Source organism: Ranitomeya variabilis, chromosome 2, assembly GCF_051348905.1.
Source record: "Ranitomeya variabilis isolate aRanVar5 chromosome 2, aRanVar5.hap1, whole genome shotgun sequence".
Classification (NCBI taxonomy): Eukaryota; Metazoa; Chordata; class Amphibia; order Anura; family Dendrobatidae; genus Ranitomeya; species Ranitomeya variabilis.
The window spans coordinates 403,768,982-403,841,070 of record NC_135233.1 but is presented as its reverse complement, the minus strand read 5'-3'; positions in this window follow the sequence as shown (position 1 = coordinate 403,841,070).

Below are 72,089 nucleotides of genomic sequence, written 5' to 3'. Positions count from 1 at the left end.
ACCACATCGCAGGCCGCATCAGCTGATGATGACACTCAGGTGCCACTTACTGGTGCGTGCTCTGCTGCTGAGACTACCCAGGAGGAGCAGTTGGGGGCAGAGGGTAGTGTAGATGATGAGGTCCTCGACCCATCTTGGCGTGAGGGACAGGAAGGTGGTGGGAGCAGCTCTGAGGAAGAGATTCCCCGTACGGCCCAAAGAGGGAGAGGGAGGGGGAAGACCGCGGATCCTGCAGCCTCCGCTTTGGCACCCGTTAGGAGCATGTCTCTTCCAAAGGCCAAAAAGGGCGCTCCCAAGACTTGCAGTGCCTGGTCCTTTTTTGACACAGTTGCAGATGACATTTGCTATGTCAGATGCAACGTGTGTCATCAAAAAGTCAAAAGAGGTCGAAATGTCAGCAACCTCAATACCTCCAACATGTGGAAACATGTGCGCAACAGGCACCCGGCGGAGTTAGAAAAACACACTGAAGAGGTAGGCCAACCAACAGCGGCAGCTACCACCTCTTCAGCTCGTGTTGCCTCTTCCTCTAGCTCACACGCAGCTGGTTCGGCTTCCTCCCAGGATCGCCGTGGAAGAACCTCTGGCCCTGTTGTCCAGAGACCCGCTGTAATTCCACCCGCAGCACCACTTTCCCAGTCATCCACACACTCCCAGCCCAGTCTACAGCCATCGGTAGTACAGGCATGGGAGAAAAGGCGGCCTTTCTCGTCAAACCACCCACGAGCACAGGCTCTGACTGCAGGCATTGCCAAACTGCTGTCACTGGAAATGCTGTCATTCAGGCTGGTGGAGACTGACAGCTTCCGTGACTTGATGTCATTGGCAGTCCCACAGTACAATGTGCCCAGCCGCTTTTACTTCAGCAGGCAAGCCGTCCCTGCCCTGCACAAGCATGTGGAGGGACACATAAAACACGCGCTTCTGAACGCCGTCAGTAGCAAGGTCCACCTCACCACCGATGCGTGGACCAGTCAACATGGACAGGGGCGATACCTTTCCCTCACTGCCCATTGGGTTAATGTCGTTGAGCCAGGTACAGACCGTGCGAGTGGCGCAGGACGTGTCCTGCCCACTCCAAGGATTGCAGGAATCCATTCTGTACGCATTGACTCCTCCTCTTACACCAGTTCCTCAGAATCATCGCTGCAGGAGCCGTCACAGTCCACCTCCACATGGACCCGTGATGAACGTGTACCTGTTACGACCGACATGAGCACAGCCGTGGCCAAACGTCAACAGGCCGTGTTGAAATTAATTTTTTTGGGGAATCGTAGCCACACAGCGCAGGAGCTCTGGAATGCCATCAAGCAGGAGAGCGATGTGTGGTTTGTGCCAGCGAATCTCCAGCCAGGCATGGTAGTGTGTGATAATGGCCGAAATCTGGTGGCAGCTCTGGGCCTCGGCAACCTCACTCACATCCCATGTCTGGCACATGTGCTCAATTTGGTCGTGCAGAGCTTTTTGAGGGACTATCCGGATCTTGATGCACTGCTGCACAAGGTCCGCCTAGAGTGTGCTCACTTGCGGCGTTCCAGCACGGCAAAAGCGCGCATTGCGGCTCTGCAGCGCCGACACCGCCTGCCGGAACATCGCATCATATGTGACCTACCTACCAGGTGGAATTCCACGTTACATATGTTGGAGCGGTTGTGTGAGCAGCAGCAAGCTGTAATGGAGTACCAGCTGCTTCAGGCGCAAAAAAGTCACAGTCAGCGCCGTACAGACTTCACAACCACAGAGTGGGCCACTATGAATGACGTCTGCCAGGTTTTGCGTCCCTTTGATTATTCCACGCGGATGGCGAGTGCAGATGATGCACTAGTCAGCATGACTGTCCCCCTTATCTGCCTGCTTGAAAAATCACTGCAAGCGCTAAGGGATGATGTTGTGGAAGAGGTGGAGGATGAGGATTCACCATTTCCATCATCTTCTGGACAGTCAGCGCCACGTGGTTCCTCACAAACGCGTAGGCAGGGGACAGTTTGTGAGGAGGATGAGGAGGAGTCAATGGAGGAGGAAGACGTCCGTCCAGAGGAGGGAGTTACCGAATTGTCCAGTACTCAGTGTGTACAGCGAGGGTGGGGTGATGACGAGCAGGCAGAGATCACGCCTCCAGCAGGGGACAGCGTTTCTTGGGCAGTTGGCAGTCTGCAGCACATGGTGGATTACATGCTGCAGTGCCTGAGAAACGACCGCCGCATCGCCCACATTCTCAACATGTCTGATTATTGGGTGTTCACCCTCCTCGATCCTCGCTACCGGGACAACGTAGAAAGCCTCATCACACCGTTGAACCGGGAGCGAAAAATGCGGGAGTACCAAGACACACTGGTCAATTCCATCATCTTCTCCATTCCAACTGAGAGAAGTGCTGCTAGTGCATTACAAAGCAGCTCAGTGCGTCCAGGCAGTGGAGGAGGCTCTGCACAAAGAGGGAGCAGAAGCAGTGCCTCTGCCCAAGGCAAGACCAGTATGGCCCAACTGTGGCACAGTTTTCTGTGCCCCCCACAAAAGTCTACACCATCACAGACGGCTCCAGTCAGCAGGAGGCAACGGTTCCGTCAGATGGTGACAGACTACATGTCTTGCCCTCTTGCTGTACTCCCAGACGGCTCTTCCCCTTTCAAGTTTTGGGTCTCAAAGCTGGATACATGGCCAGAGCTAAGCCAGTATGCATTGGAGGTGCTGTCTTGCCCTGCGGCCAGTGTATTATCGGAACGTGTCTTTAGTGCTGCAGGTGGTGTACTAACTGACCGTCGCATGCGACTATCCTCCGATAACGTTGACCGGCTTACTTTCCTGAAAATGAACAAGGCCTGGATCTCGCAGGAATTTGCCACTCCTCCTCCTGATTAAATAATTAGGTCACTGTATACGTTATCCAGGTCTCCTGTTGTGTTCATCTTTCTACCACCTGAACTTAAATTCCTGTGCTCCAACACCGCCAGTTGAGGCTCAGAAGTGCCGTCTGCACAGTCAAAACATACGACCCAGTGTTATTGGGTTTCAGTAACGTCAGCTGATCCCCAGCTGTGTAGCCGGCAATGTGTCATGCGACCGCCACGCTGACACAACAACTGAAATGTAAGGGAATCTGTCCCCCCCCCCCAAGGCGTTTGTTACTGAAAGAGCCACCTTGTGCAGCAGTAATGCTGCACAAGGAAAAGGTAGCTATTTTTGTTTAGCTCCTTGCACACGCAGAACTTAACACTTATAAAATGTGTCCACTGATACCGTAAAACCGTCCCGGAGGTGGGACTTTCCTTCGTAATGTGACGCAGCACAGCCGTCATTCCTACCCCCACGGCGCCGCGCACCGGCTCCTCAGCGTTGTTTTATTCCGTCCCGGAGCCTGCGCTGTTATGTTATCCCGTGGCCAGGCACACTTAGCGCTGCCCGTCTTCTGGCATCATTTGGTGTCAGGATGGCTGCGCCTGTGCGGCCGCGCTGGCAGAGAGCCCGCCTCGCAGTGTCTTCTGATTTAATCCCACTGGGGGCCTGGGATCCATGGACATGCGCAGTGCATATCTGAACCTCCACCTCTCACTCATTTCCCTATGGCTTCTTCAGACTGTTCGGTGTCAGCTGGTCCCTAATAGCATGCCACGGCCGTGACACCGCACAGTCTTAAGAAGCCGTAGGGAGGGGAGTGAGAGGCGAGGATATGCACTGCGCATGTCCATGGATCCCAGGCCCCCAGTGGGATTAAATCAGAAGACACTGCGAGACGGGCTCTCTGCCAGCGCGGCCGCACAGGCGCAGCCATCCTGACACCAAATGATGCCAGAAGACGGGCAGCGCTAAGTGTGCCTGGCCACGGGATAACATAACAGCGCAGGCTCCGGGACGGAATAAACCAACGCTGAGGAGCCGGTGCGCGGCGCCGGGGGGGTAGGAATGACGGCTGTGCTGCGTCACATTACGAAGGAAAGTCCCACCTCCGGGACGGTTTTACGGTTGCAGGGGACACATTTTATAAGTGTTTAGTTCTGTGTTTGCAAGGAGCATGATGAAAAGAGCCACCTTTTCCTTTTGCATCTTTTGTGCTGCACAAGCTGGCTCTTTCAGCTACAAACGCCTTGGGGGGGGGTTAAAGGTTCCCTTTCGACTTTCTCAGGCTTCGGCCTACATTGTGTTCCTCTGCTTTTCCACCTGTCCCTGGGCTCCAACACCGCCAGTTGCCGTCCAGAAGTGCTGTACGCACAGTCAACAGTCCCTCCTCTGTTATTGGGGTTCAGTAACGTCAGCTGTTCCCCTGCTGTGTGTGTGGCAATCCCTCCTCCAACCTCCTCCAACCTCCTCCTCCTCCACCTGTCCCTGGGCTCCAACACCGCCAGTTGCCGTCCAGAAGTGCTGTACGCACAGTCAACAGTCCCTCCTCTGTTATTGGGGTTCAGTAACGTCAGCTGTTCCCCAGCTGTGTGTGTGGCAATCCCTCCTACCTCCTCCTACCTCCTCCTCCACCTGTCCCTGGGCTCCAACACCGCCAGTTGCCGTCCAGAAGTGCTGTACGCACAGTCAACAGTCCCTCCTCTGTTATTGGGGTTCAGTAACGTCAGCTGTTCCCCTGCTGTGTGTGTGGCAATCCCTCCTACCTCCTCCAACCTCCTCCTCCTCCACCTGTCCCTGGGCTCCAACACCGCCAGTTGCCGTCCAGAAGTGCTGTACGCACAGTCAACAGTCCCTCCTCTGTTATTGGGGTTCAGTAACGTCAGCTGTTCCCCTGCTGTGTGTGTGGCAATCCCTCCTACCTCCTCCAACCTCCTCCAACCTCCTCCTCCTCCACCTGTCCCTGGGCTCCAACACCGCCAGTTGCCGTCCAGAAGTGCTGTACGCACAGTCAACAGTCCCTCCTCTGTTATTGGGGTTCAGTAACGTCAGCTGTTCCCCTGCTGTGTGTGTGGCAATCCCTCCTACCTCCTCCAACCTCCTCCAACCTCCTCCTCCTCCACCTGTCCCTGGGCTCCAACACCGCCAGTTGCCGTCCAGAAGTGCTGTACGCACAGTCAACAGTCCCTCCTCTGTTATTGGGGTTCAGTAACGTCAGCTGTTCCCCTGCTGTGTGTGTGGCAATCCCTCCTCCAACCTCCTCCAACCTCCTCCTCCTCCACCTGTCCCTGGGCTCCAACACCGCCAGTTGCCGTCCAGAAGTGCTGTACGCACAGTCAACAGTCCCTCCTCTGTTATTGGGGTTCAGTAACGTCAGCTGTTCCCCTGCTGTGTGTGTGGCAATCCCTCCTACCTCCTCCTACCTCCTCCTCCACCTGTCCCTGGGCTCCAACACCGCCAGTTGCCGTCCAGAAGTGCTGTACGCACAGTCAACAGTCCCTCCTCTGTTATTGGGGTTCAGTAACGTCAGCTGTTCCCCTGCTGTGTGTGTGGCAATCCCTCCTACCTCCTCCAACCTCCTCCTCCTCCACCTGTCCCTGGGCTCCAACACCGCCAGTTGCCGTCCAGAAGTGCTGTACGCACAGTCAACAGTCCCTCCTCTGTTATTGGGGTTCAGTAACGTCAGCTGTTCCCCTGCTGTGTGTGTGGCAATCCCTCCTACCTCCTCCAACCTCCTCCAACCTCCTCCTCCTCCACCTGTCCCTGGGCTCCAACACCGCCAGTTGCCGTCCAGAAGTGCTGTACGCACAGTCACCAGTCCCTCCTCTGTTATTGGGGTTCAGTAACGTCAGCTGTTCCCCTGCTGTGTGTGTGGCAATCCCTCCTCCAACCTCCTCCTCCTCCACCTGTCCCTGGGCTCCAACACCGCCAGTTGCCGTCCAGAAGTGCTGTACGCACAGTCAACAGTCCCTCCTCTGTTATTGGGGTTCAGTAACGTCAGCTGTTCCCCTGCTGTGTGTGTGGCAATCCCTCCTACCTCCTCCAACCTCCTCCAACCTCCTCCTCCTCCACCTGTCCCTGGGCTCCAACACCGCCAGTTGCCGTCCAGAAGTGCTGTACGCACAGTCAACAGTCCCTCCTCTGTTATTGGGGTTCAGTAACGTCAGCTGTTCCCCTGCTGTGTGTGTGGCAATCCCTCCTACCTCCTCCAACCTCCTCCTCCTCCACCTGTCCCTGGGCTCCAACACCGCCAGTTGCCGTCCAGAAGTGCTGTACGCACAGTCAACAGTCCCTCCTCTGTTATTGGGGTTCAGTAACGTCAGCTGTTCCCCTGCTGTGTGTGTGGCAATCCCTCCTACCTCCTCCAACCTCCTCCAACCTCCTCCTCCTCCACCTGTCCCTGGGCTCCAACACCGCCAGTTGCCGTCCAGAAGTGCTGTACGCACAGTCAACAGTCCCTCCTCTGTTATTGGGGTTCAGTAACGTCAGCTGTTCCCCTGCTGTGTGTGTGGCAATCCCTCCTACCTCCTCCAACCTCCTCCTCCTCCACCTGTCCCTGGGCTCCAACACCGCCAGTTGCCGTCCAGAAGTGCTGTACGCACAGTCAACAGTCCCTCCTCTGTTATTGGGGTTCAGTAACGTCAGCTGTTCCCCTGCTGTGTGTGTGGCAATCCCTCCTACCTCCTCCAACCTCCTCCTCCTCCACCTGTCCCTGGGCTCCAACACCGCCAGTTGCCGTCCAGAAGTGCTGTACGCACAGTCAACAGTCCCTCCTCTGTTATTGGGGTTCAGTAACGTCAGCTGTTCCCCTGCTGTGTGTGTGGCAATCCCTCCTACCTCCTCCAACCTCCTCCAACCTCCTCCTCCTCCACCTGTCCCTGGGCTCCAACACCGCCAGTTGCCGTCCAGAAGTGCTGTACGCACAGTCAACAGTCCCTCCTCTGTTATTGGGGTTCAGTAACGTCAGCTGTTCCCCTGCTGTGTGTGTGGCAATCCCTCCTACCTCCTCCAACCTCCTCCTCCTCCACCTGTCCCTGGGCTCCAACACCGCCAGTTGCCGTCCAGAAGTGCTGTACGCACAGTCAACAGTCCCTCCTCTGTTATTGGGGTTCAGTAACGTCAGCTGTTCCCCTGCTGTGTGTGTGGCAATCCCTCCTACCTCCTCCTACCTCCTCCTCCACCTGTCCCTGGGCTCCAACACCGCCAGTTGCCGTCCAGAAGTGCTGTACGCACAGTCAACAGTCCCTCCTCTGTTATTGGGGTTCAGTAACGTCAGCTGTTCCCCTGCTGTGTGTGTGGCAATCCCTCCTCCAACCTCCTCCAACCTCCTCCTCCTCCACCTGTCCCTGGGCGCCAACACCGCCAGTTGCCGTCCAGAAGTGCTGTACGCACAGAGCCAAAAACCTCGCCAATGTGTTAGTGGGGTTCAGCACCGCCAGCTGTTCCCCTGCTGTGTATACGGCAACGTGTACTGCGACCGCCACGCAGGCACAACAAGTTAAATTTAAGGGAACCTGTCCCCCCCCCCCCAGGCGTTTGTTACTGAAGGAGCCACCTTGTGCAGCAGTAATGATGCAAAGGGAAAAAGTGCCTCTTTTCGTGGTGCTCCTTGCAGATGCTGAACCTAACACTTATGAAATGTGTCCCCTCACAGCGTTCAACCGTCCGGTAGGTGGAACTTTCCTTTGTCATGTGACGCAGCACAGCCGTCATTTTTACCCCCTTGTCGCCGTGCGCCGCCTCCTCAGCGTTGTTTGAATCTGTCCCGGAGCCTGCGCTGTTAGGTTACCCCTTGGCCATGCACACATTTTGCGCTGCCCGTCTTCTGACATCATTTGCTGTCAGGCTGGCTGCGCCTGTGCGGGTGCGCTGTCCGAGATTCAGCCTCGCGGTGTCGTCTAATGTAATCCCACCGCGGGCCTGGGATCCGTGTCCATGCGCAGTGCATATCCTCGCCTCTCACTCCCCTCCCTACGGCTTCTTCAGACTGTTCGGTGTCAGCTGATCCCTAATAGCATGCCACGGCCGTGACACCGCACAGTCTTAAGAAGCCGTTGGGAGGGGTGTGAGAGGCGAGGATATGCACTGCGCATGGACACGGATCCCAGGCCCGCGGTGGGATTACATTAGACGACACCGCGAGGCTGAATCTCGGACAGCGCACCCGCACAGGCGCAGCCAGCCTGACAGCAAATGATGTCAGAAGACGGGCAGCGCAAAATGTGTGCATGGCCAAGGGGTAACCTAACAGCGCAGGCTCCGGGACAGATTCAAACAACGCTGAGGAGGCGGCGCACGGCGACAAGGGGGTAAAAATGACGGCTGTGCTGCGTCACATGACAAAGGAAAGTTCCACCTACCGGACGGTTGAACGCTGTGAGGGGACACATTTCATAAGTGTTAGGTTCAGCATCTGCAAGGACCATAATTAAAAGAGCTAAGTTTACCTTTTCCAGCATTAGTGCTGTACACGATGGCTCTTCCAGCTACAAACGCCTGGGGGGGGGTTAAAGGTTTCCTTTCAACTTGCTCCAGTGCAGGCTTCGGCCTACACTCTGCTCCCCCTGCAGAGCCCGGGCTCCAACACCGCCAGTTGGGGCCCGGTACTGCTAGCTGCACAGAGAAAAACACCAGCCAATGTGTCAGTGGGGTTCAGCACCGCCAGCTGTTCCCCTGCTGTGCAGCCGGCAACGTGTCCTGCAACAGCCACGCAGGCACAACAGACCCAAAGCTGCCGCCAGTGCAGGCTTCGGCCTACACTCTGCTCCATCTCCTCCTCCTGCTGACCCCGGGCTCCAACACCGCCAGTTGGGGCCCGGTACTGCTAGCTGCACAGAGAAAAACACCAGCCAATGTGTCAGTGGGGTTCAGCACCGCCAGCTGTTCCCCTGCTGTGCAGCCGGCATCGTGTCCTGCAAAAGCCACGCAGACACAAGAACTGAAATTGAAGGGAACCTGTCCCCCCTCCCCCAGGCGTTTGTACGTTTTTAAGGCCACCTTGTTCAGCGGTAATGCTGCATGTGTGCAAGGTGGCTCATAAACGTATTCTCCTCGCACATGTGGAACGGAAAACACGTCTAAAATGTGTCCTCTGTGTGACCATTTAACCATCCCGGTGGTGTGACTTTCCTTTGTAATGACACGCTGCAACCCCCTTGGTAGCGCTGCCCGTCTTCTGGCATCATTGTTTGGCTGCCTGCGCCTCTGCGGCCGCCCTGACCCACACAACGCCCCTCGGTGTCTTATTTCTTGGGACTGCGAGGGTGTGTTTGATGGGCATGAGCAGTGCATCAGTTCGCCTGTCCCTCATCTCCTTCCGCCTTCTTCAGACTGTGCGGCTTCATGGCCGTGGCATGCGATAAGGGATCAGCTGACGCCACATAGTCTGAAGCAGGTGTAAGAACCCAAGCGAGAGGCGAACATATGTACTGCGCCAGGCCATGAATCCCAGCCCCGCAGTGTTTTAACTATGTCAATACACTGCGGGGCTGTGATTCATGGGCATCGCGAACCGCACCAGCCAACATTAAATGAGGTCAGAAGATGGGCAGCGCTAACAGCGCTAGGCCAGGGGATAACACGACAGCGCAGACTCCTGTACAGCAAATAACAACGCTCAGGAGGCTGCACCCAGCACCAAGGTGGGATTCTTGACATCTGTGCTGCGTCTCATTACAAAGGGAACTCGCGCCTCCAACACAGTTTGACTGTATAAAGGGCTAAATGTTATACGTGTTCCATTCAGCGTGTGCAAGGAGCCAAATTAAAAGAGCAACCTTTGACTTGTGCACCACTACTGCTGCATAAGCTGTGGCTCTTCTACTTTGTAACCCCTGAGGGGGGGTTAAAGGTTACCTTTGTAATTGGTTCGATTAGGCTTCGGCCTACACTCTGCTCCCCCTGCAGAGCCCTGGGCTCCAACACCGCCAGTTGGGGCCCGGTACTGCTAACTGCACAGAGAAAAACACCAGCCAATGTGTCAGTGGGGTTCAGCACCGCCAGCTGTTCCCCTGCTGTGCAGCCGGCAACGTGTCCTGCAACAGCCACGCAGGCACAACAGACCCAAAGCTGCCGCCAGTGCAGGCTTCGGCCTACACTCTGCTCCATCTCCTCCTCCTGCTGACCCCGGGCTCCAACACCACCAGTTGGGGCCCGGTACTGCTAGCTGCACAGAGAAAAACACCAGCCAATGTGTCAGTGGGGTTCAGCACCGCCAGCTGTTCCCCTGCTGTGCAGCCGGCATCGTGTCCTGCAAAAGCCACGCAGACACAAGAACTGAAATTGAAGGGAACCTGTCCCCCCTCCCCCAGGCGTTTGTACGTTTTTAAGGCCACCTTGTTCAGCGGTAATGCTGCATGTGTGCAAGGTGGCTCATAAACGTATTCTCCTCGCACATGTGGAACGGAAAACACGTCTAAAATGTGTCCTCTGTGTGACCATTTAACCGTCCCGGTGGTGTGACTTTCCTTTGTAATGACACGCTGCAACCCCCTTGGTAGCGCTGCCCGTCTTCTGGCATCATTGTTTGGCTGCCTGCGCCTCTGCGGCCGCCCTGACCCACACAACGCCCCTCGGTGTCTTATTTCTTGGGACTGCGAGGGTGTGTTTGATGGGCATGAGCAGTGCATCAGTTCGCCTGTCCCTCATCTCCTTCCGCCTTCTTCAGACTGTGCGGCTTCATGGCCGTGGCATGCGATAAGGGATCAGCTGACGCCACATAGTCTGAAGCAGGTGTAAGAACCCAAGCGAGAGGCGAACATATGTACTGCGCCAGGCCATGAATCCCAGCCCCGCAGTGTTTTAACTATGTCAATACACTGCGGGGCTGTGATTCATGGGCATCGCGAACCGCACCAGCCAACATTAAATGAGGTCAGAAGATGGGCAGCGCTAACAGCGCTAGGCCAGGGGATAACACGACAGCGCAGACTCCTGTACAGCAAATAACAACGCTCAGGAGGCTGCACCCAGCACCAAGGTGGGATTCTTGACATCTGTGCTGCGTCTCATTACAAAGGGAACTCGCGCCTCCAACACAGTTTGACTGTATAAAGGGCTAAATGTTATACGTGTTCCATTCAGCGTGTGCAAGGAGCCAAATTAAAAGAGCAACCTTTGACTTGTGCACCACTACTGCTGCATAAGCTGTGGCTCTTCTACTTTGTAACCCCTGAGGGGGGGTTAAAGGTTACCTTTGAAATTGGTTCGATTAGGCTTCGGCCTACACTCTGCTCCCCCTGCAGAGCCCTGGGCTCCAACACCGCCAGTTGGGGCCCGGTACTGCTAGCTGCACAGAGAAAAACACCAGCCAATGTGTCAGTGGGGTTCAGCACCGCCAGCTGTTCCCCTGCTGTGCAGCCGGCAACGTGTCCTGCAACAGCCACGCAGGCACAACAGACCCAAAGCTGCCGCCAGTGCAGGCTTCGGCCTACACTCTGCTCCATCTCCTCCTCCTGCTGACCCCGGGCTCCAACACCGCCAGTTGGGGCCCGGTACTGCTAGCTGCACAGAGAAAAACACCAGCCAATGTGTCAGTGGGGTTCAGCACCGCCAGCTGTTCCCCTGCTGTGCAGCCGGCATCGTGTCCTGCAAAAGCCACGCAGACACAAGAACTGAAATTGAAGGGAACCTGTCCCCCCTCCCCCAGGCGTTTGTACGTTTTTAAGGCCACCTTGTTCAGCGGTAATGCTGCATGTGTGCAAGGTGGCTCATAAACGTATTCTCCTCGCACATGTGGAACGGAAAACACGTCTAAAATGTGTCCTCTGTGTGACCATTTAACCGTCCCGGTGGTGTGACTTTCCTTTGTAATGACACGCTGCAACCCCCTTGGTAGCGCTGCCCGTCTTCTGGCATCATTGTTTGGCTGCCTGCGCCTCTGCGGCCGCCCTGACCCACACAACGCCCCTCGGTGTCTTATTTCTTGGGACTGCGAGGGTGTGTTTGATGGGCATGAGCAGTGCATCAGTTCGCCTGTCCCTCATCTCCTTCCGCCTTCTTCAGACTGTGCGGCTTCATGGCCGTGGCATGCGATAAGGGATCAGCTGACGCCACATAGTCTGAAGCAGGTGTAAGAACCCAAGCGAGAGGCGAACATATGTACTGCGCCAGGCCATGAATCCCAGCCCCGCAGTGTTTTAACTATGTCAATACACTGCGGGGCTGTGATTCATGGGCATCGCGAACCGCACCAGCCAACATTAAATGAGGTCAGAAGATGGGCAGCGCTAACAGCGCTAGTCCAGGGGATAACACGACAGCGCAGACTCCTGTACAGCAAATAACAACGCTCAGGAGGCTGCACCCAGCACCAAGGTGGGATTCTTGACATCTGTGCTGCGTCTCATTACAAAGGGAACTCGCGCCTCCAACACAGTTTGACTGTATAAAGGGCTAAATGTTATACGTGTTCCATTCAGCGTGTGCAAGGAGCCAAATTAAAAGAGCAACCTTTGACTTGTGCACCACTACTGCTGCATAAGCTGTGGCTCTTCTACTTTGTAACCCCTGAGGGGGGGTTAAAGGTTACCTTTGAAATTGGTTCGATTAGGCTTCGGCCTACACTCTGCTCCCCCTGCAGAGCCCTGGGCTCCAACACCGCCAGTTGGGGCCCGGTACTGCTAGCTGCACAGAGAAAAACACCAGCCAATGTGTCAGTGGGGTTCAGCACCGCCAGCTGTTCCCCTGCTGTGCAGCCGGCAACGTGTCCTGCAACAGCCACGCAGGCACAACAGACCCAAAGCTGCCGCCAGTGCAGGCTTCGGCCTACACTCTGCTCCATCTCCTCCTCCTGCTGACCCTGGGCTCCAACACCGCCAGTTGGGGCCCGGTACTGCTAGCTGCACAGAGAAAAACACCAGCCAATGTGTCAGTGGGGTTCAGCACCGCCAGCTGTTCCCCTGCTGTGCAGCCGGCATCGTGTCCTGCAAAAGCCACGCAGACACTTGCTCTTGTACCTTCTGCTCCCCATCCTGGTTCCAGTACCGTCAGCTGGTTCCGGGCAGAGCCTTTGGCTTAGGTGCCTCCCTCTGGGTATCCGAGTTCCACCAACGTCAGGTGGTCCTTGGTAGTGCTTTCAGGCACGGGTACCTCCTGCTTAGTAACCGGGTTCCAGTAACGTCAGCTGGTCCTCGGTAGTTCCATTGGCTCTTGGACCTTCGGCTACCCATCCGGGTTCCAGCACCGTCAGCTGGTTCTCGGCAGTGTCTTTTGCTCTTGTACCTTCTGCTCCCCATCCTGGTTCCAGTACCGTCAGCTGGTTCCGGGCAGAGCCTTTGGCTTAGGTGCCTCCCTCTGGGTATCCGAGTTCCACCAACGTCAGGTGGTCCTTGGTAGTGCTTTCAGGCACGGGTACCTCCTGCTTAGTAACTGGGTTCCAGTAACGTCAGCTGGTCCTCGGTAGTTCCATTGGCTCTTGGACCTTCGGGTAGCCATCCGAGTTCCAGTTCCATCAGCTGGTTCTCGGCATTTTCTCAGCCTTCTTGTACCTTCTGCTACATTTCCAAGTTCAAGAGACTAAACACGATGACCCGGAAGACCACCCCTAAGATGACGACGACACCAGAGACGACAACCACCGTGATGACGACGACCCTGGAGACGATGACCCCGAAGACCACCCCGATGACGACGACCCCGGAGACGACGACCCTGAAGACCACCCCGATGACGACGACCCCGGAGACGACGACCCTGGAGACGACGACGACCTGGAAGACCGAGAAGCAGAAGAACAAGAGGCTGCAGAACAAAGAGCAGAAGAACATTAAGCATAACACTAAATATCAGAGCAAAAAATATTATCTAAATTATAAGCAGAAGAAGACTAAGCAGTGTATGGGGGTGAGTCCGTTCCTCCTCGTGGTGCCCCTGGATAAAGCCTGATGCTGCAGGCCAAACTGAACGCGGACAAATGTAACTCTTTTGTGACAGGCAGAACGGAAGGTGTAATCTTCAAAGTTTTATAGATAACAACTACGGGAATGCCTGTCACAAATAAGAATATGATGAAGAAGTAGAATATGATGAAGATAATAGTAAAATAAAAAGAATATGAACAATGTAACCAAAAAAATAATAGGTAGAAGATGAAGAAGAAGATGAATAAGGTGAAGAAGTTGATGTCAAAGAAGCTGATGATGAGGATAATGAAGAAGAAAGTGTGGGAGAAGTAAAAAAGAAGGTGAAGGGCGTGGAAGTAGTGAAACATCAATATCTGACAAAATAAAAAAAAAAATTAACATAGTCAAAATCTTTCTACCGCCGAACGTCATAAAAAACCCCCAAAATCCTGCTATTCTATTACATTGGGCTAAACCTCTGTGCCTTTAATGTCTCCGCCACGTCCCCCAATACATCCTACATTATTCTTAGTTGTTTTCCTTCATGTAGAATGAACCTACAAGTTTATAAAGGGTTTATTTTAATTCCGATATTTTCGTCCCATTGACTTGCATTGGGATCGGGTATCGGTATCGGATTGGATCCGATATTTTGACGGTATCGGCCGATACTTTCCGATACCGATACTTTCCGATATCGGAAAGTATCGCTCAACACTATTCATGACACAATAAATCCATTTATATTTCAGCTTTATTTTTCTTTTTATTTATTACGGTATGTTCTTTAGAATAAGTTTTTTCTTCCTGATATTTTGATGCATTTTTTCCCTTTTCTTGTTACCCTTGCTCCTGGTTATGTTGTGTTTCCCTGTGGCATGCCGGGAGATGATTACATGTAGTTTTATTGTGTAGTTCAGGATTTTCCCTAACAACATAATTGATGCCATTTATTGCAGATTACACGAATCATTTGCATGTATCTCGTGTCGCGTTGTCGCATCTAAATACTTTGTCACTTCTCCCTTTATTATTTACGGGATGTATTTGCAGCTCGTCTCTTGAATTTGGCTTATCAATCAATGAGGCTTTACCACATATTTATTGTGCTTGGTATTATCTGTCTGTACAATCTCTTTAACTCTCTCGATCATTCACATGATTTCTCCCTTTTAAACTGAGCGACTGTCAGCCATCACGCAGAATAATTGTAGGCGAGTTATGGGGCTAAATGAACGAGCAATGATTGTAGTAGAGCGCGACCAGCCTCATCTGTTACACAATACAAGTTGTGTATTTATCAATCACGGGCTCAGAACACCCTGATTACCCCGCACCGCCATTTACCAGCACAATGTGGATAACAGTCCTTGACATAATTACCACTAACCAGATAACGATCCAATATTCAACTTCTGAGAAATTGTTTGATTTTCATTCAGTTTTTTTTGTTGTTATTTTTTTCTTATATTTTTGTTACAAAGCAGAACAGATTGCAAAATGGAAACCACATCTCCGGGTATCGCTGCATCATCTGTTGTTTTTCAGTATTGCATGCACTAGTACAAGTTCATCTTCCATTGTATATCTGGATGAAAACAGATGGATAAATTCACAGCAAATTTATACTTTTTGCTTTCATCAATTTGCAAACACTTATTTTCTAGAAACACAAAAAGGCCGTTATTTGTCCATCAGCGGGAAACATTTTCATGTCCAAAACATAGAAAATGAGAGAATGGAATCAGATGAAAAAAAGCAAAAGCAAAATAGCAGACAATGCGTGTAAAAAAAAAAGCTTGGTCAAATTTGATGTTTACCGTATTTTGTTTTTACTTTATACATCACAACCTTATTAAAAATTACTGGTCACTGGGACTATCATAAATCATGTAATGGCGGAATAGGACCAATTCCTTGGGATATCTCTTTACTTGGGACGTGTCTCCTCATATTGAGAATTGAAGCATGGCTGATTATTTTGGCTGATTATCATGGCTGGCTATAATGAAGAATAACTTTGTCACAGAAAATTTTAACATTCGCCCTTCCCACCTCCTCTCTCTCTTTTGTAGTAGGGCAAGTGTTTGTAATCTGGAGATAGAATTGCCCAGTTGACATAGAGGAAATTACATAGAGATGGGAAGTGACAGATCTAATTAAAATTCCTCTTGAAGCCAAGACTCCCTACAGATTACAGAAAAATATTTAGAATTGAGAGTCCTCAGTAGTTGATACCTTTTAATGGCTAACTGAAAAGATGGTAACAAATTGCAAGCTTTTGAGACTACACAGGTCTCTTCATCAGGCAAAGACTAAAAGAAATTCTGAAGAGTCACATATTTATGCACAACATAGCACAGGTAGATCCATTCTTTTTTCTCTTATTTGGGGGCTGCCTAAAACACAGTAGTGGGGGCAGCCCGCAAATCTAAGAAGCATCATTGTCAGAAGCTCCCTGTCCTCTCCGACAGCTGCAGGTACCTTTCCTTGCAATCAGAAAAAAATGTAAAACCTGTCCATTTATAATGACCACGGACAAGATAAAGATCCCCAATTCACATCAGGACTACAAGATACCAGGTACTTTCAGCTGCGTCACTTCTAATGTGGTGTACCTAATTATTTGTACTAAATGTCCAACTGGGGGTCTGTATGTGGGGGAGACAGGGCAAAAGCTTAGAACAAGAATGAATTCTCACCGCCACACAATAATAGAAAAAAGAATGGATCTACCTGTGGCAATACATTTTTGTCTCCCAAATCATAACATTATGGACATGAAATTACTTTTGTTAAAAGGTAGCTTCAAATCGAAGAGAGACAGAAGAGTCTGGGAATATAAACTGATGATGACCTTTGACAGTCTCACTGCAGGAATGAATGTGTCGCATGGATTTATGTCTTTTTACATCAACTAAGGAACTTGCCCCTCAGACCATGTAGGGTCATCTGTTATGGTTTCCAATGGCAAGGAAACATCAGAAGCATAGAATAAACTGACAAGCTCTCGGGTGATGGAAACTAGAGCTGACCGCGATGCTAAACCTACACACCACACTAGAAGTAGCCAGGGGGCATTCCTGCGTTGTCTCTAGATGCCGCGCGCCAGCCGGAGAACTAACTACCCCTGGTAGAAGAAAACACAGTCCTGGCTTGCCTCCAGAGAATGTCCCCACAGGAGATAGCAGCCCCCCACATATAATAACGGTGAGAGCAGATGAAAAGACACACGTAGTATGAAAGCAGATTTAGCACAGAGAGGCCCGCTAACTAAATAGCAGAAAGATACAACAGAGGACTTCGCGGTCAGCTGCAAAACCCTTCAAAACACCATCCTGAAATTACCTTAACTCATGTGACAACTCATGCCACTGGAGTGGTAATTTCAGCCCAACAAGAGCTTCCAGCTGCAGAGATTCACATAAGTGCAAACTGGACAAAACATACAAAACTAGACTTAAGGACTAAAGTGTCCAACTTAGCTGAGCAGAAAACTGGGAGCAGGAACATGCAACAGAATCACTCTGGATACATTGATCACTCTGGATACATTGATGGCCAGCATTAGAATGACTGAGGAGCAAGGTTAAATAGGAAACTCCCACATCCTGATAGGAACAGGTGAACTGAGAAGGCAAAGCTTGCAGGACACCAGTACCACAAGAGACCACCGGGGGAGCCCACGAACCGAATCACAACAGTACCCCCCCCCTTAAGGAGGGGGCACCGAACCCTCACAAGAACCACCAGGGCGATCTGGATGAGCCCTATGAAAAGCACGGACCAAATCAGAAGCATGAACATCAGAAGCTGTAACCCAAGAATTATCCTCTTGACCGTAGCCCTTCCATTTCACCAGATATTGAAGTCTCCGTCTGGAAACACGGGAGTCCAAGATTTTCTCCACCACGTACTCCAATTCACCCTCAACCAGCACAGGAGCAGGAGGCTCAACAGAAGGCACAAGTGGTACCTCATACCTCCGCAATAATGACCGATGGAAGACATTATGGATAGCAAAGGATGCTGGGAGGTCCAAACGAAAAGACACAGGGTTAAGAATTTCCAAAATCTTATAAGGACCGATGAACCGAGGCTTAAACTTAGGAGAAGAGACCCTCATAGGGACAAAACGGGAGGACAACCACACCAAGTCCCCAACACGAAGACGAGGACCAACACGACGATGGCGATTAGCAAAACGTTGAGTCCTCTCCTGGGACAACTCCAAATTGTCCACCACCTGCCCCCAAATACGATGCAACCTATCCACCATGGTATCCACTCCAGGACAATCCGAAGACTCCACCTGACCAGATGAAAAACGAGGATGGAACCCTGAATTGCAAAAGAAAGGGGAGACCAAAGTGGCAGAACTGGCCCGATTATTAAGGGCAAACTCAGCCAACGGCAAAAAGGAGACCCAGTCATCCTGATCAGCAGAAACACCTCAAATAAGTCTCCAAGGTCTGATTAGTACGTTCCGTCTGGCCATTTGTCTGGGGATGAAATGCAGACGAAAAAGACAAATCAATGCCCATCCTGGCACAAAACGCCCGCCAAAATCTGGACACAAACTGGGATCCCCTGTTGGAAATGATATTCTCTGGAATACCATGCAGCCGAACCACATTCTGAAAAAACAGGGGCACCAACTCAGATGAGGAAGGCAGCTTGGGCAAGGGCACCAAATGAGCCATCTTAGAAAAGCGGTCACACACCACCCAAATGACGGACATCTTCTGAGAAACAGGGAGATCAGAAATAAAATCCATAGAGATGTGTGTCCAAGGCCTCTTAGGAACAGGCAAGGGCAACAACAACCCACTAGCCCGAGAACAACAAGGCTTGGCCCGAGCACAAACATCGCAAGACTGCACAAAAGTACGCACGTCCCGAGACAGGGAAGGCCACCAGAAGGACCTAGCCACCAAATCTCTGGTACCAAAAATTCCCGGATGACCTGCCAACGCAGAAGAATGAACCTCCGAGATGACTCTATTGGTCCACTCATCCGGCACAAACAATCTACCAGGCGGACAACGATCAGGCCGATCCGCCTGAAACTCTTGTAAAGCACGTCGCAGGTCTGGGAAGACAGCAGACAATATCACCCCATCCTTAAGTATACCCGTAGGTTTAGAATCACCAGGGGAATCAGGTTCAAAACTCCTAGAAAGGGCATCCGCCTTCACATTCTTAGTACCTGGCAGATACGAAACCACAAAATTAAACCGGGAGAAAAACAACGACCAGCGCGCCTGTCTAGGATTCAGACGTCTGGCCGACTCAAGATAAATCAAATTTTTGTGATCAGTCAAGACCACCACCTGATGTTTAGCACCCTCAAGCCAATGACGCCACTCCTCGAATGCCCACTTCATCGCCAAAAGCTCCCGATTACCGACGTCATAATTTCGCTCGACGGGCGAAAATTTTCGAGAAAAGAACGCACAAGGTCTCATCACTGAACAATCTGAACTTTTCTGCGACAAAACCGCCCCCGCTCCGATCTCGGAAGCATCAACTTCCACCTGAAAAGGAAGAGAAACATCAGGCTGGCACAACACCGGAGCAGAAGAAAAACGGCGCTTAAGCTCCCGAAAGGCCTCCACAGCAGCAGGAGACCAATCTGCAACATCAGCACCCTTTTTAGTCAAATCAAAGGCCTGACAACGCTAGAAAAACCAGTTATGAATCGACGATAAAAGTTAGCAAAGCCCAAAAATTTCTGAAGGCCCTTAAGAGAAGTCGGTTGCGTCCAGTCACAAATAGCCCGAACCTTCACAGGATCCATCTCAATAGAAGAGGGGGAAAAAATGTACCCCAAAAAAGAAATCTTCTGAACCCCAAAAACACACTTTGAACCTTTAACAAACAGAGAATTGGTCCGCAAAACCTGAAAAACCCTCCTAACTTGTTGAACATGAGATTCCCAGTCATCCGAAAAAATCAAGATATCGTCCAAATACACAATCATAAATTTATCCAGATATTCACGGAAAATATTGTGCATAAAAGACTGAAAGACCGAAGGGGCATTTGACAGACCAAAAGGCATCACCAAATACTCAAAATGGCCCTCGGGCGTATTAAATGCGGTTTTCCACTCATCCCCCTGCTTAATTCGCACCAAATTATACGCACCGCGAAGATCAATCTTAGAGAACCACTTCGCCCCCTCAATGCGAGCAAATAAATCTGTCAGCAATGGCAAAGGATACTGATACTTGACTGTGATCTTATTCAAGAGTCTATAATCAATACAAGGTCTCAAAGAACCATCGCTTTTAGCTACGAAAAAGAACCCCGCTCCAAGAGGAGACGAAGAAGGACGAATATGTCCCTTTTCCAAGGACTCCCTAATATACTCTCGCATGGCAGCATGTTCAGGTACAGACAGATTGAATAGACGACCCTTAGGAAATTTACTGCCAGGGATCAAATCTATGGCGCAATCGCAATCTCTGTGAGGAGGAAGAGAATTAAGAGTAGATTCCTCAAAAACCTCACGATAATCAGACAAAAACTCAGGAATTTCAGAGGGAATAGATGAAGCAATGGAGACCAAAGATGTGTCCCCATGATTTCCCTGACATCCCCAGCTTAGTACAGACATTGTTTTCCAGTCAAGGACTGGGTTATGAGTTTGCAACCATGGCAATCCCAGCACCAACACATCATGTAGATTATACAGTACAAGGAAGCGAATCACCTCTTGATGGTCTGGAGTCATACGCATAGTCACTTGTGTCCAGTATTGTGGTTTGTTACTAGCCAATGGTGTAGAATCAATACCCTTTAAAGGTATAGGAACTCCCAGAGGCTCTAGATCAAACCCACAGCGCCTGGCAAAGGACCAATCCATAAGACTCAAAGCGGCGCCAGAATCCACATACGCATCCGCAACAATAGAAGATAACGAACAAATTAGAGTTACAGACAAAATAAACTTGGACTGCAAAGTGCCAATAGCAGAGGATTTATCAACTTTCTTTGTTCGTTTAGAGCATGCTGATATAACATGAGTAGAATTTCCACAATAGAAGCACAAATGATTTTTGCGCCTATAAATCTGTCGTTCGCTTCTGGACAGAAAACTATCACATTGCATACTCTGTGGTGCCTCTTCAGAAGACACCGCCAACTGGTGCACAGGTTTGCGTTCCCGTAAACGCCGATCAATCTGAATTGCCATTGTCATGGACTCATTCAGACCAGTAGGCGCAGGAAACCCCACCATGACGTCTTTTACAGCATCAGAGAGACCTTCTCTGAAAATTGCCGCCAGAGCGCACTCATTCCACTGAGTAAGCACAGACCATTTTCGAAATTTTTGGCAATATATTTCGGCTTCATCTTGCCCCTGAGAGAGGGCTATTAGGGCTTTCTCAGCCTGAATCTCCAAATTTGGTTCCTCATAAAGCAACCCCAAAGCCAGAAAAAACGCATCCACATTGAGCAACGCAGGATCCCCTGGTGCCAATGAAAATGCCCAATTTTGGGGGTCACCCCGCAGTAAAGAAATAACAATTTTTACTTGCTGGGCAGGATCTCCAGCAGAATGAGATCTCAGCGAAAGAAACAATTTACAATTGTATTTAAAATTTAGAAAACAAGATCGATCTCCAGAAAAAAACTCCGGTATAGGAATTTTAGGTTCAGACCGAGGAGCATGTAACAAAAAATCTTGTATATTCTGAACTTTAGAGGCAAGATTATTCAAATTGGTAGCCAGACTCTGGGGATCCATATTTCAACAGATAAAGTCTGAGCCATTCAGGGGTTAAGAGGAGAGGAAAACAGGAGACTGCAATTAGAGCTGGAGTGCAACTTCAGAGGAAGGAAAAAAAAAAAAAAAAAAAAAAAGGTTTCACACAGTTCCTTTTCTCTCCTGCTTCAGCCTATAGATTAAACATTTCGGCTGGCCATACTGTTATGGTTTCCAATGGCAAGGAAACATCAGAAGCATAGAATAAACGGACAAGCTCTCGGGTGATGGAAACTAGAGCTGACCGCGATGCTAAACCTACACACCACACTAGAAGTAGCCAGGGGGCATTCCTGCGTTGTCTCTAGATGCCGCGCGCCAGCCGGAGAACTAACTACCCCTGGTAGAAGAAAACACAGTCCTGGCTTGCCTCCAGAGAATGTCCCCACAGGAGATAGCAGCCCCCCACATATAATAATGGTGAGAGCAGATGAAAAGACACACGTAGTATGAAAGCAGATTTAGCACAGAGAGGCCCGCTAACTAAATAGCAGAAAGATACAACAGAGGACTTCGCGGTCAGCTGCAAAACCCTTCAAAACACCATCCTGAAATTACCTTAACTCATGTGACAACTCATGCCACTGGAGTGGTAATTTCAGCCCAACAAGAGCTTCCAGCTGCAGAGATTCACATAAGTGCAAACTGGACAAAACATACAAAACTAGACTTAAGGACTAAAGTGTCCAACTTAGCTGAGCAGAAAACTGGGAGCAGGAACATGCAACAGAATCACTCTGGATACATTGATCACTCTGGATACATTGATGGCCAGCATTAGAATGACTGAGGAGCAAGGTTAAATAGGATACTCCCACATCCTGATAGGAACAGGTGAACTGAGAAGGCAAAGCTTGCAGGACACCAGTACCACAAGAGACCACCGGGGGAGCCCACGAACCGAATCACAACAGTCATCACAATAGAATGAGACCATAATCAGAGGGCAATAAAACATTCCTTATCTAACAACTGGCCCAATATTTATGGACATAACTGTTTATCACTCATGGTAATTCTGCTTCATGTCACCTGTCTTATCCATGTTTTTTTTTTCTGTGCTATGTTGTGCATAAATATGTGACTCTTCAGAATTTCTTTTAGTCTTTGCCTGATGAAGAGACGTATGTAGTCTCGAAAGCTTGCAATTTGTTACCACCTTTTCAGTTAGCCATTAAAAGGTATCAACCACTAAGGACTCTCAATTCTAAATATTTTTCTATCTACTGGCTAACACAGTACCAAGCTATACAGATTACAGGTAATTAGACAGGAACTGCCTTTTCTGAGGGTCTGATAACAAAAGGGGCATGTGTGGAAGTGGAAGAGTCCATTTTGTCCCCAGGAAATATATCCTGAGTTGAAATGAAACTTTTGTCCCTTTGAGGGAAATGCTATATATTTACACCAGGGCACCAGTGAAAAGTTATGAATATCAGAGTTTGCATAGATCTGATATTAATGTGACGTACATCTTCAATTTCAGGACTAATCGAGGGAGAATAAGCATATTTTCTCATAACTATAAAACCTGCCTATAAGCCCCAATTCAACAGTGGTCAGATAACTGACACCAGCCATGTCATGTTTACTATCTACAGTATGTAAAGTTAAAATCCCAATAAAAATATGGTGGTGATCTCGAACTTCTGCAATCCTCAGGAATAAAGATATTGTTAATGTTGGGAATTTAATAAAATCCTGAAAGATTGAGAATATTCCACAACCTGGTCCACATGAGGTCATCACAGAGGGGGGTAACTTATGTGTTGGTAAAAGGTTAAGGCAAAATTATGATCATTTTTCATGTAGAGAGGTACATATCAGTGTATGCATGATTCCTGTCACTGGATGTTTTTTCAATCAAAGTGCTCTCCTTCGGTAAGCCAAATCATCTCTGTGATAGGGCTAGTAAATTCTTTGTTAATCCTGTTTATTTTATGTAATTGTATATGCAGTATTGTTTTGTCCCCTTTGTAAAATCTTCTGGATTAAATGTAAAATGTAATAGTTCTGTTCCATTTGTTCTGTAAACCACACCCTGAAGCCGTACACTACCAGAACCAGGCGTCCAGTCGGTCTTTATATAAAGAACGACTGGTGGTGGCAGCGAGAAGTTCTTGGGTTATCGTGGAGGTATATAAAAATATCCCATGAGTGGGAGTTGAACGTGAATATACCATACGCTCGCGTTTAGTTTCCCAAAAATCAGCCTTAGTAAAAAGAGCTGCAGACTCATCCATTAAAGGGAACCTGTCACCCCCAAAATCGAAGATGAGCTAAGCCCACCGGCATCAGGGGCTTATCTACAGCATTCTGTAATGCATTCTGTAATGCTGTAAATAAGCCCCCGATGTATCCTAAAAGATGAGAAAAATAGGTTAGATTATACTCCCCCAGGGGTGGTCCCCACTGCGGTCCGGTCCGATGGGAGTCGCAATCTGGTCCGGGGCCTCCCATCTTCTTTCGATGATGTCCTCTTCACGCTGCGGCTCCCGCGCAGGTGTACTTTGTCTGCCCAGTTGAGGGCAGAGCAAAGTACTGCAGTGTGCAGGCGCTGGGCCTCTCTGACCTTTCCTGGCGCCTGCGCACTGCAGTACTTTGCTCTGCACTCAACAGGGCAGACAAAGTACGCCTGCGGCGGAGTTGCAGCATGAAGACAAGAAGAGGCCGTCATCGTAAGAAGATGGGAGGCCCCGGACCGGATCGCAATGCCCATCGGATCAAACCGCCCACCCAGGTGAGTATAATCTAACCTCTTTTTCTCATCTTTCAGGATACATAGGGGGCTTATCTACAGCATTGCAGAATGCATTACAGAATGCTGCAGATAAGCCCCTGATGCCAGTTGGCTTAGCTCATCTTCGATTTTGGGGGTGACAGGTTCCCTATAATCCTTGCTCAATTGAGTAATTGTCCAAATGATAGGGGGCAGTAGAGGGCTGTTTGTGACACAAAGATTACAGTGTGGGTGGTTCAGTTATGACCCCCCCTAGCTGCAATCTTTGACATTTGGTGGCAGCGGTGTGGATCTGCATTGTCTCTCTGGTGTCATGCCTTGACAATTGGTGGCAGTGGTGGGATTGTGCGCAGTCTTTCCGATGTCCAGTCTTTGACAAACTTGTAAAATGATCAAGCGCTAGCACTCTGACACTCTATCTGACCCCTCTTCAGCTATGATCCCCTAATATGACAGGTAATTGAAGTGGGTTATTGTTCGAATCTGTTTAGTTTGTTACTATCCGCCATTTTCTTGTGGAGTTATGGCTGCTGGTCTTTTTCCTCTGGTGCTGGGTTTGTCTTGGGTCAGGTGTTTGTTTCACTCTTTATTAACCAGCACCTGCCTCCCAGTGCTTGCTGGACAACAGTGCTTATCTGCTTAAGCTCTAGCTTGGTGCTTTGCTTTGTCTTCTGTGTGTGTTATTTGTGCAGTGCTGGTACCTCTGGTTCTGCTAGCCTTAGTTTCTGTTTTCTATTGGTTTCTGCAGCCTTCTCTGTGTTTCTACTAGGAGGTGACCCGTTTTTGTACCCAGTCCTTAGTTCTTTTAGGGAACCCCTTCCCCTTATCTATAGGTCTTTGCTTGAGATTAACCTAGGATCCTCGGTGGGTCTATTCAGAAGGAATGGGCCACCCACTCCATTGTAGGGTTACAGCCTAGTCATAGTGCAGGGTCAGTTTCCCCCCTTCTACCTTAGTCCTGTGTTGCAGATCCGTAACAGTTTGTCCAGCCAGAAAGAAGTAAAAAAATGAAAAAAAGAACCCTCCCGGATTTCTGCAATATGAGCAGTGTTTAAGATCTTGCTCAGCGTCTGCAAGGGTTAACGTTGGAAGTTGCCAGCTTACAGCAGCACGTGAGTAATTGTCCTGGATTCCGCTCTGATGAACCTAAGGTGGGTTTGCCTGAATGTTTTCTGGTAAACGGCAGGAATTTTTTTCATTTAAAAATGCATGTTTACTTTATTTTCGGCTTAGACCCAGGTCTTCAGGGGCTGAATTACAGCGTGTGGAGATTATTATGTTGTTATTGCGAGGTGAGCCGCAAGTTTGGGCATTTTCATTGCGTCCGGATGACCCTTGTTTGATATCTGTAGAAGCGTTTTTTCTGCTATGGGGGTATTATATGATGATCCTGATCAGGTCACTACAGCCGAGGCAGAATTCAGATGGCTGAAACAGGGTTCTGGCGATGCTGAGAGATATTGTACCCAGTTCAGACGATGGTCTGCAGAGGTCAACTGGAATGATCCAGCACTCAAGAGTCAGTTTTTAGCAGGTTTGAATGACGGTTAAAGATTTGCTCATTGCATATCCTTGCACCTGCTACGCTTGAGGCTGCTATGCAATTAGCTATCCGGGTGGATAGAAGATTAAAAAGTAGACAGAATGAGGAGAAGGTTTCAGTTTTGCTGGAGAGCCCCGTTGACTGTGGGGAGCCGATGAAACTGGGGGCGATGTCATCTCGTTCCCAGGAAAGGCAGAGAAGATTCTCTGAGGGGCTATGCCTTTATTGTGGTAAGGCTGACTATTTTATTAAGCAATGTGAAGGACGCATAGACAAGGAAAAGAGAAAAAAAAAATTTCAATCAGAATAACCCTCCCTTTTGCATTGCATTTTTACGGTCGGCAGGAGTTTCTTTTTCTGGTAGTTCTACCTGTCGTGGTCATTCGATTGATTTTCAAGTGATGGTGAACTGTGGTTCTGCACTTAATTTGATTGATCAACAATTTCTAGACAAGTATAAGATTGATTCTGTACCTTTAACATGCACTTTTCCTGTTGTGGCGATTGGTAACACTCCTCTACAGCATGGGTGCGTTTCTCGAAAGGTCACCGGGTTTCCACTCACTGTGAATATGGAACACCAGGAATCTTTAAATTTGTTTTTACTTGATAAATTGCCTTTTCCAGTTGTCCTGGGGTTTCCCTGGTTAAAAATACACAATCCTGTACTGGACTGGTCGTCAAGTAAAATAAGATCCTAGGGTCAGGAGTGTTATGGGAAATGTTGTGATGTACCTGAAGCTACCTGAAGCTATTCAGGAATTCTGGAAAGTATTTTCAGAGGTGGAGTCACAAGCTCTCCCACCTCATAGAGATTACGATTGCGCTATTGAGTTCGTCCCAGGTGCTACTCTCCCTAAGAGTTGTTTATTTAATCTGACGATTCCCGAGAAGGAGACCTTAAAGGAATACCTGCAGTCTAGTCTTGCTGCAGGTCATATAAGACCCTCTAAGTCCCCTGTGGCAGTGGGGTTCTTTTTTTTGTAAAAAAAAAAGCTGGGGGTCTTAGGATATGTCTGGATTTCAGGGAGATTAATAAGATCACTGTGCGCAAACCTTACCCCTTGCCGCTAATTCCGGATTTGTTTAACCAATTAGTTGGCGCCAAGTGGTTCTTTAAGATCGATCTCCTTGGGGCATATAATTTGCTGTGGGTTAAAGAAGGAGATGAATGGAAGACAGCCTTTAATACCCCGGAAGGTCATTTTGAGTGTCTAGTTATGACTTTCAGCCTTACAAATGCTCCGGCGTTCTTTAAAAATTTCATTAATGACATCCTGAGGTCATTGATCGGTAGGACTGTGATTGTTTATTTGGATGATATTTTGATCTATTTGCCCTATCTGGAGTCGCATTGGCAAAGAGTCCGTGAGGTTCTGCAGATTCTGAGAGAAAACACACTCTTTGCTAAACTGGAGAAATGCGAGTTTGCGGTACAGAAAATTAGTTTTTTGGGGTACTTTGTTTCCAGTTATGGTTTTGAGATGCACCCAGGGAAGGTTCCGGCAGTGCTGGAGTGGCCTAGGCCTGAATGTTTGAAGTCGATTCAGAGATTCTTGGGTTTTGCTAATTATTATAGAAAATTCATAAAGAATTTTTCTGTTATCGCAAAGCCCCTTACTGATCTTACTAAGAAGGGTTCCAATACTGTCCAATGGTCCCCTGAGGCTGTTAAAGCTTTTGAGCATCTCACAGAGAGGTTTAGCTCTGCCCCTGTTTTGATCCAGACAGATGAGGCTAACCCCTTTCTGGTAGCGGTGGACGCCTCATCAGTAAGAGTGGGGGCTGTTCTGTCCCAGGAGGGGGAGGATGGGGTGCATCCCTATGCTTTCTTTTCTAAAAAACTTTCAGAGGCGGAGCTCAACTACAATGTTGGGAACCGAGAATTGCTGGCTATTAAGCTTGCGTTTGAGCATTGGCGACATTTTTTGGAGGGCACCAGACATCCTATACAAGTCTTTACTGATCATAACAACCTGATCTACCTGGATGCTGCTAAACGTTTGAATGCCCGTCAAGCTAGGTGGGCATTGTTTTTTGCCCGGTTCCATTTCTCTGTAACATATATCCCTGGGACAAAAAATGTTAAAGCTGATGCTTTGTCTCGAAGTTTCTCCTCAGCGGTTAATACTAAAAAGGAAGAATCTATTCTGCAGAGAGGGGTGGTGGTGGCAGCATTAGGTTCTGAGTTGGAAAATAGCATTCTTAAAGCCCAGGATGTGGCACCAACTAACATTCCATATGAGAAATTATTTGTGCCTAAAGCCCTGAGGAGAGCTTTGTTTACGGAATGTCATGAGTCTTGTTTGGCGGGTCATCCAGGGATTGCCGAAACAAGAAAGTTTATCAGTCGGAGTTTCTGGTGGCCGGGGTGGCTAAGAGAAATTGTCAAGTGGGTGCGTCAGTGTACCGTGGGCGCTAGGTCTAAGGCCGGCCTCACACTGGGCGTAAGACAATACGCCACGTATTATACGTCCGTACTACGGCCGTAATACGGAGAAATGTTCCCAAAATATTGATCCGTAGTCAGGGTGTGTCAGCGTATTTTGCGCATGGCATCCTCCGTATGTAATCCGTATGGCATCCGTACTGCGAGATTTTCGCGCAGGCTTGCAAAACCGACATCTAATGGATTTATGTGCTCAAATGTTCGGGAAAACATATATACAGTATATATATATACAGTGGGGCAAAAAAGTATTTAGTCAGTCAGCAATAGTGCAAGTTCCACCACTTAAAAAGATGAGAGGCGTCTGTAATTTACATCATAGGTAGACCTCAACTATGGGAGACAAACTGAGAAATAAAAATCCAGAAAATCACATTGTCTGTTTTTTTATCATTTTATTTGCATATTATGGTGGAAAATAAGTATTTGGTCAGAAACAAACAATCAAGATTTCTGGCTCTCACAGACCTGTAACTTCTTCTTTAAGAGTCTCCTCTTTCCTCCACTCATTACCTGTAGTAATGGCACCTGTTTAAACTTGTTATCAGTATAAAAAGACACCTGTGCACACCCTCAAACAGTCTGACTCCAAACTCTACTATGGTGAAGACCAAAGAGCTGTCAAAGGACACCAGAAACAAAATTGTAGCCCTGCACCAGGCTGGGAAGACTGAATCTGCAATAGCCAACCAGCTTGGAGTGAAGAAATCAACAGTGGGAGCAATAATTAGAAAATGGAAGACATTCAAGACCACTGATAATCTCCCTCAATCTGGGGCTCCACGCAAAATCCCACCCCGTGGGGTCAGAATGATCACAAGAACGGTGAGCAAAAATCCCAGAACCACGCGGGGGGACCTAGTGAATGAACTGCAGAGAGCTGGGACCAATGTAACAAGGCCTACCATAAGTAACACACTACGCCACCATGGACTCAGATCCTGCAGTGCCAGACGTGTCCCACTGCTTAAGCCAGTACATGTCCGGGCCCGTCTGAAGTTTGCTAGAGAGCATTTGGATGATCCAGAGGAGTTTTGGGAGAATGTCCTATGGTCTGATGAAACCAAACTGGAACTGTTTGGTAGAAACACAACTTGTCGTGTTTGGAGGAAAAAGAATACTGAGTTGCATCCATCAAACACCATACCTACTGTAAAGCATGGTGGTGGAAACATCATGCTTTGGGGCTGTTTCTCTGCAAAGGGGCCAGGACGACTGATCCGGGTACATGAAAGAATGAATGGGGCCATGTATCGTGAGATTTTGAGTGCAAACCTCCTTCCATCAGCAAGGGCATTGAAGATGAAACGTGGCTGGGTCTTTCAACATGACAATGATCCAAAGCACACCGCCAGGGCAACGAAGGAGTGGCTTCGTAAGAAGCATTTCAAGGTCCTGGAGTGGCCTAGCCAGTCTCCAGATCTCAACCCTATAGAAAACCTTTGGAGGGAGTTGAAAGTCCGTGTTGCCAAGCGAAAAGCCAAAAACATCACTGCTCTAGAGGAGATCTGCATGGAGGAATGGGCCAACATACCAACAACAGTGTGTGGAAACCTTGTGAAGACTTACAGAAAACGTTTGACCTCTGTCATTGCCAACAAAGGATATATTACAAAGTATTGAGATGAAATTTTGTTTCTGACCAAATACTTATTTTCCACCATAATATGCAAATAAAATGATAAAAAAACAGACAATGTGATTTTCTGGATTTTTTTTTCTCAGTTTGTCTCCCATAGTTGAGGTCTACCTATGATGTAAATTACAGACGCCTCTCATCTTTTTAAGTGGTGGAACTTGCACTATTGCTGAATGACTAAATACTTTTTTGCCCCACTGTATATATATATATATATATATATATATATATATATATATATATATATATGTCATTGAGACACATATATATATATTCTGTATTTAGATTTCATTCAGCGCGATATGTGTTAAAAGCCGGTAATTCAATTACCGGCTTCTCATTTCTCCTGCACAAACCCGACTTGATATGAGACATGGTATTCATACAGTAAACACATCTCATATCCCCTTTTTTTTTGCATATTCCACACTACTAATGTTAGTAGTGTGTATGTGCAAAATTTCAGCGCTGTAGCTGCTGAAATAAAGGGTTAAATGGCGGAAAAAATTGGCGTGGGCTCCCGCGCAATTTTCTCCGCCAGAATGGTAAAGCCAGTGACTGACGGCAGATATTAATAGCCAGAAGAGGGTCCATGGTTATTGGCCCCCCCGTGGCTACAAACATCTGCCCCCAGCCACCCCAGAAAAGGCACATCTGGAAGATGCGCCTATTCTGGCACTTGGCCACTCTCTTCCCACTCCCTGTAGCGGTGGGATATGGGGTAATGAAGGGTTAATGCCACCTTGCTATTGGAAGGTGACATTAAGCCAGATTAATAATGGAGAGGCGTCAATTATGACACCTATCCATTATTAATCCAATTGTTTGAAAGGGTTAAAAAAACACACACACACATGATTTAAAAGTATTTTAATGAAATAAACACAGCGGTTGTTGTAATAATTTATTGTTCTCTCAATCCATCAGGAACACCCTCGCTTGGAAAAATAATAAACGCACAAGATACATACCTTCTGGTGAACCGTCTCGTCCCACGAAGTAATCCATCTGAAGGGGTTAACTAATATTACAGGCAGGAGCCCTGCTAAATGCAGCTGTGCTCCGTGCCTGTAATCCCCGGCGAATGAATGAAATGTAGGTCATTGACCTACATTTCCTTCAGTCGCGGTGAGGCGCCCTCTGCTGGATGTTCTCATGAACTGCAGCCTGGGAACTTTTTCCCACGCTCCAGGTCATATGAGGACATCCAGCAGGGGGCGCATCACCGCGACTGAGGGAAATGTAGGTCAATGACCTACATTTCATTCATTCGCCGGGGATTACAGGCACGGAGCACAGCTGCATTTAGCAGGGCTCCTGCCTGTAATATTAGTTAACCCCTTCAGATGGATTACTTCGTGGGATGAGACAGTTCACCAGAAGGTATGTATCTTGTGCGTTTATTATTTTTCCAAGCGAGGGTGTTCCTGATGGATTGAGAGAACAATAAATTATTACAACAACCGCTGTGTTTATTTCATTAAAATACTTTTAAATCATGTGTGTGTTTTTTTAACCCTTTCAAACAATTGGATTAATAATGGATAGGTGTCATAATTGACGCTTCTCCATTATTAATCTGGCTTAATGTCACCTTCCAATAGCAAGGTGGCATTAACCCTTCATTACCCCATATCCCACCGCTACAGGGAGTGGGAAGAGAGTGGCCAAGTGCCAGAATAGGCGCATCTTCCAGATGTGCCTTTTCTGGGGTGGCTGGGGGCAGATGTTAGTAGCCACAGGGGGGCCAATAACCATGGACCCTCTCCTGGCTATTAATATCTGCCCTCAGTCACTGGCTTTACCGCTCTGGCGGAGAAAATTGCGCGGGAGCCCACGCCAATTTTTTCCGCCATTTAACCCTTTATTTCAGCAGCTACAGCGCTGAAATTTTGCACATACACACTACTAACATTAGTAGTGTGGAATATGCAAAAAAAAAGGGGATATGAGATGGTTTACTGTATGTAAACCATGTCTCATATCCTGTCGGGTTTGTGCAGGAGAAATGAAAAGCCGGCAATTGAATTACCGACTTTTCACTAACACCGCTGCGTATTTCTCGCAAGTCACACTGCTGGTCAGTGTGGAATCCGTATTTTTCTCGCCCCCATAGACTTTCATTGGCGATTTTTTTGCGCAATACGGTGACAAACGCAGCATGCTGCGATTTTGTACGGCCGTAGAAAGCCGTATAATACTGAACCGTAATATACGGCTAATAGGGCTAATAGGAGCAGCCCCATTGAGAATAATTGTGCAGTTTATTTTGCGAGTTTTACGGACGTAGTTTATGCGCTCATACGTCCGTAAAACTCGCTAGTGTGAGGCCGGCCTAAGGCTTCTCATGCTCCGGCGGCAGGGTTGCTTTGCCTGTTAGAGATTCCTAGTTCTCCATGGACGCATCTTGCAATGGATTTTATCACCAACCTGCTGGTCTCTGAGAGTTTTTCTGTCATTTGGGTCATTGTGGACCGGTTTAGTAAGATGTGTCACCTGTTCCCATGCAATAAATTACCTTGCTACCCTGCGCTAAGACACTTGCCAGGGCATTTGTGAAAGAGATTGTCAGACTCCATGGTGTTCCCACGGACATTGTCTCCAATAGGGGACCACAGTTTGTGGCTCGCTTTTGGCATGCCTTTTGTGACAGACTTAAGGTTCATTTGTCATTTTCGTCGGTCTAACATCCGCAGTCCAATGGACAGACCGAGAGGAAGAACTAGGACGTTGAGCAGTTTTTGAGATGTTTTGTAGCAGACAATCAGATGTGGTCGGAATATTTACCATTAGCTGAGTTTGGTCTATATGTCTTCTTCGGCTGGGTGTTCTCCATTCTTTTGTTGTACTGGGAAGAATCCATCTTTCAGTCCTTTTTCTAGGATTGGGGAGGCGGTGCCTGAGGAGGAGGGTTTTTCTGGAAATTTGGAAAGGGTTTGGACCAGTGTGCGCCATAATCTTGAACAGGCTAATTATTATTATTATTATTTATTATTATAGTGCCATTTATTCCATGGCACTTTACATGTGAGGAGGGGTATACATAACAAAAACAGGTACAATAATCTTGAACAATACAAGTCACAGCTGGTACAGGAGGAGAGAGGACCCCGCCCATGAGGGCTCACAATCTATAAGGGATGGGTGAGGATACAGTAGGTGAGGGTAGAGCTGGCCGGGCAGTGGTTTGGTCGATTGGTGGTTACTGCAGGTTGTAGGCTTGCCAGAAGAGGTAGGTCTTCAGGTTCTTTTTGAAGGTTTCGATGGTAGGTGAGAGTCTGATATGTTGTGGTAGAGAGTTCCAGAGTAGGGGTGATGCACGAGAGAAATCTTGTATGCGATTGTGGGAAGAGGAGATAAGAGGGGAGTAGAGAAGGAGATTATTATTATTGTTCATTTTTATAGCGCCATTTATTCCATGGCGCTTTACATGTGAACGGGACAAATATAGACAAGTACAATAAACATGAGTAAAACAAGGCACACACAAGTACAGGAGGAGAGAGGACCCTGTCCGCAAGGGCTCACAGTCTACAGGGGATGGGTGAGGATACACTAGGTGAGGGTAGAGCTGGTCATGTGGTGGTTCAGTAGACTGGGGATCACTGCAGGTTGTAGGCTTGTCGGAAGAGGTGTGTGTTCAGGTTCCTTTTGAAGGTTTCCGTGGTAGGTGAGAGCCTGATGTGTTGGGGTAGAGAGTTCCAGAGTATATGGGAAGCACGGTAGAAGTCTTGGATGCGATTGTGGGAGGAACAGATAAGAGGGGAGTAGAGAAGGAGATCATGAGATGATCGAAGGTTGCGTGTAGGTAGGTAACGGTAGACCATGTCACAGATGTATGGAGGAGACAGGTTGTGAATGGCTTTGTATGTCATTGTTAGTGTTTTGAACTGTAGCCTCTGGGCAATAGGAAGCCAGTGAAGGGCCTGGCAGAGAGGAGAGGATGGGGAGTAACGGGGAGACAGGTGGATTAGTCAGGCTGCAGAGTTTAGGATGGATTGGAGTAGTGCCAGAGTGCTAGAGGGGAGGCCAGAGAGTAGGAGGTTGCAGTACTCGAGACGGGAGATGATAAGGGCATGTTCTAGTGTTTTTGTGGTTTCATGGTCAAGGAATGCACGGATCCGGGAAATGTTTTTGAGTTGGAATCAGCAAGAGGAGGCAAGGGCTTGGATATGTGGCTTGAAAGAGAGGTTAGAGTCAAGTATCACCCGGAGGCACTGAGCGTGCGTTACCGGGGAAAGTGAGCAGCCATTGACATTGATGGATAGGTTGGGTGGAGGGGTAGAGTGAGGTGGGGGAAAGATGATGAATTCTTTTTTGCCCATGTTCAGTTTTAGAAAACAAGCAGAAAAGAAGGATGAAATAGCAGACAGACATTGTGGGATTTTGGTCAGTAAGGAAGTGAGGACGGGTCCAGATAGGTAGATCTGCGTGTCATCAGCGTAGAGATGATATTGTAAACCGTGGGATTCTATGAGCTGTCCCAGGCCGAAGGTGTAGATGGAGAAGAGTAGGGGTCCTAGAATTGAGCCTTAGGGAACACCGACAGACAGGGGGCGAGATGAGGAGGTGGTGTGGGAGAGGGAGACACTGAATGTCTGGTCTGTTAGATATGATGAGATCCAGGATAGGGCCAAGTCTGTGATGCCAAGAGATGAGAGAATCTGTAACAGGAGGGAGTGGTCCACAGTGTCGAAGGCAGAAGACAGGTCCAGGAGGAGGAGGACAGAGTAGTGTCGCTTGCTCTTGGTGGTTAGTAGGTCATTGGTCACTTTAGTTAGAGCAGTTTCAGTTGAGTAATGCGTTCGGAAGCCAGATTGTAACCGGTCAAAGAGGGAGCAGGAGGAGAGGTGGGAGGACAGTTCAAGATGGACATGCTGTTCCAGTAGTTTTCAGGCATAAGGGAGAAGGGATATCAGGCGATAGCTGGACACAGAGGATGGGTCGAGGGAGGGTTTTTTGAGGATAGGTGTGATTTATGTGGAGGGCCCCCACTGCCGCAGGGCCGAGGGGTACCCGGTACCGGGTCTCTCTTTCTCAGTCCTGGGGTTGTCACGGTGGCTAGGCCCGGTCCGTGACCCTGCTGAGGGGCGTTCAGTAAAAGTTGAGAATGTGATGATGTTGTGGTGTGGTGTAGGTCGCGATGAATAACGAGGACACCAGGTTGCAGTCTCTTTACCTCTTTACTGAAGGCTTCAGGATCCTCAGTCCGGAATACGGTTAACCGGGCTACCTGAGTCCGGCCGGTCCGATGGCACCTCCAGAGTTCCCTTTACAGGTGGAAATCTGTGCCTACCTTCTAGCGCTTGTGTGTTGTAGTCCTTCCCTGCTGTGCTTACGGGATAGTCCTCACAACTGTTGTGTCTGTTTCTGAAGTTCCCTCACAACTCGATTATGATATTCTTCTTCGTCCCCCAGATGATATGGCTAGGACGCACCCGTATGACGGGTAGGCTCGGAGGTCTTCCGGGACCCTAGCATCGCCCCTCTCCAAATGTTGCCCCCTGTGTCTGCTTAGGTGATTTTGGGTGAGACAGCCCGCCTAGAACTGACTGTCCTGCCATAGGTTTGAAGTAAGGCCTGGAGCTCAATACTTTCTCGGCGTTTCCGGCCACCGGCTGCGCGCCTCAGTAGGATGTTGCCTCGTCTTACAGCATGACTCCTACTGGTGTTTCTCCTTGTTGCGTTGATCTCGTTTCTCACTCAGCACAATAAACCTCGCTTCTTGTTCTTTCATGGGGTACCACCGCAATGAAGTGCAGGCGCGGTCCCGTAACATTCTTTCTGTTCGCTAGGCCTCTGTCAGGATCCCACCCCCCTGAATCTTCCCCTGCAACACCCTCTGCCACAGGATGTTGCCTGGTTCCAACCCAGTCAGCTTCTGTCTAACTTCCTATCTAACCCCCAGTTTTACCAGATTGTGAGGAGTGGCCTAATACATAGCACCCTTAGCTCCCCCTGGAGGCCAGACTGTGAAGTGTATTGGTGTCTGTGATACCTGGTCAGGTGAACTCCTTCAGTGCCATCAGACGTACCATAGCCCCCCTTAGCGGCGGAGCATCAGTACTGCAACGACCAGGACTCTGGGGAGCTGCACTCCCCCCCGGTTAAATCCAGTACTCCTGGACTGGCAAGAAAACAACAATACATGTCAGCAAAAAAAGACATACAATTTTTGAAATGCAACAATAAGTAAATTTGAACAGAGCTTCCCTTTATGGGAGGTGAGGACACTTGAATGTTACAAACATGGTTAAATATTTTAAATAACATACTATAAATAACTTCTCTTACCCAACCGAGTATTCTACTTAGTGCAATTTCTGAACAATAATTTAACATTGCCTTTAAGGACGTATGAGCTGAATCCACTAAAGACCTTCTTATAAAACGCTATAAGGCTAATCAACTTTTCTTCATTTTCCACCTTTACATCTGCAGGACCGCCTGTCTATCTGCCCCAGGCCTACTGCCTCTCGCTCTGTTGCAGGACCGCCCCATTCCTCATCCGGGCCTACTGCCTTTCTGCTACTATACACAGTATAGAACTTATCATCCTTCTCTCAGTTTAGGATCGCTGAGCCATCTCTGTACGGCTCCTAGGAGGACTCACCGACTAACCCCGTACGGGTTCACTTCCTGTCCTCATCTTCTAACACATTATTAAACATTTCTTACAATTAACTAGCTAACTACATATAACTTCGACATGTAAGCATTATTCGACTTTAAGTACTATTGGTGAACGTCCCCTTTAAGAAGGGACCAAGTCTCTCGGAGGTAGTGCAACTTCTCAAGCTGCAAGTTCGTATACAGCAAGGACTCCGGTGCTGTTTCCAAGAACAGTTTCTTCGCAAAGAGTCCTTTTCTTTGTAAAACCAGTAGAGGGCACCTTTAAGAAGGTGCAAACTATTTACAATAAGTTTGTAATCATGCAGTGTTCATGAGCCAGCAGTTCTTTTCAACAATGATGAACGAGAAACAAAAACAAAAGCAAAAGTAGGGATCCCGGGTAAACTAAGGGATCCCTTTAAGAGTTAACCCTAGTCAGGTTGTAGCAGCAAGAAGACACATAGAAAGACGGACAGTTAACTATATACAAGTGATGAAGCATTCTTGCTTACTCAGTTTCTGGCTGAGCAGGAGGCGGCCTCCTTCTCCCAGACAGGGGTCTGGGTGGCCACCGTTTTGGTTTCAACGCCAGCTGGGGCACCAGTTACCACTGCGGCCAAGCTCCCGGCCACTACAGCGGCGGTGGTAGTAACAGCGCAGGTTGTGGTCTTTACCACGGTGCAAGTTGGAGTAACCACCGTGGTCTTTGTAGTGACGGTGGATCGGTCACAGGAGGGCATCTTCACCACAGGGGGCTGTTTTACGGGCACCTTGGTTGGGGGTTTCGTAGGCTTATTCTTATGGACGTTTAAAGCGAACCATCCCTTCTCCCTAAAGTGCCGGGTGTAGGTGACTTCGTCACCCCTGGGTAGAGGTCCCGGTCCGGATGACCCTCCCTCAAGTGAGACTCGACATCCCTCCGGTTGACGAACACTTCCGCGTACAGGCCCGGCTCTTTAATGAAGCCCCAACCTCCGCGGAGCTTGAAGGCGATGACGGTGCCCTGCCTGCGCGGGGCCTGGTGAGCGGTGGGGTCCTTGCGGGCCCGGTCCTTGACCGCCAAGTCTTTTTGATGGTGGGCCTCCAGCCCGGCCCGGTACGCCTCCTCCTTCTTTTCCCACTGCTGTTCTAGCTGGGCCTGGTATTCCTCCCAGCTAAGGGCCTGCACCATCTCACCATCCTGGGTCGCCACCCCGGGGAACCCCATAAAGTTGGCCCCGGGGTTCACCCAGCGGCAGACCGTGCGCTCCGCATAGACCGCACCCGGCAGGGTGACTGGCGAGATCGGGCCCTTCAGGAGGTGCTCCATGCCCGTGGCCTGGTCCCAGGGAAGGAGGCGCTGGAGCCGATAGGTCCCAGGGGAAGGTGGCGCTGCAACTGGGCCTATCAGCAGGTCCTCTGCTAGCGGGGCAGGGTCAGCAGGCTTACCGGCCGGTGGAACGTCCTCTCTCACGGCGGGTTCTACTAACGGTGACATTGGTGGAGACGTCGGCAGCAAGTTGATCAGCGGCGCGGGAACCGAGGTTGGGGATCCCTCCGCTGGCATCTCCTGGGGTGCGGCCTTGGCTTCCATCCGCAGCTGGAGAAGCTGTTCAATTAAGTCCTTCATCTCAAGTTGCAGGAGATCCGCATCGGCTGTGGAGATGGGGCCACTACGCTCCTCCGGGTAGTTGGGGGAGTTCTCCACTTCAACCCCACATTCTGAGCCCGAGCGGTCAGCCATCTCATCCTCCACGTGGGCCGCTTCCTGGTCCTTTTCCCGCTCTCTCCTTCGTGGGCGGTTTTGTTTTCTCTGTCTCCGCCCACCATTGAGAATCAGGAGGCGGATCTCGGCTGCTGACGGACACGTCCTCAAGGTACAGAAATATTTAGACTGGGCGGCCATTGTCTTTCGCGCTCTTCAGCTTGTCTACGCCCACTTCCACGCCCTTCTTCTTCTCCTGCGCTCTCCTCAGCGCTGTAATGGCGGTGGTTTTGGCGGCAAGTGGCAATACACAGTCTTTGTAATAAGTCACAGTCCAAGCACAATAAATTACAGTTCCAAGGCACACATGACCTGATTCTTCAGGCTTAAGTAGATCCTGTTCGTGACGCCAAGTTGGAGCGCCCCCACTGCCACAGGGCCGAGGGGTACCTGGTACCGGGCCTCTGTTTCTCAGTCCTGGGGTTGTCTCGGTGGTTAGGCCCGGTCCGTGACCCTGCTGAGGGGCGTCCAGTAAAAGTTGAGAATGTGATGATGTTGTGGTGTGGTGTAGGTCGCAGTGAATAACGAGGACGCCAGGTTGCAGTCTCTTTACCTCTTTACTGAAGGCTTCAGGATCCTCAGTCCGGAATACGGTTAACCGGGCTACCTGAGTCCGGCCGGTCCGATGGCACCTCCAGAGTTCCCTTTACAGGTGGAAATCTGTGCCTACCTTCTAGCGCTTGTGTGTTGTAGTCCTTCCCTGCTGTGCTTACGGAATAGTCCTCACAACTGTTGTGTCTGTTTCTGAAGTTCCCTCACAACTCGATTATGATGTTCTTCTTCGTCCCCCAGATGATATGGCTAGGACGCACCCGTATGACGGGTAGGCTCGGAGGTCTTCCGGGACCCTAGAGTCGCCCCTCTCCAAATGTTGCCCCCTGTGTCTGCTTAGGTGATTTTGGGTGAGACAGCCCGCCTAGAACTGACTGTCCTGCCATAGGTTTGAAGTAAGGCCTGGAGCTCAATACTTCCTCGGCGTTTCCGGCCACCGGCTGCGCGCCTCAGTAGGATGTTGCCTCGTCTTAAAGCACGACTCCTACTGGTGTTTCTCCTTGTTGCGTTGATCTCGTTTCTCACTCAGCACAATAAACCTCACTTCTTGTCCTTTCTTGGGGTACCGCCGCAATGAAGTGCAGGCGCGGTCCCGTAACGTTCTTTCTGTTCGCTAGGCCTCTGTCAGGATCCCACCCCTGACAGGGACCCCCCTGAATCTTCCCCTGCAACACCCTCTGCCACAGGATGTTGCCTGGTTCCAACCCAGTCAGCTTCTGTCTAACTTCCTAACCCCCAGTTTTACCAGATTGTGAGGAGTGGCCTAATACATAGCACCCTTAGCTCCCCCTGGAGGCCAGACTGTGAAGTGTATTGGTGTCTGTGATACCTGGTCAGGTGAACTCCTTCAGTGCCATCAGACGTACCATAGCCCCCCTTAGCGGCGGAGCATCAGTACTGCAATGACCAGGACTCTGGGGCGCTGCATATGCGTGTTTGAAGGATGAGGGGAAGACACCGTTTGTAAGTGAGAGGTTGAAGAGTTGTGTTAGGGTTGGGATGAAGACTTTTGCGAGGTTAGGGATGAGGTGGGACGGGAGCAGGTCAAGAGTGCAAGTGGTGAGATGTGATCTTGATAGAAGGATGGAGAGTTGATCGTCTGTCATGGTGGAGAAGCTGGCTTTGGAACAGGGCTGAGAAGTCAAGAGGAGGGGCATTGGGGGCTGTGGGCCAAAGCTTTGTCTGATGTTATCTATCTTCTGCTTAAAGAAAGAGGCAAATTCTTCAGCTGAAATGAGAGGGGAGGGAGGAGATGCTGGGGAACGGAGTAGAGAATTGAAAGTGTTGAAGAGCTGTTTAGGGTTGTGAGTCAGGGAGGATATGAGAGATGAGAAGTAAGTTTGTTTTGCGGCAGTGAGCATGGATGTTTTGCGGCAGTGAGCATGGACTTGAAGCTGGCGAGGGACTGCTTGTATGCAGTGAAGTGCTCAGCAGAACGAGATCTCTTCCATCACCGTTCAGCGATCCTGGAAGCCCGTCTCAGTTCTTTGGCCAGGCTGGTTAGCCAGGGCTGCCTGTTGATTCTACAGAGATCTATGGAGATTCTAGGAGATCTTTTGAGGATCGGAGGCTGCGTGCAGGAAAGTACCGGGAGACGAGGTCACAGATGTATGGAGGAGACAGGTTGTGGATGGCTTTGTATGTCATGGTTAGGCTTTTGTACTGGAGTCTCTGGGTAATGGGGAGCCAGTGAAGGGATTGACAGAGGAGAGAGGCCGGAAAATAGCGGGGGGACAGGTGGATTAGTCGGGCAGCTGAGTTTAGAATAGGTTGGAGGGGTGCGAGAGTGTTAGAGGGGAGGCCACAGAGCAGGAGGTTACAGTAGCTGAAGCGGGAGATGATGAGGGCATGGACTAGGGTTTTTGCAGATTCTTGGTTTAAGAATGTACGGATCCGTTAAATATTTTTGAGTTGAAGGTGGCAGGAAGTGGAAAGGGCTTGGATATGCGGTTTGAAGGAGAGATCAGTGTAAAGGATTACCCCGAGACAGCGAACTTGTGGGACTGGGGAGAGTGGGCAGCTGTTTACTGTAATGGATAGGTTCGTTGGGGGGTCGTGTGGGATGGGGAAAGACAATGAATTCTGTTTTGTCCATGTTAAGTTTTAGAAATCTAGCGGAGAAGAAGGATGAAATAGCGGATAGACATTGTGGGATTGAGGCTAATAGGAGGTCTAAGAAATATTTTGACAAGAGAAGAATGGAGGCAAGGTTTGGTTGTCCTCTAGGAATCTGCGTTTGAAGATCCCTTCTAAAAAATTGGGGCCGAAGTTTGTAGGACCTTTCAAAGTGGTTCACATTGTCAACTCGGCAACAGTGAGATTAGACATTCCTTCTTCCTGGAAAATTAATTCAGTTTTTCATGTATCTTTGCTGAAGAAGGTTGACTCGCCAGATAAGGTGGCTATGGCGTCTGCTCCTCCAATTGATGAGGACTGCAAGTTTGAGATTTCACGCATTCTAGATTCCAGGTGGCACAGAGGAAGTTTGCAGTATCTCATGCCCTGGAAGGGTTTCGGTCCTGAGGACAATTCCTGGGTTAAAGCTGTGGATGTCTCAGCCTCAAGGTGAATTAAGGCTTTTCACAGGAGATTTCCGAATAAGGCCCGGCATAGAGGATCTGGGGGATCCTCGTTAAAGGGCAGGTACTGTTAGAATCTGTTTAGTTTGTGACTATCCGCCATTTTCTTGTGGATTTCTGGCTGCTGGTCTTTTTCCTGTGGTGCTGGGTTTGTCCTGGGTCAGGTGTTTGTATCACTCTTTATTAACCAGCACCTGCCTCCCATTCCTTGCTGGACAACAGTGTTATCTGCTTGAGCTCTAGCTTGGTGCTTTGCTTTGTCTTCTGTCTGTGTTACTTGTGCAGTGCTGGTACCTCTGGTTCTGCTAGCCTCAGTTTCTGTTTTCTATTGGTTTCTGCAGCCTTCTCTGTGTTTTCTACTAGGAGGTGACCCGGTTTTGTACCCAGTCCTTTGTTCTTTTAGGGAACCCCTTCCCCTTATCTATAGGTCTTCGCTTGAGATTAACCTAGGATAGTCGGTGGGTCTATTCGCAAGGAATGGGTCGCCCACTCCATCATAGGGTTTCAGCCTAGTCATAGTGCAGGGTCAGTTTTCCCCCTTCTACCTTGGGGTACCGTTACACTAAACGATTTACCAATGATCACGACCAGCGATACGACCTGGCCGTGATCGTTGGTAAGTCGTTGTGTGGTCACTGGAGAGCTGTCACACAGACAGCTCTCCAGCGACCAACAATGCCCAAGTCCCCGGGTAACCAGGGTAAACATCGGGTTACTAAGTGCAGGGCCGCGCTTAGTAACCCGATGTTTACCCTGTTTACCACTGCAAATGCAAAAAAAAAAAAAAAACAGTACATACTTACATTCCGGTGCCTGTCACGTCCCTCGCCGTCAGCTTCCCGCACTGACTGTGTCAGTGCCGGCCGTAAAGCACAGCACAGCGGTGACGTCACCGCTGTGCTCTGCTTTTACTTTACGGTCGGCGCTCACAGTCAGTGCAGGAAGCTGACGGCCAGGGACGTAACAAGCACCGGAATGTAAGTATGTACTGTTTTTTTTTTTCTACATTTACAATGGTAACCAGGGTAAACATCGGGTATCTAAGCGCGGCCCCTGTGTTGCAGATCCTTAACAGTTATCTGATGGAGAGCAGACATAAAGTCTATGCAAGTGGCTGGGAGGTGACTCCTTTCTCGCCTGTGGAGATAAATCTTTCTATGTTCATCAGAATACATCTAGACGGGATTGCACCATATTCCAGTCAGCCATGAATTTTGCGTATTTTTTTGTGACTTGTGTAGGTCCTATAGTAATGGAAGATATATCTTTGGGACTTTGGGCCCAGGATGAATGCAACGCATATAATTTAACTGTGGCATGGCCTGCCATTCAGCCCCAAATTAATATTAGCCAGACGGACAAAGTTGAATGGAGTTATCAGTCATTGTACAGGAGGAGGAGGTGAGCTGTGACATCACCTATTGTGAATGGTGGATCCTGTGTTATCTACTGTATATAGCGGTGTTATCAGTCATTGTACAGGAGGAGGAGGAGGTGAGCTGTGACATAATCTATTGTGAATGGTGGATCCTGTGTTCTCTACTATATAGAGGTGTAATCAGCCATAGTACAGGAGGAGGAGGAGGTGAGCTGTGACATCTCCTATTGTGAATGGCTGATCCTGTGTTATCTACTGTATATAGAGCTGTTATCGGTCATTGTACAGGAGGAGGTGAGCTGTGACATCACCTATTGTGGATGGTGGATCCTGTGTTATCTATTGTATATAGAGGAGTTATCAGTCATTGAACAGGAGGAGGAGGAGGTGAGCTGTGACATCTCCTATTGTGAATGGTGGATCCTGTGTTATCTACTATATATAGAGCTGTTATCGGTCATTGTACAGGAGGAGGTGAGCTGTGACATCACCTATTGTGGATGGTGGATCCTGTGTTATCTATTGTATATAGAGGAGTTATCAGTCATTGAACAGGAGGAGGAGGAGGTGAGCTGTGACATCTCCTATTGTGAATGGTGGATCCTGTGTTATCTACTATATATAGAGCTGTTATCGGTCATTGTACAGGAGGAGGTGAGCTGTGACATCACCTATTGTGGATGGTGGATCCTGTGTTATCTATTGTACATAGAGGAGTTATCAGTCATTGTACAGGAGGAGGAGGAGGTGAGCTGTGACATCTCCTATTGTGAATGGAGGATCCTGTGTTATCTACTGTATATAGATGTGTTATCGGTCATTGTACAGGAGGAGGTGAGCTGTGACATCACCTATTGGGAATGGTGGATCCTGTGTTACCTACTGTATATAGAGGTGTTATCAGTCATTGTACAGGAGGAGGAGGAGGTGAGCTGTGACAACTCCTATTGTGAATGGTGGATCCTGTGTTATCTACTGTATATAGAGCTGTTATCGGTCATTGTACAGGAGGAGGTGAGCTGTGACATCACCTATTGTGGATGGTGGATCCTGTGTTATCTATTGTATATAGAGGAGTTATCAGTCATTGAACAGGAGGAGGAGGTGAGCTGTGACATCACCTATTGTGGATGGTGGATCCTGTGTTATCTATTGTATATAGAGGAGTTATCAGTCATTGTACAGGAGGAGGTGAGCTGTGACATTACCTATTGTGAATGGTGGATACTATGTTATCTACTGTATATAGAGGTGTTATCAGTCATTGTACAGGAGGAGGAGGTGAGCTGTGACATCACCTATTGTGAATGGTGGATCCTGTGTTATCTACTGTATATAGATGTGTTATCAGTCATTGTACAGGAGGAGGAGGTGAGCTGTGACATCACCTATTGTGAATGGTGGATCCTGTGTTATCTACTGTATATAGATGTGTTATCAGTCATTGTACAGGAGGAGGAGGAGGTGAGCTGTGCCATCACCTAGTGTGAATGGTGGATCCTGTGTTATCTACTGTATATAGATGTGTTATCAGTCATTGTACAGGAGGAGGTGAGCTGTGACATTACCTATTGTGAATGGTGGATCCTGTGTTATCTACTGTATATAGAGCTGTTATCAGTCATTGTACAGGAGGCGGAGGTGAGCTTTTACCTCAGCTGTTGTGAATGGTGAATGCTGAGTCTATATATGCTACTGTATATAGATTGTAAGGGGTACACGCGTGTGGGGTCAGCAGCTAAAGTATCGAGACACTGCAGTTATTTCAACGGCCGGGAATTAACATCCATCTCCTCTCTTCACACAGGTACAATATCTGCTTGCTGTCATCTGCTGCTTATCATCCTGCAACATTCCATTTGATGGTATATAACAGTGCCTGCTGAATGTGTGCTAAATTCATTTGTTGCATTGTATCCAATACTCACTGCTGTATATCCATGGTGGGGGTCATTCTAAATGTTATCCTGTGCAAGGCGTTGCAGCATATTGATGTAGCCAGGCCCAGCGCCTTTGATCATCTAACCTCCCCTGGTGTGCTAACCAATTGCTAATTTATCACAAATCAGCTCTCACAATCCCTCTCACCTGATCCTCTACTTAGTCCTATAAATTTAGTAGCATTCTAGGGGGGCACGCCTGTGGGGTTTTGCACGCGTCTCCCAGCAGCAAAAGTATCGTGAAGTGCAGTTATTTCATTGGCAGTTAATCACGGCAGGAGTCAGGACCCCACTCTATGGATCTGTCTCTTTTGGGTATGTCTGCTGAGTAAGCACTTCTTATTACTTGGATCTAGCTTTTCTCAAATTATGAATGGTGGCCCCTGTGTTATCTTCTGTGCACAGAGATGTTTCCATCACAGTAATCATGCCTGTGATGGTAATGAAGCTGCTGAAAAATCTTTTGTACAGATCAGGAGGAGGTATGAGTCTAGAATAGATCCAGTGACCCGTGGGAAAATTGCAAGATTTCTATTTCTTTTTTCAAATTATTTATGATATAAATGTATTTTGACCAAAATGGAAATAAAAAAATGACATTTATCACAAAAACCAGGTGAGAACACGATGCGATCTCTGATGATACCTGCCCTATAAACGCACTTTCTAAGGGACTCGAGGGTCGTGAGGACTGTCAATACGTAGCATCAATCCGACCCATAGCCTCGTGCGGAGGAGCCCGGCAGTGACGGCACAGAAGTAGCACTTGTTGTTTTCTGGACTTCACTTTGAAATAACCTTTTTCCTGTTGATGAAGATATGGTTGAAAACAAACCGAGGCTGGCACATAGAGCGAGGCAGAGCGCGATTCACAGGACTACCACTATGTCAGTCATCATGGAGAAGTAGTCGTTTTCGGCACCTGCAGCAGGCAGAGCATTAGCGCAGCACTGAGGTTTCCGCATCGTCCTGAGTGTGAGATACTTTCATGCAGCTTTTATGCTCCGCACAACAACATCCTGGATTTTCATTTTATTCCCTGCTTGTTCATATTTTCGCTCTGTAACTTGCACAAAAAAAAAAGTCGCCTGGCAAATGTCTTAAAAGCTGTGGATGTAAAAGATAACGCTTAATTCCCTCTTGTTAGGTCTGGTATTAGAGGGAAGGAATGGCAGCCATGCAAAAAGGACAGTATTAAACCAGGGAATAGAGGCTCCAGTCAAGTGCAGAAAAGGCAATTTGTAATTCTGTGAATTTCTTTGCAACAGAGAGTTTTGTTGAAAATGCTGTGGGGACAATATTTCATCTTCAAATCTTTCACAGCATTTCAGAAAGAAAGCAATCTGTGTCCCCGCAAATGCTGCATGTAAGTACATGAAGGAACAAGATTTCCAATTGAATTTCCCCTTCTGGAGTGAAGAAGTAGAATACAGAGCGACCAGAGACAGAGAGGAGTGCAAGCATCGGGGTGCGAGAGGAGGGCGGCAATGGGGTGCAAGAGGAGCACAAGGACCAGGATGCGAGAGGAGGGTGGCAACGGGGTGCGAGAGGAGCACAAGGACCAGGGTCCGAGAAGAGCACGGCAACAGGGTGCCAGAGGAGCACGAGGACCAGGGTTCAAGAAGAGTGCGAGCATCGGGGTGCGAGAGGAGCACGAGGGCCAGGGTCCGAGAAGAGCATGAGCATCGGGGTGCAAGAGGAGCGTGAGAACCAGAGTCCGAGAAGAGAGCGAGCACCAGGGTGCGAGATGAGCTCAAGGACAAGGGTCTGAGAGGAGCACGAGCATCAGGGCATGAGAGGAGCGCGAGGACCAGGGTGCAACAAGAGCGCGAGCACCGGGGTTTGAGAGGAGCACGAAGACCAGGGTCCAAGAAGAATGCGAGCACCAGGGTGCGAGAGGAGCATGGCAACGTGATGCGAGAGGACTGCGAGGACCGGGTCCGAATAGAGCGTAAGCACCAGGGTGCGAGAGGAGCACAAGGACCAGGGTCCGAGAAGAGCGTAAGCAGCGGGGTGCGAGAGGAGCGCAGCAATGGGGTGGGAGAGGAGTGCAAGGACCAGAGTCCAAGAAGAACACGAACACCAGGGTGCGAGAGGAGCACGGCAACGGGGTGCGAGAAGAGCGCGAGGACCAAAGTCCGAGACGAGCGTGAGAACCCGGGGTGTGAGAGGAGCTCGAGGATAAGGGTCCAAGGCGAGCGTGAGCATCAGGGTGCGAGAGGAGTGCGAGAACCAGGGTCCGAGAAGAGCGCAAGCACTGGGGTGGACTAGGGTGCGAGAGGGTCCTAATTGTGCAAACTCATGGGATAATGAACAAAGTAGTGAATTATCTTACATGGGTTTATTAATGAATCTGCAACTAAATCTGTCTATAAAAAGATGGAAGACGAGATCTGGATCCAATAGGTCACCTACGGGCATGGCTTAGGGCTAAACTAGGAAACGGGTCAAAAGATTGTCAGGTCCTCGTGTTTAACCCCTGCACAAATCTTCGGACTTTCCACCAAGGAAAACCCACAGTGCTACTGCCATAGTACTTGTTCATGGCCGACCAACCAGAAAAGGTGATGGGAATGGCGGCAGGTAGAGGAAGGTTCGTGGGGTCTAGTCCGGCAGCCACAGACAACTATTGCCACCGCTGGACCAGAGTCCTGATAATCTGCCTCTTAAGGTACCGTCACACTAAACGATATCGCTAGCGATCCGTGACGTTGCAGCGTCCTCGCTAGCGATATCGTTTAGTTTGACACGCAGCAGCGATCAGGATCCTGCTGTGATGTCGCTGGTCGCTGAATAAAGTCCAGAACTTTATTTGGTTGTCCGATCGCCGTGTATCGTTGTGTTTGACACCAAAAGCAACGATACCAGCGATGTTTTACACTGGTAACCAGGGTAAACATCGGGTTACCAAGCGCAGGGCCGCGCTTAGTAACCCGATGTTTACCCTGGTTACCAGCGTAAAAGTAAAAAAAACAAACAGTACATACTCACCCAGCGTCATACCTCCCCCAGCGTCTGCTTCCTGACACTGACTGAGCGCCGGCCCTAAAGTGAAAGTGAAAGCCGCTGTGCTGTTAGGGCCGGAGCTCAGTCAGTGTCAGGAAGCAGAAGCTGGGGGACGCTGGGTGAGTATGTACTGTTTGTTTTTTTTACTTTTACGCTGGTAACCAGGGTAAACATCGGGTTACTAAGCGCGGCCCTGCGCTTAGCAAACCGATGTTTACCCTGGTTACCCGGGGACCTCGGCATCGTTGGTCGCTGGAGAGCGGTCTGTGTGACAGCTCTCCAGCGATCAAACAGCGACGCTGCAGCGATCGGCATCGTTGTCGCTATCGCTGCAGCGTCGCTTAATGTGACGGTACCTTTAGGGTAAGTCTCCACGTTCAGGATTGCATCAGGATTTGGTCAGGATTTTCCATCAGTTTTTGTAAGCCAAAACCAGGAGTGGGTGATGAATACAGAAGTGGTGCATATGTTTCTATTATACTTTTCCTCTGATTGTTCCACTCCTGGTTTTGGCTTACAAAAACTGATGGAAAATCCTGACCAAATCCTGATGCAATCCTGAACGTGGAGACTTACCCTTACTCATCTCTTTCAGGTCTGGAGCTTGTTTTGGCTTTGTTGTTTGACGAATACAGATCGGAGGTTTGGGTCATGACTGAGCGGCTGCTCTGACTGATTCACAATGTTGGCCTTTTGGGACACATTTCAGTCATTGTAGTATTGATTCTCGACGACCCGTCACACATACATATCGTATATGTACACGATGACGGCATCGGGCAGTGAGGCTCCTTCTTTACAATGCAGTTAAAGGAAATGTGTCTCAGTGTCTCCGAGCTGGAATGTATCTGGTTTATTTCCTGTAAGCGATCTCCAGCCGATGCAACTTCCCTATAAATACTGCAGAATAAAGAAATCTAAAAGACGCGCACTGTGTGCAGAGCGTAAAGCCGGGTGCCGAGCGGAGCAGCCGGACACCATCAGAAGCAGACTTCATTCTACATATTGGAGGAAAGAGAAGGAGGAAGAAAGACGGTGAAGAGCAAAAGAGAGAAAGAAGGAAGTAGATGATGAAATGAAAGAGCAGGGAAAGAAAAGACAAAAGGAACATAGAAACAGTGGACAAAACATGAAGATAAAATGAGGAAAAAATATATAACAAGTATGAAAAGAAGGAAAATAGAATGTGATGAAAACAAAGAAAACAATCAAATAGTTTTCACCAATTATCTGGCACAAAACACCATGAAAGGTCACAAGCAACTCAAAGTGGCACAAAGACTTTGTGACTTTTGGCATTTTTTACGATAGTCCCGGCCAGGTCCACCAAAGTGGCCGGAGGTTGGGCACAATGGGGCGCGGCGAAGCCTCAAAGCAAATTCATTAAGATTTACCCCACTATAGCAATGAACGATTCATGACGAGCGTCTCATCCCGTCATTAGGAGCATTGCGCTCCAGAGCTGCCTTCATTAAAAGGGGCACAAAACGCCAGTCTGAATCCAACCCAATAAGTGTAAAAGGAAAAGGGGACAAGAAGAGAAAACATTCAGGAGGAAAAGAAGACATAGACGAAGAGGATGAAGAGGAGGAAACCAGAAGAGGAAAAAAGGAGGCAGAAAAATAAGAAGAAAGAAGGGTATAAGATGAGAAAGAAACAGAATAAACAATGGAAACAAGTGTAAATGGAGACGAAGAAAGAATGATGATGGGAGAAAAAAGCATAAAGGGAGAATAAAACAAGGAAGAGGAGAATCAGGGGAATAACTAGATGAGGAAGAAAGGAGAGGAAGCAGAAGACAAATGTGGCAGCTGACTGGTGAAGTGCCGAGTGTCTGCCTCCCTCCGATCTAATGCTAGGCCACTATCAGACAAATGGAAAACCCCATTAAAGGGAACCTTGTGTGGCCTAGTGCTGCACGGCCTGGGGCAATGTGTCTCGGCTCTGATGAAACCTCTGTGGTCCGGATCTGTTGTGCCAATATCGAGAAAAGCTGCTCTTCATCTGTAGCGTATGTTATAAGTGCACAGGGGGCGAATGCAACAAATACATAAAAAATGAATGAAAATGTGCAGCTCCGTCAGCAACCGGTGCCTGTCCTGACAGCTCGTCACTCACCTGGCCCTTGTTTCCGGCACATACGTGGCTGTAATAGCGGCACATGCCCCGCGCTTCTCCACAAAGTCATGAACTGAAAATCAGCATCCATCTTCTGGGCTGAATAAATCGCCACTTTGTAACTAGATGTAAAATGGAGAAGCCAAATGGGCAATTATTTATTTTCTGCTATCAACTCCCGGCTTTTTATTTAGTCTTTCCACACAGAGAAAAACAATGTCACTTTTTCAAAAAACACATTAGCATACATCACTTTGTCTGAAGCGATCCAACAAATAGCTGTTAATGGCAGAGTGAATAAAGTCTGCACACGTGTCTCTATTTATACATAAAGATGTCTTAGATCGTTCCATTTCTGCTGTTCTAGAAGACATCATTATGTGATGCAGGCAGCACTTTTCGGCAGCGCTTTGTATAGTATAAATGACATTAATTTTAATGCAATCGACCATTACTGATTTACCTTGTAGCTGAAATGGAGCCGCTTCAGTCATTGTCCTTGTCTCTAACAAATGTATAGAAATCATAATATGGGTGTAATGTAAATGTAGTCAACCATTATGGTGGAAAGGTCTGCTGTCTATGGTGCCCTGGGCTCATCGCTGATGGCGCCATATATCATCTGAACTTCCAGCTGCTCAATAACTACAACTCCCAGCATGCCCAGACTCTCACTCAAAGTCTCTCCAAAGTATGGTGGGCAGCTGGCCCGATAGCCACAGGTTCACTGCTGAAACTATGGGACTGAGCTACTATTGTGCACCTCAAATTTTGCCATTTTTATAGATTACTTTATTATATATTTTAAATAAGAAAATTATTATTTTAGGCATTTTATTATGTATTATTATGTATTTTAGACACTTTTGCAGCTTGTTCAATGCAGTCACATCTTAGACAGAAAGAATGAAATGTAAGAATTACTACATGCAGCAAAAAATGCAAAATCTAGTTGCAAATGTGTCACAAAGTAATGTAAGCATCAGGTGGTGTGAGCTCTGAAGAGAGTGACTAAAGTGCTCAGAATGTTTTATTAAAGTTTTATGGGGTAAACAGTCAGAAATGTTTTCCCAAGCTGTTCTGCTCAAAGTTTTTACAACTTTACTCAGCTCGCAAAAGTTTTTTAAAAGTGGATGAGGATAGTGGGACTGGTTGGCGATGCAAGCCTTCAGGCCAGATGTATGAAGTGCAACTTTATAAAAAGTGGCAAAAAGTTCACAATCTTCATTCCATTAGGTTGCAGTCATGTAAAAAGTGAGGCCATATTTCTGGACAGAAGTGTTACATGGAAACGTGTGCGAAAATGTATCAGACATCATGTAACGGTTTGTGTCAAATAACTGCAGTGCAGCCACTAGGAAAACTGGCTTCATGATAAATTCCCATAGTTTGCACTGTCTATTGGATATGATTAGTAATCATGGACTCCCCTTACCCTTCTGCTCTGAGACCACCAAAATGTCAGTGGTCTCCCATAATTGACTTTCCTGCTGTTGCGTACTGTCACTCCCAGCATGTGTCATCAATGTTTTTCATTTGATTTTCATCAGGATTTGACTATCAAACCGTTACATTGTTACAATTCGGACTTTTATTTCTATTTATCTGTTTAGGTTTGGTATTGACATTTCTTCTTCTTTTTGCTCAGCTGTGGGGTAATATTTGGAATATATTTGTATTATTTCTTTTTTCCTGCCTCTGATCCTGTGATTTCTGTTGCTGCTCATGACCTGTGCAGTGCGTCTTTTTCTCTACGATTGATCGGCCTGCGGACGGAGTTGGAGCAACTCCAAAGCGAGCAGTGTGTTTGTGCAGTAAAGGGATGTTTTATCCTTCCACCTCTTTGGACGGCGCCTTTCATCCTGCCGGCCGCTGTGAGCTCTATTTTCTCTACTTTATTGGATCATTCAGCAGGTGCGTCCGCCGTCCGCCATTCACCTCGTGTGCCACGGGGTTGTGCCTGTACTCTGCACATCACCTCCGGTAAGTCGCCAGTAATTAGTCCTGGTCAGTGGGATCTGCAGAATTTCACTATGGAGCTTCTCATGACTTGACTTGAATGGCTAATACTCATCCATGAATCTGTGATGTTCGGGCCGAGTTAGGAAATTCCCCCGCCCAAAAAGAAGAAATTAAAAACAGCAAAGAAATAAAACTGGAAGTATGGAGGCATGTATGCAGCACATCCTGCATCAATATCACCATAGATAGAATAAATAGCGTCCTAAGTCCGGGGTCACTAGTGTAGAATACAGACGAGTGCTATGTGAGAAAACATCGCAGCGCTCGGCCCAGTGTTAATCTATGGGGAAGCTCACAACAGCGTTTATTTTTTCAGGCGTATTTGACATGCGAGTAAAATTGCAGCATGCTGTGACTGTATGTGTATATCATCCGAGACTCACCAATGCAAGTCTATGGCTGCGAGAAAAAAACGGACACCACACGCACCATTTGTCTAGCTTGTGACAAATACACACACGTTCCTCATTTCAGCCTATTGAGCCATTAAATTCAATGAGAAAAATCAGTGAGAAATGTAGTCATACACATGTCATACGGATACATGGGTGGGAAAAAAAATTGCATCATCCCATTGCAAACACATCACACATGGATGACCACAGGGAGAACACTCCTGTGACCGATTTTTCATACGGTAAGTGTGACCCCGGCCTATGTCACTGTCACGCTCTGGTCAGGAGAGTCGATAGCCAATCTAAGAATTGCGATGTGATCCTTGCATGAGAAATACGGCCGTCTGTCTGCGCCCACACATGAAAAACAAGTACCAGTGTCATCAGTGTGTGATCATTGTGTGATCAGTGTTCCATCAGTGTGTCATATCCGTGTGTGATCAGTGTGTCATCAGGGTGTCATCAGTGTGTGAACAATGTGTCATCAGTGTGCCTGCCATCCATGTGTCATCAGTGTCATCAGGGTGTGATCAGCGTGTGATCAGTGTGTCATCTGGGTGTGATCAGTGTGTCATCAGGGTGTGATCAGTGTGTCATCCGTGTGTGATCAGTGTGTGATCAGGGTGTCATCAGTGTAGCATCAGTGTGTCATCAGGGTGTGATCAGTGTGTCATCAGGGTGTGATCAGTGTGTCATCGGTGTGTGATCAGTGTGTCATCCGTGTGTGATCAGTGTGTGATCAGGGTGTCATCAGTGTAGCATCAGTGTGTCATCAGGGTGTGATCAGTGTGTCATCCGTGTGTGATCAGTGTGTCATCCGTGTGTGATCAGTGTGTGATCAGGGTGTCATCAGTGTAGCATCAGTGTGTCATCAGGGTGTGATCAGTGTGTGATCAGTGTGTCATCAGTGTGTGATCAGTGTGTCATCAGGGTGTGATCAGTGTGTCATCTGGGTGTGATCAGTGTGTCATCAGGGTGTGATCAGTGTGTCATCCGAGTGTGATCAGTGTGTCATCCGTGTGTGATCAGGGTGTCATCAGTGTGTCATCAGGGTGTGATCAGTGTGTGATCAGTGTGTCATCAGTGTGTGATCAGTGTGTCATCAGTGTAGCATCAGTGTGTCATCAGGGTGTGATCAGTGTGTGATCAGTGTGTCATCAGTGTGTGATCAGTGTGTCATCAGGGTGTGATCAGTGTGTGATCAGTGTGCATCAGGGTGTGATCAGTGTGCATCAGGGTGTGATCAGTGTGTGATCAGTGTGTCTTCCGTGTGTGATCAGTGTGTCATCCGTGTGTGATCAGTGTATCATCAGGGTGTGATCGTGTGTGATCAGTGTATCATTAAGGTGTGATCAGTGTGTGATCAGTGTTTCATCAGGGTGTGATCAGTGTGTGATCAGTGTGTCATCCGTGTGTGATCAGTGTTGTCACGATAATGTATAAAATGTAATATGATTATTAGTTTTCCCTGTTAGCACACCGTGGGCTCTGACCCCCCATTCTCTCTGTGTTTCTGCTTGCTGAGATGTGTGTGTGTATGGATCCCAAAACCCTCATTCCCTCCAACCTAAAGAATTTTTACGACTTCTGTAGCTGCAATAGACAATTGTACCAGCTAAAACTGGTCTGATATCTCTCTTAAGACAGGAGCTTCTTTGTTCTAATATAGTAAGATATTGGGCCACCGATTTGGGCTAGGAAAATAATAAGTACATATTGCTAACGTCTATCGGTAGATCTGCCAAACACTGTAAGCATGAGCCTCTAATCCCAATGGGTACAAAGTATGGATTTATCTGGAACTGTGTGTCCCAACTAGCCTGAATTTGGTACAAATAGAAAGCCAATTGTAAAATAAGATGAATGAGCGGTGTGCTGTGATTCTGACATGTTCTGAAGCAAAGATATGACAATTATAAGAATTGCTGTTGAAATATGTATGTCTGAGGAGAGGGGAGGGTCCAGGGAAAACCAGCCTTCTTAGTGATGTCACAGCCGACCAGGTATAAGTCTCTGCACTTCACCCAGCCTTCAGTTTTTCCTGAGGAGCTGTTCCTATCCAGACCTCCTGATGCACTGGGACATTTGGGGCTCCGCCTACCAGCATGCTTTTGCCTGAAATGATCTAAGAACATGTGAGTTTTATCTTTCTTCTTTAATCCATGTTATTTTATAATTGCTTTGTACATACTTTCAATTGTCTCTTATTGTAACATCCTTGTAATCTTTTTATAAACACTGCCTAATCTTAAAAATATTTATATTACTAGTTTTGTTCTCCTGCTCTAAAACGTACCCTAAGTCTTATGAAGGGAATTACACTACTGTTTTGGGTTAGCTTCAGACCCGTTAATCGAAGCTGGTGGCAGCATACCTTGTTCTGTGCCTTTGGGAGTCGTTGTAGCGACGGCCGTGTTGATAATTATTGTTCCTGCCTGAGTGGGAGTAGTTATATTGCCTCGCTGCAGCGTGCCCAATAGCCAGTACATGGCAGGCAGCCTTTCTGGTGACTAATTACCCTAGGTGCAGTACCTAATCTGACCTGAGGGTAAGGGGGGCACCAGAGAGCTGCAAGTTTTCAAGCGGAACTGTAAAGCGGGATATACATAAATCCCTGCAGTTCGAGTTATATTGTAAAGCAGTGGGATAACTAAAATAAGCCCCTGCGGTAAACTGAGAGGTCAATAGCCTTGTGTGTGTTTTCATCACATTTGAGGGATAACTAAGATAAGCCCCCTGCACATTTGATAGCCGTGAGCTGGCCAAAGGTCACCCCGATCGTGACATATTGGTGACAGTCACGGTGTTGATCCGTGACAAGTGTGTCATCAGTGTGTCATCAGTGTGTGATTGGTGTGTCATCAGGGTGTGATCAGTGTATCATCCATGTTTTTCCAGTATGGATACTGGAAACTAAATGACAATGCTTCTCCTATACTTTGCAATGTTAAACACGAACGGCACACGGACCCATAGACTTGTATCGGCCCTTGTCATCCGTGCTCTTGGAAAAAAGCGGACATGTCTCTGTGTGGTTCAGAAGGACTCACCGTCCATGTGAAGATTACCACAGGTATTAATGGCACATGTGGTGTCCGGGAAACATATGGAGTCCACACATGCCGGACATGTGAAGGAGGCCTGAAGCCGCCATCACAGGGATCCAATTAATCCAAATTTTTTGAATTGTGGGAAAATCTGTGAGAAGAAGAGCAGAAGGTGTAATTCTGTATCGTATACATTCCCGCCTACTAATAACACGGTAACTAACTTGCTGCATTACGATCTCACCCTATTTACTAGTTATGTTTGTATTTATAATCAGTTTTACTTGATACAATGTAACAGTGCACAGCACAAGGTAGCAGGACGTGACTAATGCTCTGACGCACCCCGGCCCCATGTGGTCTCGCTCAGACAGGTGGAGAGAATCCTCCGCCGCTACACAAAGGCACAAAGCTTTTAGGAAAGTGGAGTGGGGAGCAGCCATCAGTCAGGGTTCACAGAAAGTACTTATCATTTACGCTGTTTCATTATTTGTACATGACATTTTATTCCGGATGACAATAATTACAAGGGGAATATGAAGTCTCCAAGAAAAATACCTTGGTGTGTAGTGTATGTTCTGTAAAATGCCAGCTCTGTCTGGTTCCTGAGAGTTGTGCCATCATTTTACACGATTCTCCCTCTGCTATTATGCTTTATAACGTCTGTCCGCTCTGCACATCAATGGCATTAAAGGGATTGTCCACTTTACAAGGCCCGTTTTCAAATATTGCACTGCCTTACCCTAAAATAGTGCCACACCTGGTGGTGTCCGGTATTACACCTCAGATACATTAAACGGAATAGGATTGATCTCGCACAACCTGTAGACAATGACGCACTTCTTCTAAGCTTTTTTGTAAGGCAATGCTTTATAGCAAGTATTACCAGCACTCAGCAGAGAGACCTGAGGCCGCATGCATCCCTCCATTATATAGACTGACCATTGGGTGTTGTGGAAGTATCATTTCTCCTGTAGAATGGAATGATAACGTGTTCTCTTCTGGGGTGCAACCTTCCTTACACCTTTGTGACCGAGCGATTTCCCTTTAATATGCTTTGTCCCTCCCCTTATTCTGAGAGCCATAACTGTTTTTTTTCCATCGACATCGCCGTATGGGGGATTGTTTTATGCAGTTTTATATGACGCCATTCACTTTACCATTCAATCTAGTGGAAAAGAGAATAAATCGCCAAATGGTGTGAAATGGTGTAAAATAACACCTACATTCCACTATTGTTTTTTGGGTTTTGTTTCTACGGCTTTCATCGTGCAATACATGTGGCCTGGTGGTAAAATGCTCCAGGTCAGGACAATTACACCAATACCAGAAGTGTAAAGTATTTTTTATTTACTTTGTGAAAAAAAAGGAAATTGATAAAATAATGAGTTTGTGTGGCCACTTTTTGGAAACTTGTAATGTTTTTATTTTTACATAGATGGAGCTTTGCGTTTTGTTCAGCGAGTGGATATTTTAATGATACTAATTTGGTGTAGACACAACATTTTGATCACTTCTTTGCTTATTTTTGGCGGCCTATTTTTGTTTTTCGTATGTGCCGCCATTGACTAATTCGCCACTCATGGCACACGAGATGCTGCAGTAATAAACGCTATGATAAGATGGTAGATTCTATATAAATCGACTCTCCCCTCCCTTAACACATAACCCCAAAGGAAGAAAGGGCGAAACGCGCGTTGGGGCGGTGGGTTATTACATGTAAGTGCATAATATGATCATGGATGATCTGGTCTAAACCTTTCTCCACGGTTACCATTATAACAGAACTTAATCTTTTACAGCACATAGTCGTTAGATCAGAAGAGATTGCAACCAAAAGTAATATAAAAACGTAATATATTATTAATTGAAAACATAAAAAACATATCCTGTAAAAAGACAAAAAGACAGGGCAAAGACTTCCAAAAAGGAGGGGGGACAAAGCATGAATTCATGAATAACCTATTGGGGGATATCAATGTAACCAGACCTGTAATCAGTTACATAAAATAATCAGGTAGAAGCAGCTCCATCATAATGTGTAATCAGGGATGGTCACACACCTCCAGAAGAAGCGAGCAGCGAAACGACAACCGTTGGGTGCGAGAAGGAGACAGCTTTTCCTACTGACTCCCTCTAATTTTAGGTAACATACCCTTTTCATATATAGCTTTTTCTAAGTGTATGTCAGGCTATTTTATTCATGTAGGTGTTAGGAGTCGAGTTCCCGCTGCTGCACATGGGGAATCTCGAGCCATGTCTGCTGCGGTCTCCCATTCTGCTTCAGCCGCAGTGGAGCCTGCTCAGCGGAGACCCAGCATCTCGCTCAGCCTGATACTGTGCAAAAGGGTTACTGCTACCTTTCCAGGTTCTGCTTTTGTAGCCAGCACTGGTCAGCGGCGAGCAGGCTTTTCTGGGACTAAGTCCTGCTTTGCACAAACTGAGCATGCCCACGGGAGGACCTCTCATTGGAGGTCGGGGGTCACAAGCTCAGGCTCTGTAGTGGCTCCTATTAGACCACTTGGAAGGTCCTTGTCTGCTACAGCTATAAAAGGTTTGCATGGCCATGCACTAGTATCAAACCAAAGTCTATGAGCTCAGCGCCAGTGTGGTCATGTCTGGATGTGGTTAGGGTTTGGCTGAAATAAGCCCCTAGAATACCGGCACCTCCGGTGAGGAGTTTGTATGTGTGTATTCAGGACCTTGACTGAAATAAGCCGCTAGAATACCGGCACCTCCAGTGAGGAGTTGTTTGCCTGTTTCTCTGACTGCATGACCACAGTTTTGCTCTGTTTGGTAGCTGTGTACCTCAGTGAGGTTAACAGGGCACAGTATCTTGTTTCTAGCGAATCTGTGGAGTTAACAGAGTTTGCTTATACCGCCGCCATTTGCCAGCAGCAGGTTCCTCTCCTGCACGGTGGACCCCGGGTTGCGAACACACCTATTAATACCCACAACTTCAACGAAAAACAAGGCTGCACAGCCAATAAATATGTCAGCTTGATTACCTTGTAGTGAAAAATAGGAGAGCCTGTTCCTCTCAACGGCGGTGCTCGCATTAAGATAAGCAACAGTCCATACCATGTAAAAAAAGAGAATTGCGGCAGCACTCACCGAAGATGCGTGGTCCAAATCCTTTATTTAAGAACACTTACAGTGAAGGTGACATGCTGACGGCACGGGGGAGCAGGAGAAACAAGGAGGTGAGCAGGAAAAAAGACGACGGCCGTTTCACGCCTGATGTGGCGCTTCAACAGGTCTCCTGTTGACCTGTTGAAGCGCCACATCAGGCGTGAAACGGCCGTCGTCTTTTTTCCTGCTCACCTCCTTGTTTCTCCTGCTCCCCCGTGCCGTCAGCATGTCACCTTCACTGTAAGTGTTCTTAAATAAAGGATTTGGACCACGCATCTTCGGTGAGTGCTGCAGCAATTCTCTTTTTTTACATGGTACACCTATTAATACATATGTATATATATATATATATACTCGGTGCGTTCCACCAACCCTAACAGTAGGAAAGTCATTTTAAGGTGGAATGATGAAATGCTGGACTGATAGCCACGCAGATTCAGGCACTGGCACTTTAGCTGTATTATGCTTTTCACTCTGCCTTTTTCTACTTAGCCTATGAAAAGGGATTTACATTATTGTTACTCTTACATAATAAACAGCCATTATGTATGTTAGGGTTGGTGGAATGCACCGAGTAAATATATATTGAATAGTAGGTGCGTTCTCAACTCGGGGTACACCGTGCAGGAGAGAAACTTGCTGCTAGTAGATGGCAGTACTATATGGCGGTATAAGCAAACTCTGTTACTTCACAGAGACACTTGAGAAAAGAGAACGCTGTGTCCTTTTAACCTCACAGGGGAACAGCTAGCAAATAGAGTCAACAGTGGTCATGCAGTCAGCAAAGCTTACACACAGCTCCTCACCGAAGGTGCCGGTATTCTAGGGGCTTATTTCAGCCAGGCCCTGAATCCACTCACACAAAACTCCTCACCAGAAGTGCCGGTATTCTAAGGGCTTATTACAGTCGAACCCTGAATCCACATGCATAAGACCACACTGGAGCAGATCACATAACTTTAGTTGATACTAGCGCATGGCCGTGCGGCCATGCAAAGCTTTTATAGCTGCAGCAACTTCAGGACCTTCCTAGTGGACCAATGGGAGTAGCTACAGTACCTGAGCAACTTCAGGACCTTCCTAGAGGACCAATGGTAGCTGCTGCAGTACCTGAGCATGTGACCCCAACCTCCAATTAGAGGTCTTACCTTGGGCATGCTCAGAAGGGGAAAAGCAGGACTTAGTCCCAGAGACGTCTGCTCGTCGCTGACCAGTACGGGCTACAGTGGGTGAGCCTGGAAAGGCAGCAGTAACCATCCGCACAGTATCAGGCTGTGTCAGACGCTGGGACCGACATCTCCGTTGAGCAGGCTCCACTGCGGCTGGAGAAGAATGGGAGACCGCAGCGGAGATGGCCGAGATTCCCCCTGTGCAGAGGCGGGAAATCGGCCCCTAACAATGAATCAAGCAGCTTTTATTAATTATCTTGGAACATCCATGATTATACATTCTGATATAGGACGCTCAAGTTGGTTACTTCATATAATTGATTACTGGTCTGGCTACTTTGACATTGCCAATAGGTTAATCATGAATTCATGTTGTGTTCCCCCCTCACTTGAGTTTTGTATCATTGTCAGGTTGGAAAAGTGCTCGAATACCGAGGGTCGGATTGACAGCGGCCTCATCTCTGTCACTACAGAGCAGCACATCTGTTACCTCATGATTCCATCAATGACATGTAGCCCCCACGACACCAGCAGCTCATGTTCCCCTGACACCAGCAGCTCTTGTTCCCCCCGACACCAGCAGCTCATATTCACACATACGCCAGCTGCTAATGTGCCCCTCCAGTATCAGCAAATCACATGCCCAACATAAGGACACAGCAACCACCATGCTTCACTCTGTGCATGGTGTTTTTCTGGTGATGGTTAGTGTTGGTTTTGCACAACCTACAGCTTAGATACATCCTATAATGAGGACATCAGACGTCACTGGCTCACTCTATGGATGGTCACAACCTACAGCTGCCATACATCTTATTTAATCCACATTGCTCCTTTCCATTGTCCTTAGTAATACATTTATTTCCATCTTCAGGATATTTTCCAGCTGCATATTAAATAAATCATAATTCATAAATCCCCAACTCTCTAATGTTTGTACGGGGAGAAGTTTAGAGCAAAGTTCCCATGAAGAAAGTTTTTTTACATTATGAGATCTTAAAAGTGGTGTAAATACCGGTGACCTTTTCGGGGATAATTATTCCACTATTATGTGCTAACATGGAATAAAAGCCAAATCTATTGCAGAGAAATGTTCATTGTTCATCCGTTTATGATTCCCGTCCCTGTTCTTCAATGGTGAGGAACCAAAGGATGACATGTAGGAGAGGAAAGAAATGTGCAGCAAAGAGAAGAGGAACTTGAAAAGGACAGAAATGGCTTTGATCAAAAAAAGAGGTCATACAATATTGAGAAAAGAAAGAAGAAATGAGAGCGTTTGGGCCCCGACTAGATTTAAAATGGCAAGTGGAAAACTGATATTGTAACAAAAATCATTAGCGCAGAAAAAGGCTGTAAAGGTGACGTGTCTGATCTGCCAATTAGATATTATCATCATCGAAAAATGAGAAAAAAGTAAAGACGCAAGGGCGGAAGAACGGACAAGCAAATGACAAGTTCTTCATTGTTAAAATGCAGAGCACAAGAGGTTAATAGATGTATAAGATTCCATTCACTGATGGAAAGTGTCCAGACAGACGGAGGATCCTGATGAAGAGCAAAATAAGAGAAGTCTAGTGACCAGTGAGATTAGAGCTTTACCTGGGGCAGAATCATAGCTACAGTCAAGGGCCCAAGTGACCTAAAAGCCGTGGATTCTGTATTATTGTTGGTGGTTTTAACCAAGTCTAAATAAAGCGGCCATTCTATTGTAATAGATACAGAGATAATAGATAATAGTTAGATAATAGATAGATAATAGATAGTTAGATAGATAATAGATAGATAGATAATAGATGGATAGATAATAGATAGATAATAGATAATAGATAGAAAAATAGATAGATAATAGATAGATAGATAATGAATAGATAATTATAATTAGATATATTAGATAGATAATCTATTATAATAGATAGATGGATAGATAATAAATAATAGATAGATACATAGATAATAGATAGATAATAGAAAGATAGATAATAGATAGATAGATAGATAGATAGATAGATAGATAGATAGATAGATAGATAGAGTATGTGAACATTTAGAATCAGCAGTTAATCTGAAGGTGAGCTTAGAGTATGATATTTTCAGTTAATGGGAGGACAATCCATCTAGCATGTTGAGGATGTCATTGGTCGTTGATTACACTGTAGCTGCTGGCAGTAATTCCTCACTTGTCTCCATCGAGCACATCATGGATGCCATTGATCAGTGATTACACAGGAGCTGCCAGCAGCATCTTCAGACTTGTCTTCCATTGAGCACATTGGGGACGTCATTGGTCGGTGATCACACAGGAGCTGCTGGCAGCACCTCCAGACATGTCTCCCTTGGAGCACATTGGGGGCATCATTGATCTGTGATTACACAGGAGCTGTCAGCAGCAGATCCTCATGATTTGTACATATAGCGACAGAATCTTCCTCAGCAAGAAGATCGTTGGGTAGAGCCGGGACAAGCTGCTTGGAAAGCATCGCCAAACCAGAGATTGAAGCATGAGGAAGACAATTTGCATATTCCAGGTGCCTTCTGGCAAAAGCAAAGCATCTCCCTCAGCAAGAAGATTGTTGGGTACAGTCAGGAGCAGCTGCATATATAGCATCAGCAAACCAGGGATTGATGTTTGAGGAGGACAATTTACATATTCTAGGTGGCTTCTGGGAAGAGTCTCCCTCAGCAAGATGTTTGTTGGGTACAGCTGGGACCAGCTGCTTGGAAAGCATCACCAAATCAGGGATTGAAACTTGAGGAGGACAATTTGCATATACCAGGTGCCTTCTGGGAAAAACAAAGCGTCTCCCTCAGCAAGAAGATCATTGGGTACAGCTGGGAGCAGCTACTTATAAAGCAGCAACAAACCAGGGATCAAAGCTAGAAGAGGACAATTTGCATATCCAGGTGGCTTCTGGGAAAATCTAAGAGTCTCCCTCAGCAAGAGTATCGTTAGGTACAGCCAGGAGCAGCTGTATATAAGCATCACCAAACCAGGAATTGAAACTAGAGGAGGGCAATTAGCATATTCCAGGTGCCTTTAGAGAAAAGCGAAGAATCTCAGTCAGCAAGAAGATTGTTGGGTACAAACGTGAACAGCTGCTTGGAATCCTTCACCAAACAAGGGATTGATGCTTGTGGAGGACAATTTGCATATTCCAGGTGCCTTTAGAGAAAAGCGAAGAATCTTCCTCAGCAAGAAGATCGTTGGGTAGAGTCAAGACCAGCTGCTTGGAAAGCATCGCCACACTAAGGATAGAAGCATGAGGAGATCAATTTGCATATTCCAGGTGCCTTCAGGGAAAGGAGGTTTCCCTCAGCAAGAATATCATTGGGTACAGAAATGCCAAGCCAGGGATTGAAACTTGAGGAGGACAATTTTCATATTCCAGGTGCATTCCCGGAAAAGTGAAGCATCTCCCTCAGCAAGAAGATCATTAGGTACAGCCGGGAGCAGCTACTTATAAAGCATCAACAATCCAGGGATTGAAGCTTGAGGAAGACAATTTACATTTTCCAGGTGCCTTCTGGGAAAAGCATAGAGTCTCCCTCAGCAAGAAGATCGTCGGGTACAGCCGGGACTAGCTGCTTGAAAAGCATTGCCAAACCAGGGATTGAAACTTGAGGAGGACAATTTGCATTTTCCAGGTACCTTCTGGGAAAAGCAAAGAGCCTTTCTCAGCAAGTATATCGTTGGGTACAGCCGAAAAGCGGCTGCTTGTAAAGCAATGTAAAAGTGGGGATTGAAGTTTGAGGAGGACAATTTAAAAATTCCAGGTGCCTTTTGGGAAAACGAAGAGTCTTCCTCAGCAAGAAGATTGTTGGGTACAGCCGGGATCAGCTGCTTGGAAAGCATTGCCAAACCAGGGATTAAAGCTTGAGGAGAACGATTTGCATATTCCAGGTATATTCTGGGAAAAGTGAAGAATCTCCCTCAGCAAAAAGATTGTTGGGTACAGATGTGAACAGCTGCTTGGATAGCATTGAGAAACAAGGGATTGAAGCTTGAGGAGGACAATTTGCATATTCCAGTTTTCTTTCTGGGAAGAGCAAAGAGTCTCCCTCAGCAAGAAGATCGTTGGGCTCAGCCGTGAACAGCTGCTTGGAAAGCTTCACCAAACAAGGGATTGAAGCTTGAGGAGGACAATTTGCATAGTGCAGGTGCCTTTAGAGAAAAGCGAAGAATCTTCCTCAGCAAGAAGATCGTTGGGTAGAGCCAAGACCAGCTGCTTGGAAAGCATCGCCACACCAGGGATAGAAGCTTGAGGAGGACAATTTGCATATTCCAGATGTCTTCTGGGAAAAGGAAAGAGTTTCCCTCAGCAAGAATATCATTGGGTACAGAAATGCCAAACCAGGAATTGAAACTTGAGGAGGACAATTTTCATATTTCAGGTGCGTTCTGGGAAAAGCGAAGCGTCTCCCTCAGCAAGAAGATCATTAGGTACAGCCGGGAGCAGCTACTTATAAAGCATCAACAAACCAGGGATTGAAGCTTGAGGAGGACAATTTACATATTCCAGGTGCCTTCTGGGAAAAGCATAGAGTCTCCCTCAGCAAGAAAATCGTCAGGTATAGCCGGGACCAGCTGCTTGAAAAGCATCGCCAAACCAGGGATTGAAACTTGAGGAGGACAATTTGCATATTCCAGGTGCCTTCTGGGAAAAGCAAAGAGTCTTCCTCAGCAAGTATATTGTTGGGTGCAGCTGCTTCTAAAGCAACGCCAAACCAGGGATTGAAGTTTGAGGAGGACAATTTGCAAATTCCAGGTGCCTTTTGGGAAAACGAACAGTCTCCTTCAGCAGGAAGATTGTTGGGTACAGACGAGACCAGCTGTTTGGAAAGCATTGCCAAACCAGGGATTGAAGCTTGAGGAGAACGATTTGCATATTCCAGGTATATTCTGGGAAAAGTGAAGAATCTCCCTTAGCAAGAAGATCGTTGGGTACGGATGTGAACAGCTGCTTGGATAGCATCGAGAAACCAGGGATTGCAGCTTGAAGAGGACAATTTGCATATTCCAGGTTTCTTTCTGGGAAGAGCAAAGAGTCTCCCTGAGCAAGAAGATCGTTGGGTACAGCCATGACCAGCTGCTTGAAAAGCAGCGCCAAACCAGGGATTGAAGCTTGAGGAGGACAATTTGCATATTCCAGGTGCCTTTAGTGAAAAGCAAAGAATCTCCCTCAGCAAGAAGATCGTTGGGTAGAGCCAAGACCAGCTGCTTGGAAAGCATCGCCACTCCAGGGATAGAAGCTTGAGGAGGACAATTTGCATATTCCAGGTGCCTTCTGGGGAAAGGAAAGAGTTTCCCTCAGCAATAATATCATTGGGTACAGAAATGCCAAACCAGGGATGGAAACTTGAGGAAGACAATTTTCATATTTCAGGTGCCTTCTGGGAAAAGTGAAGTGTCTCCCTCAGCAAGAAGATCATTAGGTACAGCCGGGAACAGCTACTTATAAAGCATCAACAAACCAGGGGTTGAAGCTTGAGGAGGACAATTTACATATTCCAGGTGCCTTCTGGGAAAAGCAAAGAGTCTCCCACAGCAAGAAGATCGTTGGGTACAGACAGGAGCAGCTGATTGGAAAACATCACCAGACCAGCGATTGAAGCTTGAGGGGGACAATTTGCGTATTCCAGGTGCCTTCTGGGAAAAGGAAAGAGTTTCCCAAAGAAAGCATAACATTGGGTACAGCAACATCAAACCAGGGATTGAAACTTGAGGAGGACAATTTGCATATTCCAGGTGCCTTCTGGGAAAAGGAAAGAGTTTCCCTCCACAAGAATATCATTGGGTACAGCCGATACCAGCTGCTCGGAAAGCATCGCCAAACCAGGGATTGAAGCTTGAGGAGGACAATTTGCATGGGATTTCTCTTACCTCTCCCTGGTCACGTGACTGCTTCCTTCTTATCATGGACATCCCTGACATCTTTGGTTTGACTCTCTGACTGCTCTTTATAGGTGATATATGCTGATTCTCTATAGCCCACACTGGTGCCATTGCAGTATCTACTGTATTACCCATTTACTCTGCTTTAGCCCTACTAATAGGCTATTATACCTTGGGCGGTTTACCTCAGTAGATTTATCTCCTCTTGGCTCCCACATCACCTGCCTATATATTGTACACACTCCTTTACATCCCAGCAGTCGTTTTCTCCAACTGCCTCTACCTGCTTATGATTTTTTATGTAGGGCCCAACATTTTACATGCACTTTATCAGCGCTCTTGGGGACGCCCACCTACGGTTACTGATATTCTTTGATATTGTGTATAGGTCCCATTTATTTACAACTCTGTATATAGACCCCCTATGGTATGTTCATGAGTTTGTTCATTCTGATTCATGTGTGGACTCCATTTATTCCAGGGATCAGATTGTGTTGTTTCATATTGTTTTTAAATGTTTTTAGTCATCTTGGGTGTTTTTTGTCTGTCCTCAATAAAGTATTTAGATTTTTTTTTTCATGCAGGAGTGCGCTATGTTCATGCATTGACTTTTTCTCCCCTTTTTTGACACTATGTTACTATGTAATGACATCAGTTACAGCAGCCGAGGCTGGAGGTGCCGAGATTTTTGCACGTGAAGCTTAATGTATATTCGATACTAAAGACACTGAAATGCTTTAAAAAATGTTGTTTCCATTTTCTCCCCCTTTGCAGATCAGTAACGTCTATCATTGATTTCCATAATTCCTCCACTCTTCAGTCTTGATGGTAAGGAGTGTATATTAGGGTGAAGCATGTGGGATCTCACGTGCTCATTATATGCGGCTCTGTCACATATTAGGATGAAGGACATGGATCACCACGCTTGGTTCATATATGGATGAAGGATGAGGGACATCACTTGCTTGTTATGAGGCCGGTTGGACTGAAGCCATTTGATCATTTTTGTGTACTATAGGTGTAATTATCAGAGAGAGATACGTGACCCACTCGCTGATGGTGAAGGTCATTCAATTACTCCATTGCAAGGACTGTGGGATCTGTAGAAATCTGAACCCTCCAAGATACATGTCATCTTCTGAGGGCGATGTACAATAAAGCCGACACTGATCCCTCATTATTTTACCCCGGACCCTCAGTGTCTCCTCCTTATCCTGACCGTCCCTTATTATGTGACATGTTTTGTGGAGCATCAGATGACAATTGCAGCTATGGTGGAGAATTCAGAAGATCAATATAAATTCCTGGACCAGAATTAGTCTTTATCCTTCTTGCAAACTTTCATTAGGCGGTAACAGCAAGGTCTAATAACAGCTCATAACATCGGAGACGCTTGTAATTACATTGTTATAGAGATGAATTCACGCATCCTCCCCACATCTGTAATATCAAACTTTTATAAAAACTTAGCTCAACTTTTCTATAGTTCATTTAGGCCTGTTACTCTAGTCCCTACCAGAGCTGCATTTACAGCTCTTATGGCACATAATGACATCCAATAAAATGAACCTTTCTCAGACTTGGGAATTGCTGTTTATTTGATTTTAATGGGAAACAAACCTCCTTCTTGAGGACAATCAGATAAGTTCCTTGGGTCAGATGAACTTCATATTTTCCTCTATTAAATTTATATTTTGGTGCCATCAGTGTTGTGATAAAAGACACATAGAATCCTAGAATAGAAGAGACCTGAAGGGTCATTGTGTCCGTCCCCCACTCAATGCAGTGCAGGATTATTGGCATCACTATTCCTATCACTATCACTGGGCTTACGGCTCTTACTGTAAAGAATCCTTTCTGACATTGGAAATAAAAATCAAATCAGCACAAAGTTCTCCGCAATGATACATTGTAGACATGTAGATGTAGGTATACGCTAAGTATGTGCAGTGATGTAATGTGTCTTGTGGTAGTTCAACTCACGTGATGGTATGCAGAGGTAGGAAAACAAAAACAGTGTTCCTTTAACCCCTTAGTGACAGAGCCAATTTGGTACTTAATGACCGAGCCAATTTTTACAATTCTGACCAGTGTCACTTTATGAGGTTATAACTCTGGAACGCTTTATCGGATCCTGCTGATTCTGAGATTGTTTTTTCGTGACATGTTGTACTTCAAGTTAGTGGTAACATTTCTTCGATATTACTTGCGATTATTTATGAAAAAAATGGAAATATGGCGAAAATTTTTAAAATTTTGCAATTTTCAAACTTTGTATTTTTATGCCCTTAAATCAGAGAGATATGTCACAAAAAATAGTTAATAAATAACATTTCTCACATGTCTACTTTACATCAGCACAATTTTGGAAACAATTTTTTTTTTTGTTAGGGAGTTATAAGGGTTAAAAGTTGACCAGCAATTTCTCATTTTTACAACACCATGTTTTTTTTAGGGACCACATCACCTTTGAAGTGATTTTGAGGGGTCTATATGATAGAAAATAACCAAGTGTGACACCATTCTAAAAACTGCACCCCTCAAGCTGCTCAAAACCACATTCAAGAAGTTTATTAACCCTTTACGTACTTCACAGGAACTAAAACAATGTGGAAGAAAAAAATTAACATTTTACTTTTTTTTGCAAACATTTTACTTCAGAACCATTTTTTTTAATTTTCACAAGTGTAAAAACAGAAATTTAACCACAAATTTTGTTGTGCAATTTTTCCTGAGTACGCCGATACCCCATATGTGGAGGTAAACCACTGTTTGGGCGCACCGCAGAGCTTGGAAGTGAAGGAGCACCGTTTGACTGTTTCAATGCAGAATTGGCTGGAATTGAGATCGGACGCCATGTCGCGTTTGGAGAGCCCCTAATGTGCCTAAACAGTGGAAACCCCCCACAAGTGACACCATTTTGGAAACTAGACCCCCCAAGGAACTTATCTAGATGTGTGGTGAGCACTTTGAACCCCCAAGTGCTTCACAGAAGTTTATAACGTAGAGCCGTGAAAATAAAAAATCGCATTTGTTTTCACAAAAATGATTTTTTCGCCCACAAATTCTTATTTTCACAAGGGTAACAGGAGAAATTAGACCACAAAAGTTGTTGTGCAATTTCTCCTGAGTACGTCGATACCCCATATGTGGAGGTAAACCACTGTTTGGGCGCACCGCAGAGCTTGGAAGTGAAGGAGCACCGTTTGACTTTTTCAATGCAGAATTGGCTGGAATTGAGATCGGATGCCATGTCGCGTTTGGAGAGCCCCTGATGTGCCTAAACAGTGGAAACCCCCCACAAGTGATACCATTTTGGAAACTAGACCCCCCAAGGAACTTATCTAGATGTGTGGTGAGCACTTTGAACCCCCAAGTGCTTCACAGAAGTTTATAACGTAGAGCCGTGAAAATAAAAAATCTCATTTTTTCTACAAAAATGATCTTTTTGCCCCCAAATTTTTATTTTCACAAGGGTAACAGGAGAAATTAGACCACAAAAGTTGTTGTGCAATTTCTCCTGAGTACGTCGATACCCCATATATGGGGGTAAACCACTGTTTGGGCGCACCGCAGAGCTTGGAAGAGAAGGAGTGTCGTTTTACTTTTTCAATGTAGAATTGGCTGGAATTGAGATCGGACGCCATGTCACGTTTGGAGAGCCGCTGATGTGGCTAAACAGTAGAGACCCCCCACATATGACACCATTTTGGAAACTAGACCCCTTAAGGAACTTATCTAGATGTGTGGTGAGCACTTTAAACCCCCAGGTGCTTCACAGAAGTTTATAACGTAGAGCCGTGAAAATAAAAAAATCGCATTTTTTCTACAAAAATGATCTTTTTGCCTCCAAATTTTTATTTTACTAAGGGTAACAGGAGAAAATGGACCCCAGAAGCTGTTGTACAATTTGTCTTGAGTACGCCGACACCCCATATGTGGGGGTAAACCACTGTTTGGGCGCATGGCTGAGCTCGGAAGCAAAGGAGCGCCATTTGACTTTTCAATGCAAAATTGACTGGAATTGAGATCGGACGCCATGTCGCGTTTGGAGAGCCCCTGATGTGCCTAAACAGCAGAAACCCCCCAAAAGTGACCCCATTTTGGAAACTAGACCCCCCATGGAACTTATCTAGATGTGTAGTGAGAACTTTGAATGCCCAAGTGCATCACAGAAGTTTATAATGCAGAGTCGTGAAAATAAAAAATATATATTTTTTAACAATAAAGATTTTTTAGCCCCCAAGTTTTTATTTTCACAAGGGTAACAAGAGAAATTGGACCCCAAAAGTTGTTGTCCAATTTGTCCTGAGTATGCTGGTACCCCATATGTCGGGGTAAACCACTGTTTGGGCGCATGGCAGAGCTCGGAAGGGAAGGAGTGCCATTTTGGAATGCAGACTTTGATAGAATTGTCTGCGGGCGTTATGTTGCCTTTGCAGACCCCTAATGTACCTAAACAGTAGAAACCCCCAACAAGTGACCCCATTTTGGAAAATAGACCCCCCAAGGAACTTATCTAGATATGTGGTGAGAACTTTGAATGCCCAAGTGCTTCACAGAAGTTTATAATGCAGAGTAGTGAAAATAAAAAATATTTTTTTTCCCACAAAAAAGATTTTTTTAGCCCCCAAATTTTTATTTTCACAAGGGTAACAAGAGAAATTGGACCCCAAAAGTTGTTGTCCAATTTGTCCTGAGTATGCTGGTACCCCATATGTGGGGGTAAACCACTGTTTGGGCGCACGGCAGAGCTCGGAAGGGAAGGAGCGCCATTTTGCAATGCAGACTTTGATAGAATTGTCTGCGGGCGTTATGTTGCGTTTGCAGACCCCTAATGTACCTAAACAGTAGAAACCCCCACAAGTGACCAAATTTTGGAAACTAGACCCCCTAAGGAACTTATCTAGATATGTGGTGAGAACTTTGAAAGCTCAAGTGCTTCACAGAAATTTATAATGCAGAGTAGTGAAAATAAAAAAATATATTTTTTTCCAACAAAAAAGATTTTTAGCCCCCAAGTTTTTATTTTCACAAGGGTAACAGGAGAAATTGGACCCCAAAAGTTGTTGTCCAATTTATCCCGAGTACGCTGATGCCCCATATGTGGGGGTAAACCACTGTTTGGGCGCACGGCAGAGCTCAGAAGGGAGGGAGTACCATTTGACTTTTTTAGTGCAAAATTGGCTGTCGTGTTTGGAGACCCCCTGATGTACCTAAACAGTGGAAACCCCCCAATTCTAACTCCAACCCTAACCCCAACACAGCCCTAACCCTAATCTCAACCCGATCCATAATCCTAATCACAACCCTAACGATAATCACAACCCTAACCCCAAAACAGCCCTAATCTCAACCCTAACCATAACCCTAATCAAAACCCTAAATCCAACACACCCCTAACCCTAATCCCAACCCTAACCCTAATCCCAACCCTAATCCCAAACGTAACACTAATCCCAACCCTAATCCAAACCCTAACCCTAATCCCAACTCTAACCCTAACTTTAGCCCCAACCCTAACTTTAGCCCCAACCATAACCATAACTTTAGCCCCCGTCGTCACAAAAAAAGTTCAATGTAACCTTTTTTTTGTACGTCGCGTCCGCCATTTCCGCGGATGCGTGGCCGTAACTCTGCCCCCTCCTCCCCAGGACATAGACTGGGCAGCGGATGCGTTGAAAAACTGCATCCGCTGCCCACGTTGTGCACAATTTTCACAACGTGCGTCGGTACATCGGGCCGACGCATTGCGACCGCCCCGTACCGACGCAAGTGTGAAAGAAGCCTTAGGCTACTTTCAGACATAGCGCATTTTTGAGCGCTATTTTGCGGGCGCTTTTCAAAAATGCGCAATGTCATTTTCGTCTGCCGGCAAAGTGAATGAGAAATTCACTTTGCCGTTCAGACACACCGCAAAAAAACGCGGCGCTTTTGTCTGCAAACACGCCGGCGTAAAAAGAATTGACATGTCAATTCTTTACGCAGCGGCGTGTCTGCGTATCCCCCTAGGGCCCCATATTACCTTCCACACACAGCGCCTTTGTCCTGGGTGTCGGCGTCTTTGTACGGAGGGGTTGACACCCAGGACCGGACGTGACGTCGGACAGGAAGAGGGAAGCCCCCGCCCCCCAGTGAAGCAGCATGGAGTCCTTCTGTGTGTGTGTGTGTGCGTGTGTGTGCGTGTGTGTGTCCCCATGCGACGCTAGTGCCACCATTGTGCTAAGTCGCCGTATGGGACTACTACTCCCATCCGGTATTAGGATGGGAGAGTTGTCCCTGTGTCCGGCGACTTAGCACAATTGTAAAGTTACACAAAACACCTACACACAATACACATACATGACACACAGTACATACAACATATAACACAGAGTATATACTCACCAACAGCACACTTGTAGGCGAAGCCCTCGATCCTCCAGGAAAAAATCCAAAAATAATAAACCAAATTCATACTCCCTGTCCGCAGAATCCATAAAACGAGTGTCCCACGCCGATCGGCTGCTCTCCGGCGATACACTGCCAGGAGCGAAGCTCCTAGCAGTGTATCGCGTACTGTTCCGGAGTTCAATGACTCCGGCGTCTCGGTTAACAGCAGTACAGCTGCGTTGAACTTTCCCACGCAGCACTGCCGTTAAGCGAGAGTGCCGGGGTCAATGACCGCCGGTAAACTCGCTCGCGCAT